Source organism: Gadus morhua, chromosome 5, assembly GCF_902167405.1.
Source record: "Gadus morhua chromosome 5, gadMor3.0, whole genome shotgun sequence".
NCBI lineage: Eukaryota > Metazoa > Chordata > Actinopteri > Gadiformes > Gadidae > Gadus > Gadus morhua.
The window spans coordinates 19,444,155-19,516,243 of NC_044052.1; the positions used below are offsets into that span (position 1 = coordinate 19,444,155).

Genomic DNA, 72,089 nt, shown 5'->3' on the forward strand with positions numbered 1-72,089 from the left:
GTCGAATGGCACATGCGTTGAGAATGGAACACCACAAGGAAGTGGAATAAGTCTGGTTTTATTTAATGTAATGGTGAACGACAATTTTAAAGACATTGGATCAGGGTTTGGTTTGTCATTGTTTGCAGACGACGGAGCAGTGTGGAAAAGAGGCAGGAACATCAAACACATAACAGAGAAAATACAGGAGGCATTAAATAAAAGAATGGACTGGGGAAGCAGTTGGGGTTTTAATATATCAACGGAAAAAACTAAATATGTTGTATTTGGCAATAAGAAAACTGTGTGTCAAGGTTTATTAATGCATGGGCAAGCAGTAGAGAGGTTAAAAGAGTTTAAATTATTGGGAGTATTGTGCGATGAAAGATTGACCTTTAAAAAACATGTAGATAGCATTGTGAGCAAGTGTGAGAAAGTTCTAAATGTCATGCGGTCCCCATCAGGAAGTTTGTGGGGTGCTGGCCAGGATACACAGATAATGATTTACAGGGCAATGGTCAGATGGAGGATAGATTATGGGTGTTTGTGTTATGGGACGGCAGCAAAAACAATTCTCAAGAGACTTGATGTAGTGCAGGCAAAGGCACAGAGAGTTGTTTGTGGGGCCTTCCGTTCCACCCCAATCGCAGCTTTGCTTGTAGAGATGGGGGAGACCCCATTGGGTATCAGAAGGTCTAAGCTGGCAATGCAGTATATCTGTAAATTAAGGGGACATCAAGGAGAGAATGTGGGGCATCTGGCTTTGGAAGGTGCATGGGAGTGGGGAGGAGCAAGAGTGAAAAGAGAGTGTTTCATTTTTAAAGTTAATGAGGAGATGGGGAGGATGGAGTTTGGGGAGGAGGGGGTGGCCCCTATAGTTCACTGGCCAGCAATACCACCATGGATTCTACCGGTGCCAGAGATAGATCTGAGTGTTTTGGCGTATGAGAGAACTGCAACATTTGGGGGCATTGTAAGGGAAAGGTTAAATAACACTTGGGGGCAGTACATTCAAATTTACACGGATGGGGCCCAAGAACTGGGAAGTCTGGGTTTGCTTTTTGCGTCCCAGATTTGGATGTGAGCAGGTATAAGCGACTGTCTGAGGGGGTTTCAGTTTATACCACAGAGCTACTTGCTATAATCTGGGCTATGCAGTGGGTGGAGGAGGTGAGGCCAGGCCCAGTGGTGATATGTTCTGACTCTGCATCAGTGCTGATGACCTTGAAGGAGGGAGGGCTTGGAGCCAGGTCGGACCTCGTGGTGGAGCTTCTTACCCTGATGCACAGGATTGAGCAGGCGGGAGAGTTAGTGGGGTTCTTGTGGGTCCCAGCCCATGTGGGGATAGAGTGGAATGAGCTAGCTGATGGAGCAGCGAAAAGGGCTTTAAGAAGGGAAAAGGTGGACGTAAAAGTGAGGCTGGGGTTAACTGAGTGTAGGTCAATCATAAAGAGGAACATCATGGCTGTGTGGCAGGAGGAGTGGGATCGGGAAAAGAAGGGGAGGCATTATTACAGCTTGCAGAAGTCAGTCACAAGGAGCCAGTGTTTTCTGGGGAAAGAAAGGAGGCATACAGGCATGATGACCAGACTGAGGTTGGGGCATTGTGGACTAGCGTGGGACTTACACAAAATTGGGAAACATGAGGATGGACTGTGTGGGGAGTGTGGCAACAACCAAACAGTGGAACATGTCCTGATGGAGTGTGCAGGACTCGCACTGGAGAGGGAGCGGCTGAATGCAGCGGTGGGCGCAACACCCGTTACTCTGAGGAGCCTTCTGTGTCCCATCGAGGACCAGCGTGGGATTGTAAAAGCTGTGCTGGAATTTATGGCGGCCACTCGACAGATAAAAAGGGACTGATTGCGGTTTGGAATTTTGTTTTTGTTTTATTTTTGTCCTGTGGATGGCAGCAATGTGCCGCAAAGGCATACAGTCTGCCGGAAATTAAAGGAAGAAGAAGAAGAACAAATCTACACACTTGAATCTTCCATAATATCTAAACGGAATTTCGATATCATTTAAACTTTCTTCAGAGTCACAGTTTTAGTTTCATACTTTTACGATATATGCCTCGTTATTAAAGAACAGCAGTACATAACTGTGATAAAATGGGAAACCACACTTTGTTGATCAACTTAAATGGTATGATAGGTAGGTAGGACAAGTAAGGGGAGATTACAATGGAGAGAAAATGTCAAAAGAAGATACAATAAAATAATTTTCTTTGACCAGCTCAACAAGAGTATTTTTTTTTTCTTAAACCAACGGTAGTAATATTGAGGTTGATGTGCTGGTGAGTGAGCTAGTCGCTGTCAGGTGGTGTGGCCAGGCGTCCAGTCATGATCACAGCAACTAAACCAAAGACGCAGTATGTGAGCAGTGAACTGTAGCGACTCAAATGATGTCCATTTTTAGCTGAGGTGCACCTGTGTCTCTTGAGTGGCAGAAAGTCAGTGGAAATATAGGGCTGAGGTATTCAAAGGAGTCTCTGGAGGTTCCAGTGAAAGCAGTACGTGTGCATGTCTCCATAATAGCTCAATGGCGCCATCTTGTGTCCAACCAACGCCATTGCAATAAAGACTGATTCCATGAACTCCACTATCTTCAGCTTTTATTAAATAAATGGCTGGCTTGACTTGATTCATAATAATAATAATAATAAGAAAGTCCTTTCATAAGGACGCAAGCTGCTTTAACTGTAGGTGACAAAGAACAAAACAACGTGAAAGATTATATTTTGAAACAATCAAAAAGCTTGTGAAAACGCAGATGGATCCAGCGTTGAGGATCTCGAGTTCCACAGAGTGGGGGCAGCCACCCTAAAGGCTCTGTCCATAGCTGAAGTCCCTAGTCCCATAGCGTTCCATTGTCTAGGGGCAGCAGCAGAAAAGGCCCGATCACCCATGGTGCACAGCTTCGTATGTCGGGTTTGGAGGGTGTGAGTGGATCCTGAACGGAGTGTAAGTGAGGTTCTCGGGGGGGTGAGGAGTTCCTGAAGGTAGAGGGGGACAAGTCCGTGAAGGCACTGGTGGGTGAGGAGGGAGACCTTGTACTCAATACTGAGTGGGACAGGGAGCCAGTGCAGTGATTTCAGGATGGGGGTGATGTGGTCATGCTTGCGCACCATCATCAGGACCCTGGCAGCACTGTTTTGAATGTATTGGAGCCTCTGGATGCTCTTGCCAGGGATCCCAATGAGGAGTGCATTGCAGTAGTCCAACCTGGAGGAGACAAAGGCATGGACGAGCTTCTCTGCATCAGCTAGGGTGAGTGATTGGCGGAGTTTGGCGATGTTCCTGAGGTGGTATAATGCTGTCTTACAGAGGTGTTTGATGTGGGTGTCAAAATTAAGTTGTGGGTCCATTTTAACACCGAGGTTGGTGACGGATGTGGAAAGGGGGATGTTTTGGCCAGAGAAGGTGTGGTAGACAATATGTGGTAGTTGAGGTAGTAGTGGTATATTATACGTGGTAGTTGAGATAGTAGTTGTATGTAATACATAGTAGTTAAGGTAGTAGTTGTATGTTTAATAATGCTGAGGAATCTAATGCTGGCTCTTGGTTGAGGCCCCTGGTTAGAGCCAGCTCTGTGCTCAGCGCTCTGTGTCAGAGTCTCTTCCCCCTCAGCAGCTGCAGCAGGTTCCTGCTGTAACAGCTCAGTGTCTACGCAGTGTGACTGAGGGAGGTTTTTGTACGGCTCTCAATCACTGTGTGAACACCCAGACACTGTTAGGATAGTGGGCACTCTGACAGTGATAAACTGCTGCATCTTCACGCTGGGCGGCGCTGATGGTCAGAGAGAAGTCAGTGCTGCTTCCACTGCCACTAAACCGAGCTGGTGTTGGTGATACAAGGGTACTTATATAGCTTATGATGAGCTTGGGGGCTTCTCCAGGTTTCTGTTGGTACCAATATATACCCTGTTGTACATCACTCCATCTGTAAACAGCTGGTTGTGTTTTACAGGTCAGAGTGACTGTGGATCCTGGAGTAAAGGACACTACTGGTGTCTGAGTCACAGTCACCTGACTGCTGGTTCCTATAGAAAACAAACCAACCAAACATTGAGTTATCCAATAGAAAACACAAACAAACAGAGAAGGATGGTCCACATTTTGACTGAGTGGAATGAACCAACCTGTTAAGGATCCACAGACCACTGTCCAGAAAAGGAGGGTGAGGTGATTCATGGTTGCCACGGTTTCTGGGGTGTTGAGTGACAGCTCCGAGTCCTGCAGTGTTGAACTCAGAGGACTTTAAACCCTCTCAGAACCCCAGTTTCAGCTGAGCATGCAAAGCTTCCTCTATATGGAAATGACCTGTTTCCACTCATCAGACTGGGGGTGAGAGTGACTGCAGACGTTCTGGGAGGACCGCTGTGTCTCTTCTAGATTCACACTATTGGAATACAAATTCAGATTTACTGGAAACTATTGGAATTTAAAATGCACAACACTATCTTGTTGAGGTCGATCTTGGTTTGTATGACATCCTTTGAATCTCTAATTTAGATTTATTATTACCTAAAACCAGAATAATAGATAAAAACATATTGTTCTGTTTATAATAAATGCATGAATATAACATTGGCTTGAAGGTTTTTTATTAAGTCAAATTAATAGACTTAATAAAAACAATAAACCGTTTGAAAGTGAGCCTTTAAAAATGAATGATGAATATATTTAATTAAATTACTATACATTCATACAATTAATATATATTAATTACAATATTTCCAATGAATCAAATATCGACTAATTCATCCGTTTTAGTAAAAAGCAAGTGTTAGTGTGTCAGTGAGATGAGTCTTTAATGTGCGGGAGGTTTTTGTACAGCCTCTTAATGAGTTTGTATCACTGTGGGTCACTTTTGGTGGAGGCACCAAACTCATCGTTGACTGTAAGTACAAGGACACTTTTTTCTTTGCCTGGCATATTTGACTTTCTTTAAATTTAATTAGGCGTGATAATCTTCACATTCTTTACTTTTCGATAGTTTAAATTTCATGTAGTTTTTTCGGAAGATAAGCTGAGGAGGAAGTGTAAATATATTGTCGTACAGAGTTCTGTCTTTCAAATTACACTAAATATGTAACATATGTTCTGCAATATAAGGCATTTTATTAAAGACTTCATTATTGCTGTGGCATTATTCATTCATTTTTTATTGGCAAATTAGTCATAGTTAAGTTTGAAGAAATTCAAACTTGTTTAAAGTTGATTAATGATAAACCAATAAAATGCTAAATTTTGAAGTTCAATCATTTTAAATATAAACATGTTGTTACCGTTTTAATGAAGAGATTTTAAACACAATGGTTTCCTTCCTCTTTAATGTCACCAACTGCTGGTGAACAGAAAGCTGTCCCTTCCCTCTGTGCTCCTATGAGGCTGATGTTAACTGAGCCTGTTGTCCACTCCTCTCTCTCTCTTCCAGTGGGAGTGGTGCAGCCCACGCTGAGCGTCCTCCCTCCCTCCAGAGTGGAGCTGGAGCAGGGCAGTGCTACACTAGTGTGTGTGGCCAGTGGGGGCTTCCCCTCAGACTGGAAGCTTGGCTGGAAGGTGGGGGGCAGCAGCAGGTCTGGGGGGGTGTCAGATAGCCTGGGGATCCTGGGGAAAGATGGCCACTACAGCTGGAGCAGCACCTTGACCCTCCCTGCAGACCAGTGGAGGAAGGCGGGCTCAGTGAGCTGTGATGCCAGTAAAAATGGCCAGACGCAGCCTGTCACTCAAACCCTGAATCCTGGAGAGTGTTCAGAGTAGAGAGGCTCCAGCATGGAGGTACTGGAGGATACAGATCTCCTCTGACACGTCTGCTTTATGTGTTTCTGTCTCAGGTGGCAATGCAGCTTTAGATGATTTACATTAATATAACTCGTCTTTGATTCATTAACGTTATGCTTTCCGATTTTTACCCGTTGCTTGTGTTGGTCACATGTTGAACATTAAATAAAGATGTAAAGAACACATTTTTTCTTGTCATCATTTACTATCGTTTATCTTCTGTATTTTCGAATTAATGTGGCTTAAAGGACAATTCTGGTATTTTGATCATTGGGCCCCCTTTCTGGTTTGTTTAGGATGAAATAGAGTGGGTGACACCGAAATTTGAACTATTAGTCCTTTCTCGGGTATTTGGCTCATTTTGAATCGCTCCTGCCTGCTTCACAATGGTTGTCTGTGTGCATACACAAACCTGTCAACCCAGCAACCCTAAACGTTCGTTTTCAAAAATGTGCAAGTAACCGAGTGGTTAGTGGCATTCGTGAAGTTTAAAAAAGAATTATCGGCGCAATACATGGTTTCTGTCGTGTTTTATTGCACATTTATCGCCAGTTGATTTCAGTTGGAAGACTCATTACTGCACGATGATATTACTCCGCCGAACCGGAAAGGTGGGCTGTTTACGTTGGTTTGAAGTCTTGTACCGTGGGCACCTCGGATTAGGGAAAATCACATAGAAAATCACTGAAAATGGATTATGAAAGGTGGCTTCTGGAGGACGCACTCGATTTTGAGTTAGACGGCAGAGGATATCGTTTTACCCAGAATTCACCCAGGAGGAGCTACGTGAGATGGAGGCGAGGGCTACGGAGGCGCCTGAAGCTCCGGATGAAGCGGTCCCCAGGATCACGGGCGGGTGGCGTGCCTGTGGGAAGTGCAGGCAGATGCCGACGGAAGTCGAAAGTAGGTGCTGCACGGAGTGGGACCTTGTGCGGAAGTTTATATGCGGTTGTGAGGTATCTGAAAAAATAGTTCCATTTAGCAACTAACACGGATGGAAACCATATATTGCGCCGATATTTTTTTTTTTAAACTTCACGAATGCCACTAACCACTCGGTTACTTGCACATTTTTGAAAACGAACGTTCAGGGTTGCTGGGTTGACGGGTTGGTGTATGCACACAGACAACCATTGTGAAGCAGTCAGGAGCGATTCAAAATGAGCCAAATACCCGAGAAAGGACTAATAGTTAAAATTTCGGTGTCACCCACTCTATTTCATCCTAAACAAACCAGAAAGGGGGCTTAATGTTCAAAATACCAGAATTGTCCTTTAATGTGCATATAAAACCTCTGCCATCTACATCAAACACATTTCCCCACGTGGGGAGGCAATGATGTATATCTCTGAATGAACAAAGTGTTGGTTGTGTGGATGTTGTAAAGTGTGTTCAGTGTATTCAGTGGACCAGTGTCAGTCATAGAGCCACTGCTGCTGAAATGACCCATGTGTGTCAGACTGACTTTCTGTCGATTCATATAATAGTAGTTCAGAGAGATGTCCAGGTTTCTGCAGATACCAACTCAGCCACATGTAAAATTACGGCTCGAAAAACATTCAGTATCCCTCACCAAGACAGAAGAACCCTAGAATGCTGAGTGAGGGAAACAGTAACATATTCATAATGTCTGTCTGAGTAAAAGACCAAACCGACATGGCTAAAATATGTGTTTCTTTAAACGTATGAGCGGTGAACCGTAGCTATTCAAATGATGTCCAGTTTTAGCAGATGTGCACCTGTGTCTCTCGAGTGACAGAAAGTCAGTGGAAATGTAGGGCTGAAACTTTCAGAAGAGTCTCTGGAGATTCCAGGGAAAGCAGCATGTGTGCATGTCTCCATACCAGCTCAATGGCGCCTTCTGGTGTCAAACCAACGCTATGCAATAAAGACTGATTACATGAACTAAATTATCTTCAGGTTTTATGAAATATATAGCAGACTATATTCTATTCATAACAATACAAATAAAGTCGTTCCTTTCATCAGGACCCAAGCTGCTTTAAGTGTTGGGGACACAGAACAAGAAAATATGAAATATTATATTTTCAAACAATCAAACAATAAATAAATGAATCAATAAGAAAAGATCATGTTCCAAAGTCCAGGCCCAGTAAGTGGGTCTTCAGGCAGCTTGTGAAAACGCAGATGGATCCAGCGTTGAGGATCTCCCGGGGAGCGAGTTCCACAGAGTGGGGGCAGCCACCCTAAAGGCTCTGTCCATAGCTGAAGTCCCCAACCAGGACTCTGTCTTCTTACTGGGGGGGGGGGGGGGGGTTGTAGTTGTATTCAATATGTTGACGTTTGAGTTGTATACAAAGTATTGAAGTTGAGGTAGTAGTTGTATGTATAATATTGTAGTTGAGGTAGTATTCGCGTGTGATACGTGGTAGTTGAGGTAGTACTTGTATGTTCAATAATGCTGAGGAATCTAATGCTGGTTCTTGGTTGAGGCCCCTGGTTAGAGCCAGCTCTGTGCTCAGCGCTCTGTGTCAGAGTCTCTTCCCCCTCAGCAGCTGCAGCAGGTTCCTGCTGTAACAGCTCAGTGTCTACGCAGTGTGACTGAGGGAGGTTTTTGTACGGCTCTCAATCACTGTGTGAACACCCAGACACTGTTAGGATAGTGGGCACTCTGACAGTGATAAACTGCTGCATCTTCACGCTGGGCGCCGGTGATGGTCAGAGAGAAGTCAGTGCTGCTTCCACTGCCACTAAACCGAGCTGGTGTTGGTGATACAAGTGTGTTTATATATTTTATGATGAGCTTGGGGGCTTCGCCAGGTTTCTGTTTGTACCAGTGTAGAGAATTGCTGTACACCGCTGGGTTGGTCTTACAGGTCAGAGTGACCGTGGATCCTGGAGTAAAGGACACTACTGGTGTCTGAGTCACAGTCACCTGACTGCTGGTTCCTGTAGAAAACAAACAAACCAAACATTGAGTTATCCAATAGAAAACACAAGCAAACAGAGAAGGGTGGTCCACATTTAGACTGAGTGGAATGAACCAACCTGTTAAGGATCCACAGACCACTGTCCAGAAAAGGAGGGCGAGGTGATTCATGGTTGCCACGGTTTCTGGGGTGTTGAGTGACAGCTCTGAGTCCTGCAGTGTTGAACTCAGAGGACTTTAAACCCTCTCAGAACCCCAGTTTCAGCTGAGCATGCAAAGCTTCCTCTATATGGAAATGACCTGTTTCCACTCATCAGACTGGGGGTGAGAGTGACTGCAGACGTTCTGGGGGGACCGCTGTATCTCTTCTACACACACCATTGGAATACAAATTCAGATTTAATGGAAACTATTGGAATTTAAAATGCATAACATTTTATCTGGTTGAAGCCAATCCTGGTTTGTATGAAATCCTTTAACTTTCTATTTGTTTGAAATAAATTGTCGTTACAGTATTACCTGAACCCAGAATAATAGATAAAAACATACTGTTCTGTACATAATAATGCATGAGTATAACATTGGCTTGAAGGTTTTTTATGAAGTCAAATTAATAGACATGTTTTAAAACAATAAACCTTTTGTAAAAGAGCCTTTAAAAATGTTATGACAATAAATGAATGATGAATGTATTTCATTAAATTACTATACATTCATAAAATTACTATATATTAATTATAATATTTCCAATGAATCAAATATTGACTAATTCATCCATTTTACTGAAAAGCCAGTGTTTGTGCGTCAGTGAGATGAGTCTTTAATGTGCGGGAGGTTTTTGTACAGCCTCTTAATGAGTTTGTATCACTGTGGGTCACTTTTGGTGGAGGCACCAAACTCATCGTTGACTGTAAGTACAAGGACACTTTTCTTTGCCTGGCATATTTAACTTTCTCTAAATATAATTAAGGGTGATAATCTTATGTTTTGGAATTTTCTATATTTTTAATTTCTTGTGGTTTTTTTAAAGATAAGCTGAGGACAAAGTGTAAATATATTGTGGTACAGAGATCTGACTTTTAAAATACACTGCATATGTTAGATTTGTTTATTTTTTTATGAAAAACCTCATTATTGCTGTGGCATTGTTCATTTATTTAATTGTCAAATTAGTCATATTTAAGTTTGAAGAAATTCAAACTTGGGTAAAGTCGATTAATGTTAAACCAATACAATGCTAAATTTTGAAGTACAATCATTTTAAATATAAACATGTTGTTACCGTTTTAATGAAGAGATTTTAAACACAATGGTTTCCTTCCTCTTTAATGTCACCAACTGCTGGTGAACAGGAAGCTGTCCCTTCCCTCTGTGCTCCAATGAGGGCTGATGTTAACTGAGCCTGTTGTCCACTTCTCTCTCTCTCTTCCAGTGGGAGTGGTGCAGCCCACGCTGAGCGTCCTCCCTCCCTCCAGAGTGGAGCTGGAGCAGGGCAGTGCTACACTAGTGTGTGTGGCCAGTGGGGGCTTCCCCTCAGACTGGAAGCTTGGCTGGAAGGTGGGGGGCAGCAGCAGGTCTGGGGGGGTGTCAGATAGCCTGGGGGTCCAGAGGAAAGATGGCCACTACATCTGGAGCAGCACCTTGACCCTCCCTGCAGACCAGTGGAGGAAGGCGGGCTCAGTGACCTGTGAGGCCAGTAAGAATGGCCAGACGCAGCCTGTCACTCAAACCCTGAATCCTGGAGAGTGTTCAGAGTAGAGAGGCTCCAGCATGGAGGTACTGGAGGATACAGATCTCCTCTGACACGTCTGCTTTATGTCTCTCTGTCTCAGGTGGCAGTGCAGCTTTAGATGATTTACATTCATAGAACATGTCTGATTCATTAACATTATGCCTTCAGATTTTTACCCGTTGCTTGTGTTGGTCACATGTTGAACATTTAATAAACATATGAAGAATCAATTCTTTCTTCTCATCATTTACTAAATTCTATCTTCTGTATTTTCGAATTAATATGGCTTGATGAGCATATAAAACCTCTGCCATCTACATCAAACAAATTTCCCCACGAGGGGAGGCTATGATGTATATCTCTGAATGAGCAAAGTGTTGGTTGTGTGCATTTCCTTGTAAAGTGTGTTCACTGTATTCAGTGGAGCAGTGTCAGTCATAGAGCCACTGCTGCTGAAATGACCCATGTGTGTCAGACTGACTTTCTGTCACTTCATATAATAGTAGTTCAGAGAGATGTCCAGGTTTCTGCAGACACAAACTCAGACACATGTAAAATTACGGCTCGAAAAACATTCAGTATCCCTCACCAAGACATAAGAACCCTAGAATGCTGAGTGAGGGAAACAGTAACATATTCATAATGTCTGTCTGAGTAAAAGACCAAACCGACATGGCTAAAATATGTGTTTCTTTAAACGTATTCTGTGAGCAGTGAACCGTAGCTATTCAAATGATGTCCAGTTTTAGCAGATGTGCACCTGTGTCTCTCGAGTGACAGAAAGTCAGTGGAAATGTAGGGCTGAAACTTTCAGAAGAGTCTCTGGAGATTCCAGGGAAAGCACCATGCGTGCATGTCTCCATACCAGCTCAATGGCGCCCTCTAGTGTCAAACCAACGGTATGCAATAAAGACTGATTACATGAACTAAATTATCTTCAGGTTTTATGAAATATATAGCAGACTATATTCTATTCATAATTATACAAATAAAGTCGTTCCTTTCATCAGGACCCAAGCTGCCTTAAGTATTGGGGACACAGAACAAGAAAATATGAAATATTATATTTTCAAACAATCAAAAAATAAATAAATTAATCAATAAGAATAGATCATGTTCCAAAGTCCAGGCCCAGTAAGTGGGTCTTCAGGCAGCTTGTGAAAATGCAGATGAATCCAGCGTTGAGGATCTCCCGGTGAGCGAGTTCCACAGAGTGGGGGCAGCCACCCTAAAGGCTCTGTCCATAGCTGAAGTCCCCAACCAGGACTCTGTCTTCTTACTGGGGGGGGGGGGTTGTAGTTGTATTCAATATGTTGACGTTTGAGTTGTATACAAAGTATTGAAGTTGAGGTTGTAGTTGTATGTATAATATTGTAGTTGAGGTAGTATTCGTGTGTGATACGTGGTAGTTGAGGTAGTACTTGTATTGTCACAGGTTGTCACAGGTTGAACATTTAATAAAGATGAAAAGAATAAATTCTTTCTTGTAATAATTTACAATTGTTTATGATCTGTGTTTTTGAATTAATGTGGCTTCTAATGAGCATATAAAACCTCCGCCATCTACATCAAACTTATTTCCCCACCATTTTGAAAGAAGATATGGTGTGTATCTCTGAATGAGCAATGTATTGTTTGTGGGGATTTCCTTGGAAAGTGTGTTCAGTGTATTCAGTGGAGCAGTGTCAGTCATAGAGCCACTGCTGCTGAAATGACCCATGTGTGTCAGACTGACTTTCTGTCACTTCATATAATAGTGTTGTTCCAGTATCTGCAGATACAAACTCAGAAACTTGTAAAATTGCGTCTCAAAAGACATTCAGTATCTCTCAACAGGACATAAGAACCCTTGCATGCTGAGTGGTGGAAACAGTTACATATTAATAATGGGTTAAAGACCAAACCGACAACGCTAAAAAATGTGTTTCTTTAAACGTATTCTGTGAGCAGTGAGCTGTAGCTATTCAAATGATGTCCAGCTTTAGCTGATGTGCATCTGTGTCTCTTGAGTGACAGAGAGTCAGTGGAAATGTAGGGCTGGGAGTTTCAGAAGAGTCTCTGGAGAATCCAGCGAAAGCATACTATGCATACCTGTCTCCATACCAGCTCAATGGCGCCCTCTTGTTCCAAACCAAGGCCATTACAGTAAAGACTGATTCCCTGAACTCCACTACAGGTTTTATTAAATATATAGCAGGCTTGATTCGATTCATAGTAATATTGAAAAAGTCGTTCCTTTCATTAGGACCCAAGCTGCTTTACGTGTGGGAGAAACAGAACCAAAAATATGGAATATTATATTTTAAAACAATCAAAACAATAAATAAAAAAATAAATAAGGCAATGTAATATGTCTAAGTTGAGGTTGTAGATGTATTCAATATGTTGAAGTTTTAGTTGCATGTAATATGTGGCAGTTAAATTAGCAGTTGTATGCAATATCTTGTAGTTGAGGTAGTACTGTGTAATATCTTGTAGTTGAGGTAGTAGTGAGTAATATCTTGTAGTTGTTGTAGTAGTGTGTAATATCTTGTAGTTGAGGTAGTAGTTGTATGATATACGTGGTAGTTGAGGTAGTCGTTCTATTTAGTAGTTGAGATAGTAGTTGTAAGTCATACGTGGTAGATGAAGTATAGTGTGTAACACGTGGTAGTTGAGGTAGTAGTTGTATGTATAATATTGTAGTTGAGGTAGTACTTGTGTGTTTAATAATGCTGAGGAATCTAATGCTGGCTCTTGGTTGAGGCCCCTGGTTAGAGCCAGCTCTGTGCTCAGCGCTCTGTGTCAGAGTCTCTTCCCCCTCAGCAGCTGCAGCAGGTTCCTGCTGTAACAGCTCAGTGTCTACGCAGTGTGACTGAGGGAGGTTTTTGTACGGCTCTCAATCACTGTGTGAACACATGAACACTGTTAGGATAGTGGAAACTCTGACAGTGATAAACTGCTGCATCTTCACGCTGGGCGCCGGTGATGGTCAGAGAGAAGTCAGTGCTGCTTCCACTGCCACTAAACCGAGCTGGTGTTGGTGATACAAGTGTGTTTATATATTTTATGATGAGCTTGGGGGCTTCGCCAGGTTTCTGTTGGTACCAGTGTAGTTCATTACCACCGTGAACCGCTGAGTTTGTTTTACAGGTCAGAGTGACTGTGGATCCTGGAGTAAAGGACACTACTGGTGTCTGAGTCACAGTCACCTGACTGCTGGTTCCTGTAGAAAACAAACAAACCAAACATTGAGTTATCCTATAGAAAACACAAGCAAACAGAGAAGGGGGGTCCACATTTTGACTGAGTAGAATGAACCAACCTGTTAAGGATCCACAGACCAATGTCCAGAAAAGGAGGGCAAGGTGATTCATGGTTGCCACGGTTTCTGGGGTGTTGAGTGACAGCTCTGAGTCCTGCAGTGTTGAACTCAGAGGACTTTAAACCCTCTCAGAACCCCAGTTTCAGCTGAGCATGCAAAGCTTCCTCTATATGGAAATGACCTGTTTCCACTCACCAGACTGGGGGTGAGAGTGACTGCAGACATTCTGGGAGGACCGCTGTATCTCTTCTACACACACCATTGGAATATGTATTCAGATTTACTCTAAACTATTGGAATTTAAAATGCATAACATTTTATCTGGTTGAAGCCGATCTTGGTTTGTATGACATCCTTTGACTCTCTAATTTAGATTTATTATTACCTAAAACCAGAATAATAGATAAAAAGATATTGTTCTGTTTAAAATAAATGCATGAATATAACATTGGCTTGAAGGTTTTTTATTCAGTCACGTTATTAGGCATGTGTTAAAACAATAAACCTTTTGTAATTTTGCGTTTAAAAATGTTATGAAAATAAATCTATTTAAACAATTAATGTGTATTGATTATAATAATACAGTGAAATAAATATCGACTAAACATCCATTCTAGTGAGAAGCCAGTATTCGTGTGTCAGTGAGATGAGTCTTTAATGTGCGGGAGGTTTTTGTACAGCCTCTTAATGAGTTTGTATCACTGTGGGTCACTTTTGGTGGAGGCACCAAACTCATCGTTGACTGTAAGTACAAGGACACTTTTCTTTGCATGGCATATTTAACTTTCTTTAAATTATAATAAGCGTGATAATCTTAATACTTTATACTTTTCTGTTGTTTTAAATTCTTTTTCGGATGTTAAGATGAGTAAAAAGTGTAAATATATCGTCGTACAGGGTGCTGTCTTTTAAATTTCACTTAATTTGTTCCATATGTTCTACAATATAATGTATTTTATGAAAAACCTCATTATTGCTATGGCATTGTTCATTTATTTAATTGTCAAATGGGTCACATTTAAGTTTGAAGAAATTCAAACTTGGGTAAAGTCAATTAATGTTAACCCAATAAAATGCTAAATTTTGAATTTCAATCATTTAAAATATAAACATGTTACAGTTTTAATGAATAGATTTTAAACACAATGGTTTCCTTCCTCTTTAATGTCACCAACTGCTGGTGAACAGGAAGCTGTCCCTTCCCTCTGTGTTCCTATGAGGGCTGATGTTAACTGAGCCTGTTGTCCACTCCTCTCTCTCTCTTCCAGTGGGAGTGGTGCAGCCCACGCTGAGCGTCCTCCCTCCCTCCAGAGTGGAGCTGGAGCAGGGCAGTGCTACACTAGTGTGTGTGGCCAGTGGGGGCTTCCCCTCAGACTGGAAGCTTGGCTGGAAGGTGGGGGGCAGCAGCAGGTCTGGGGGGGTGTCAGATAGCCTGGGGGTCCTGGGGAAAGATGGCCACTACATCTGGAGCAGCACCTTGACCCTCCCTGCAGACCAGTGGAGGAAGGCGGGCTCAGTGAGCTGTGAGGCCAGTAAGAATGGCCAGACGCAGCCTGTCACTCAAACCCTGAATCCTGGAGAGTGTTCAGAGTAGAGAGGCTCCAGCATGGAGGTACTGGAGGATACAGATCTCCTCTGACACGTCTGCTCTATGAATCTCTGTCTCAGGTGGCCCTGCAGCTTTTGATTATTTACATTAATATAACATGTCTGATTCATTAACGTTATGCCTTCAGATTTTTACCAGTTCCTTGTGTTGGTCACATATTGAACATTTAATAAAGATATAAAGAATAAATTCTTCCTTGTCATCATTTACTATCGTTTATCTTCTGTATTTTCGAATTAATGTGGCTTCTAATGAGCATATAAAACCTCTGCCATCTTCATCAAACAAATTTTGAATTTCGGGGAGGCTATGATGTGTATCACTGAATGAGCAAAGTGTTGGTTGTGTGGATTTCCTTGTAAAGTGTGTTCACTGTATTCAGTGGACCAGTGTCAGTCATAGAGCCACTGCTGCTGAAATGACCCATGTGTGTCAGACTGACTTTCTGTCACTTCATATAATAGTAGTTCAGAGAGATGTCCAGGTTTCTGCAGATACAATCTCAGAAAGATAGAAAATTACGCCTCAAAATAAATTCAGTATCCCTCACCAAGACATAGGAACCCTAGCATGCTGAGTGGGGAAAACAGTAACATATTCATAATGTCTGTCTATGAGTCAAAGACCAAACCGATAAACGCTAAAATATGTTTTACTTTAAACGTATTCTGTGAGCAGTGAGCTGTGGCTATTCAAATGATGTCCAGTTTAGTTTAGCAGATGTGCACCTGTGTCTCTTTAGAGACAGAAAGTCAGAGTAAATGTAGGGCTGAGACTTTCAGAAGAGTCTGTGGAGATTCCACTGAAACCAGTGTGTGTGCATGTCTCCCTACCTGCCCAATGGCGCTCTCTAGTGTCCAACCAACGCAATTGCAATAAAGGCTGATTCAGATTCAGATTCAATACTTCATTGCCCTACAACTCTGTACAAGTTGCTAGGGATTTTTTTTAGTGAGCTCATGACAGTACATAGAATAGAGTGGATACCATGTGACACGGCCTTCCTCAACAGACCTATTTGTCCGATATGCAAACTGAAAGGGGTATAGACAGACAGCTTTGGACAGATGATCACGTATGATTTTTTCAAAGATTTTCATTATGACAGATGTAAGAGCTACCGGTCTATAATCATTTAAACCAGTGATGCTGGGCTTCTTGGGCACAGGAATAATAACAGCTGACTTAAAACATGTGGGGACTCTGCATTCCCTCCAGTTAAAAATGTCTGAGTACTGGGGTCAGTTCATCAGCACAACGTTTGATGGTAGTGGAGGATACGAGGTCAGGGCCTGCAGCTTTCCTGCAATTCAGCTTTTTTAGTAGTCGCCTAACCTCATCCTCCTGTTAGACAGAAGGCGTTGCTCGGGTTTTGATGCCTGTTGGTTGTATAAGGGCATCATCCTGATCTTTATCAAAGCGGCAATAAAATGAATTAAGACTGTCAGGCAGCCTAGGGTCGTCACTGACTACTAGTAGTAGAGTAGTTCATGGAAACGCTGATTCCATGGACTCCACTCTGTTCACCTCTTTAACAATCATTAAAATATTCCCTTGACCCTATGACCCTTAGTTCATAGATTAATCACATCAATCCACTTTTAAATCTCCTTATTGAATGTGAGCTCTCTGACTGGACAGCATTTATTATTGTTCTACGTATGGTTTGGTAACCTCGGTCAGAGTCTGGTGAACTGTTGGGTATGCTAACCCGGTTTATTATTTATATATTTGTTTGTGTCTTGCGGGGGGAGTTGGCTTCGGCTGGGGATCCACCCGCCCCCCCCCCCCTCCCTCTCTCTCTGGTGTTGGGGGGGTGGAGTGTGTGTGGTCGATGGCTGGTTGAAGCAGCCTCACCTGGCCTGAGTCAGGCTGATTGGACTCTTGGGCAGGGACAGGCTCACACCTGTGGAGAATCAGTAATCAAAGCACACAGGGTAAACCAGCCGTCCCACCCACACACACACACACACACCACAGTTGTAACTAAATCAATTTTCAACCGTTTATCTTCGTTCAAACCATTTAACAAATCTACACACTTGAATTTTCCATAATATCTAAACGGAATTTCGATATCATTTAAACTTCCTTCAGAGTCACAGTTTTAGTTTCATACCGCTTAATTTTCAGCTGTTTTTATTGAAGTTGTCTTCCCATTCTGATACACCTACTTCATATGACATGAGAAGACACACACACACACAAACACACCTGCACACATGCACATATAGTCATTAATTCCCGCTGTGCACCTCCATGCCACGCAATACAAAATACAGTTCATATTGGATTCTGAGCATTTGACAATGTAGTGTCATTCGTTTATTTCATATATATTTGTGTACCAAGCATGATTTACAAGGAAAGGACATATATTTTAATTTCTTCTGTATTCATCTGTATTCATATTCACATAAACTTATACTACAACATCTTAATGCAAACCAGTGTCGGGGAGCCTCTGTCCATCCTGACCGTACCACCTGGTCAGGCTGCCCCCCTGTCAAGAGGGGCAGGGAGGGAGGGAGGAACGGACAGAGGGTCCCCCCACACCTCTTGGTATGACAGCTGCCCAAGGCCGCAAACCAAGCCTACGTCTGACTGCAGGACGACGGGCATCAAGCTACACTGCTGCCATGGTCTCTCCTGACTCCGGTGAACCTCACCACCACCACCACCACCACCAGCTACCAGATAGTTGCCTTGTTTTGTATTTCTGATTTGCCAGTTGAAGGGAACGTATTTAATTTAGCATTACAGTGTCTACAGAAAAGCAGGCAACATGTGCCCTCTTAGGCCTAACTCATGAGCCACTTCTGCAGCTGCTTCACCAGCTGTATGGACACATGAACTGATCTTATGAAGGTGTATGCTGAGGTGGCTTCATCAAGAACACTTGGCTCTCATATCACTAAATCCTACTGGAGGGATAAAGGCAGATGCTGTATACTGTGAGGACAGTTGCTTGGTTAAGCAGAAGACTCCACTCATTGGTACACATGTAGACAAATCTAGGAAAATAACAATTATTCTATTTCCTCCAGCTCAACAAGAGTATTTGTTTGTTTCTTAAACCAACAGTAGTAATATCTTAGTTGGGCAGTCATTGTTAGATTTTGAGTAAATGGAACATAGAAAATGAGTGACCAGGGTGTTGAGGTTGATGTGCTGGTGAGTGAGCTAGTCGCTGTCAGGTGGTGTGGCCAGGCGTCCAGTCATGATCTCAGCGACTAAACCAAAGACGCAGTATGTGAGCAGTGAACTGTAGCGACTCAAATGATGTCCATTTTTAGTTGAGGTGCACCTGTGTCTCTTGAGTGGCAGAAAGTCAGTGGAAATATAGGGCTGAGGTTTTCAAAGGAGTCTCTGGAGGTTCCAGTGAAAGCAGTATGTGTGCATTCCTCCATAATAGCTCAATGGCATCATCTTGTGTCCAACCAACGCCATTGCAATAAAGACTGATTCCATGAACTCCACTAACTTCAGCTTTTATTAAATAAATAGCTGGCTTGACTTGATTCATAATAATAATAAGAAGAAAGTCGTTCCTTTCATCAGGACGCAAGCTGCTTTAACTGTAGGTGACAAAGAACAAAACAACGTGAAAGATTATATTTTGAAACAATCAAAACAATAAATAAACAAATAAATAACAAAATATCATGTTCCAAAGTCCAGTCCCAGTAAGTGGGTCTTCAGGCAGCTTGTGAAAACGCAGATGGATCCAGCGTTGAGGATCTCCCGGGGAGCGAGTTCCACAGAGTGGGGGCAGCCACCCTAAAGGCTCTGTCCATAGCTGAAGTCCCTAACCCGGGGTGGGGGGGTAAAGCAGTCCGTGGTCTGAGGGACGGAGATTCTGGGAGGGGGAGTAGGGTCTGAGGAGCTGTGAGAGGAGCGGGGGCTAGAGGGACTGGGGGGTGAGGAGGAGGAGGAGGAGGAGGGTGAGGAGGAGGAGGAGGTGCTACAGGACCTTAATGGGACCCGGTGGAGGTGGATGAGGGGGGGGGGGGGGGGGTAGTTGAGGTTGTAGTTATATTCAATATGTTGAAGTTTTAGTTGGATGCAAAACAATGTAGTTCATGTAGTACTTGTATGTAAAATCTTGTTGTTGAGGTAAAGTTATATATTACATGCAGTAGTTGAGGTAGTAGTTCTATTTAGCAGTTGAGGTAGTATTTGTATGTTATATATTGTAGTTGAGGTAGTAGTTGTATGTAACACGTGGTAGTTGAGATAGAAGTAGTATGTCATATATTGTAGTTGATGTGGTACTTGTATGTAATATGTGATAGTTGAGGTAGTATTTGTATGTTTAATAATGCTGAGCTATCTAATGCTGGCTCTTGGTTGAGGCCCCTGGTTAGAGCCAGCTCTGTGCTCAGCGCTCTGTGTCAGAGTCTCTTCCCCCTCAGCAGCTGCAGCAGGTTCCTGCTGTAACAGCTCAGTGTCTACGCAGTGTGACTGAGGGAGGTTTTAGTACGGCTCTCAATCACTGTGTGAACACATAGACACTGTTTAGGACGTGGAAACTCTGACAGTGATAAACTGCTGCATCTTCACGCTGGGCGCCGTTGATGGTCAGAGAGAAGTCAGTGCTGCTTCCACTGCCACTAAACCGAGCTGGTGTTGGTGATACAAGTTGGTTTACTAATTTTATGATGAGCTTGGGGGCTTCTCCAGGTTTCTGTTGGTACCAGTGTAGTTCATTACCACCGTGAACCGCTGAGTTTGTTTTACAGGTCAGAGTGACTGTGGTTCCTGGATTAAAGGACACTACTGGTGTCTGAGTCACAGTCACCTGACTGCTGGTTCCTGTAGAAAACAAACAAACTAAACATTGAGTTATCCAATAGAAAACACAAGCAAACAGAGAAGGGTGGTCCACATTTTGACTGAGTGGAATGAACCAACCTGTTAAGGATCCACAGACCACTGTCCAGAAAAGGAGGGTGAGGTGATTCATGGTTGCCACGGTTTCTGGGGTGTTGAGTGACAGCTCAGAGTCCTGCAGTGTTGAACTCAGAGGACTTTAAACCCTCTCAGAACCCCAGTTTCAGCTGAGCATGCAAAGCTTCCTCTATATGGAAATGACCTGTTTCCACTCATCAGACTGGGGGTGAGAGTGACTGCAGACGTTCTGGGGGGACCGCTGTATCTCTTCTACATTCACACTTTTGGAATAAAAATTCAGATTTAATGGAAACTATTGGAATTTTAAATAAATAACATTTTATCTGGTTGAAGCCGATGTTGGTTTGTATGAAATCCTTTAACTTTCCATTTGTTTGAAAGAAATTGTCGTTACATTATTACCTGAACCCAGAATAATAGATAAAAACATATTGTTCTGTATATGATAAATGCATGGATATAACATTGGCTTGAAGGTTTTTTATTAAGTAAAATGAATAGACTTGTTTTAAAACCATAGACCGTTTGTAAGTGACCCTTTAAAAAATGTTATGAAAATAATTGAATGATGAATATATTTCATCAAATTACTATGCATTCATACGATTAATATATTTTAATTATGTTTCCAGTGAATCAAATGTCGACTTAATCATCCATTCTAGTGAGAAGCCAGTGTTTGTGTGTCAGTGAGATGAGTCTTTAATGTGCGGGAGGTTTTTGTACAGCCTCCTCTTAATGAGTTTGTATCACTGTGGTGGACTTTTGGTGGAGGCACCAAACTCATCGTTGACTGTAAGTACAAGGACACTTTTCTTTGCCTGGCATATTTAACTTTCTCTAAATATAATTAAGCACGATAATCTTATCTTTTGGAACTTTCTATATTTTTAATTTCTTGTCATTTTCTTTTAAGATAAGCTGAGGACAAAGTGTAAATATATTGTGGTACAGAGTTCTGTCTTTTAAATCACACTGCATATGTTGCATATGTTCTACAATATATTTCATGAAAGACCTCATTATTGCTGTGGCATTATTCATTTATTGAATTGGCAAATCAGTCACATTTTTCGGATAATGTTAACCCAATAGAATGCTAAATTTTGAAGTTCAATTATTTTAAATATAAACATGTTATCGTTTTAATGAAGAGATTTTAAACACAATGGTTTCCTTCCTCTTTAATGTCTCCAACTGCTGGTGAAGAGGAAGCTGTCCCTTCCCTCTGTGCTCCTATGAGGCTGATGTTAACTGAGCCTGTTGTCCACTCCTCTCTCTCTCTTCCAGTGGGAGTGGTGCAGCCCACGCTGAGCGTCCTCCCTCCCTCCAGAGTGGAGCTGGAGCAGGGCAGTGCTACACTAGTGTGTGTGGCCAGTGGGGGCTTCCCCTCAGACTGGAAGCTTGGCTGGAAGGTGGGGGGCAGCAGCAGGTCTGGGGGGGTGTCAGATAGCCTGGGGGTCCTGGGGAAAGATGGCCACTACAGCTGGAGCAGCACCTTGACCCTCCCTGCAGACCAGTGGAGGAAGGCGGGCTCAGTGAGCTGTGAGGCCAGTAAGAATGGCCAGACGCAGCCTGTCACTCAAACCCTGAATCCTGACCAGTGTTCAGAGTAGTGAGGCTCCAGCACGTCTCAGGTGGCCCTGTTGCTTTTGATAATTGACATTAATATAACATGTCTTCTAATCAATAACATGATGCTCTCTGGATTTTACCCCTTGCTTGTGTTGGTCACATATTGACCATTTAATAAAGATGTAAAGAATAAATCCTTTCTTGTCATCATTTGCTATTGTGGCAGGTTGAGTGTTGCTCCTCCTCCACTCGGGTGATTTCTGGTGGGCAGATTGCAGATTGGTTTCACCTGTATAAGTGCTGCGCCTTCTCTGGCGCACACACTGCTGCCTGGCACTCGTGGCGAAGACTCGGTGTGGCGTCTGTTAGTTGTTGGTTTGTTGTCGGTTGGTGTGGCGTGCTTCAGTCACTTGAAGGTGAGTAGGCATGACGCTACTTTCGTGTAACTTTATGATGACAAGCAGGTGCCCAGTGATCGCGAGTGTTTTTGTAACTTTCCAGCGTTGTTGGCCGTGTTGTTCGGGGGCGGCATTGTGAAGAGTGAAGGCCTATTTAGGGTCGTTTTAGACGCAGAGACGTAAGCACGTAATTTACACAAGGGACTTGTTTTAGACAAGTTTTGATTTACGGTTCCCGTAAGGTTCCTTAAGGATTGCGCGTGTTGCAAGGGGATTCTCCGCCAGAACAGTAGGGGGAGCAACGAACGAATCTGTGGGCGTGGAAGTGGAAATCGCTGGCTTGTTTATATTTATAATCATAGCCTCGGAAACGTATTCTCAGCAGGGGGTGCTGGAAAAAAAAACTCAGCCTGGACTGGACTCGCAACTCGCAACATTGATAAAAAAAAAAGATATATAGCAGCGCAGCTCAATTACACCAGTGCATGCGCGCACAGTCGAAAATCGATCGTTGTGTTCACACCATGGTTCACATTCAGCTGCTCACAGAACAAGTTTAGCGCGCCACCGCTCCCCTCACACTTTTTCATATAACTTTTTTTCAGCACTAGGTCATATGAGCATTAAATAAATGCTGCGTCTCAAAATGCCTTGGACAGCAGCGAGGATGACCCGCTTTGCCACGGGCCGAAACAGTGCGGAGCGACCACAGCCAGAGCGAACACAGCGGGGCAGAGGAGTGTCAGGAATAGTCTTTTGTGTACACATCAGTACGACCTATTTGCACTACTGTTTAGTGGCAATGCAGTGTTTTATTCTGTGCCTTTTAATTTTCGTATATTATTTCAATGAATACAATTTATTTATTTATAAAAACAAGATCTGGTCTTCAAATCTTTTTTCCAAACATAGGTCGGGTTTGTGTTTATATTCGGACCAATACGGTACAGCGGGCGCTCACATGACGTTAAGCATTTCCTGGTGCATAATGTGACGCTTCAGAACCTAAAATCCCGTTTCTCCCCGTTGACACAACACATAACCGGCGTTTTCAGAAATCTCCACTTTGGCCGGAGTTTTTAGAAATAATCGTTTTCTGTGATAAGACAGGGCCTCAGACAGGGGGTGCGGCAGCACCCCCAGCACCCCTACTTCCCGCGGTACTGTTTATAATTATCATAATTCATTCTTGTGTTTTCTTCTTCTCCTTCTTCAAAATTCTTCATTCGCTTCTGTCACGGCCTTTTAAAAATGGCGCTATTATGCTGTAAAACCGGAAATGTGAGACTCCTGAAAGGATGTGGTTGGCTGGCCAATCACAGTCTTTGCGAGCTGCGTAGGGCCGTAGTGTTTTAGTCGCATAGTCAGGAATTTGGGCCGACGCACTTAAGCACGTAAGGGGGGATATTTTACCGCGCAAGGGTATGGCGAGTGGATAGTGCCAAATCTAAGGAACGTCTAAAACGGAGCATATATCGGCCTTGAGGCATCCGCTCTGTACTGTTGCCGCAGCCGGTGATCAGTTTCGGGGGCGTAAAGCTCTCTTCGTTCGGGTAAGCGTGCTCTTTTGTTAACCTGCTGGTTGTGTTAGCTTTGTGCTTAGCCGTCTGCTCTCTGTCCTGCTGTAGCTGTTGGAGCCGCAGCGGTGCTTTTGCTTTTCTTCCTCCTCCTGTGCTCTGGTGAAGCTGCCCTGCACGGCTCTGTGACGTAGCCTACACCTGGCGATCCCAAACGTAAACCATCCACGGCCTCCGGTCCTGGGGCGGCCGCTCTGTCTTCGCCAGCCACTCCGTCTTCTCCATCCACTCCGTCGTCTTCATCATCTTCGGCTGCTCCGGCACCGTTGCCTTTTTCCACACAGTCCGATGTGGCGGTTGCATTCCCACGCAGCGCTAAGTTTTCAGTCCCACCACAACTCTTATTGGTTTGGTTAATTGTCTGCTTTTCCTTTCATCTTTTTGTGTTTTGTGTTCTTTAGTTTATTTGTTTGGGTTAAATCCTATGCATACATATATTTTTGTGTTGCGTTTTGTTGACCCATTTGGGGTTAAGCATATCAATATTTTCTTATTATTTCTGATCTATTGCTTTGGGGTTCAACTGATTATTTTCTGTTTAGTTTAACATAGCTCAGTGATGTTGATAGGTTTTCAATGTAGTGAGTCCCCGGGACCCACAGGTGGCGAGTTGGGTGGGTCCCTGAGAAATTCAATGGGTCCCGAACCCACAGTTTAAAAAATGTGTTTCTTTAGGGGTCCAAGCCAACAGGTTGGATCCCTATTGTTTTTGTAAGGATTTTTATTAGGGGTCCAAGCCAACAGGTTGGATCCCTATTGTTTTTGTAAGGATTTTTATTATACTACCTCCCCGTGAAAGTGGAACTACAGCCCAAACCGTAAATAATGCACACGCGCCAATTGCATGACTAGATCCAGAATCGGCACCGCTACTCAGATAACAAAATCCAGACACGCCGGTCCCTAGGTGGCGCTATACCAAGGAATACGCGTTTGGGGCTATAACTCCCACACCGAACCTCCCACAGTCCAAAAACTTGTACACACATATTCACTGGAGTCTGCTGCAACTTTTGGCATAGGCCACGCCCATTTGCGTCCATAATTTTTTTTCGCAAAATCGCGAAAAACGCAAAACTGTATTTTCGCTACTCCTCCCACATTTCTTGACCAATCGACACCAAACCTTGCACACGGCATCTTCAGACGCACACGCATAGAAATGATAGACACTTTTTTGATCGGACCTTCGACGACGAAACGGTAGCGTTTTAAATATTGGTTTATTAGCTAAATTTGACGTGGAAAATCAAAAATCCAAAAAAATCCAAAATTAGACATCGGATCGAGTCCACATTTTACACACATGTCGGGGCTAGCCTTACTGTCGTTCGATAAAAAAATCGGAAAATTTCGCCATTAGGGGGCGCAATAAACGAGGAAATTGTATATCTTCTACAAAATTTCGCAGCGAAAACGCTACACTGACTTCTCGCTACTCCTACCACAGTCAAATCCTTTGTATCCACAGGTTCAGGGTAGCGTTTTGAACACATGCTTCGCGTTGTGCCGGCGAAACGCACATTTCTTGTCGCGTTGTGCCGGCGAAATGCACACTTCTTGGACCCCTGCATAACTGCTTGCAGTTCTAGTTATTCTTACCCCCCTAAAAGTGGGCCCACACCCCAAACCGTAAATGGTGCCGACACGCAAATTGCATGACTAGGTCCAGATCTGTTCGGACTAAGCAGACGACAAAATCCAGACCTGCCGGCCACTAGGTGGCGCTATAACAAGAAAATCGCGTTTGGGGCTATAACTCCCACACCGAACCTCCCACATTCAAAACCTTGAACACACAGATTCACTGGAGTCTGATGCATCTTTTGGCATAGGCCACGCCCATTTGCGTCCATAATTTTTTTTCGCAAAATCGCGAAAACCGCAAAACTGTTTTTTCCCAACTCCGCCCACATTTCTTGACCAATCGACACCAAACTTTGCACACGACATCGTCAGACGCACACGAAAAGAAAAACTATATACTTTTTTGATCCGACCTTCGACTACGAAACGGTAGCGTTTTGAATATTGCTTTATTAGCTACGTTTTACGTCGATACGCAAAAATTCAGAAAATACCAAAATTAGACATCGGATCAAGTCCAAATTTTAGACACATGTCGGTGCTACCCTTAATGGCGTTCAATAAAGAATTCGGAATATTTCGCCATTAGGGGGCGCAATAAACGAGGAAATTGTATATCTTCTAATTGGCCAAAGGAATGTTCTTCAAACTCAAGGGAAACCATCAAGGGGCAAACCCGAATCTATATAGAAAATATGGCCAAGAATTATTAATGTGGGCGGGAGTTTTTGGCAAAGGAAAATTGTCTTTGGAAAATGTCGCCGCAGGGCGGCGCCAAAAAACGACGGCATTGTCTATCTCCTATTTGGCCAATGTTCTGAAAACGCGTTTTAGGCTATAACTCCCACACCGAAGCTCCCACAGTCAAAACCTTTATATCCACATGTTGTTCACGGTAGCGTTTTGAATACTTGCTTCGCATTGTGCCGGCGAAACGCACATTTCTTGCCGCGTTGTGCCGGCGAAATGCACACTTCTTGGACCCCTGCATAACTGCTTGCAGTTCTAGTTAGGGGTCCAAGCCAACAGGTTGGATCCCTATTGTTTTTGTAAGGATTTTTCTTATTATTCCAGCAGCTAAAAGTGGTACTACAGCCCAAACCGTAAATGGTGCACACACGCCAATTACATGACTAGATCCAGGTCCGTGAGGTGACGGCAGACGACAAAAACCAGACACGCCGGCCACTAGGTGGCGCTATACCAAGGAATACGCGTTTGGGGCTATAACTCCCACACCGAAACTCCCACATTCAAAAACTTGTACACACAGATGCACTGGAGTCTGCTGCATCTTTTGGCCTAGGCCACGCCCATTTGCGTCTAGAATTTTTTTTCGCAAAATCGCGAAAACCGTAAAACTGTTTTTTCCCTACTCCTCCCACATTTCTCGCCCGATCAACACCAAACTTTGCACACAACATCGTCAGACGCACACGCAAAGAATGCATGAAACACTTTTTTGATCCGTCCTTCGACGACGAAACGGTAGCGTTTTGAATATTGGTTTATTAGCTGAATTAGACGTGGAATATCAAAAATCCAAAGAAATCCAAAATTAGACATCGGATCGAGTCCAAATTTTACACACATGTTGGTGTTAATCTTAATGTCGTTCGATAAAAATTTCGGAAAAATTCGCCATTAGGGGGCGCAATAAACGAGGAAATTGTATATCTTCTACAAAATTTCGCCGCGAAAACGCTACCCTGACTTCTTGCTACTCCTACCACAGTCAAATCCTTTGTATCCACAGGTTCAGGGTAGCGTTTCGAACACATGCTTCACGTTGTGCCGGCAAAACGCACATTTCTTGTCGCGTTGTGCCGGCGAAATGCACACTTCTTGGACCCCTGCATAACTGCTTGCAGTTCTAGTTAGGGGTCCAAGCCAACAGGTTGGATCCCTATTGTTTTTGTAAGGATTTTTTTAGGGGTCCAAGCCAACAGGTTGGATCCCTATTGTTTTTGTAAGGATTATTATTATTATTCTTACCCCCCTAAAAGTGGGCCCACACCCCAAACCGTAAATGGTGCCGACACGCAAATTGCATGACTAGGTCCAGATCTGTTCGGACTAAGCAGACGACAAAATCCAGACCTGCCGGCCACTAGGTGGCGCTATAACAAGAAAATCGCGTTTGGGGCTATAACTCCCACACCGAACCTCCCACATTCAAAACCTTGAACACACAGATTCACTGGAGTCTGATGCATCTTTTGGCATAGGCCACGCCCATTTGCGTCAATAATTTTTTTTCGCAAAATCGCGAAAACCGCAAAACTGTTTTTTCCCAACTCCGCCCACATTTCTTGACCAATCGACACCAAACTTTGCACACGACATCGTCAGACGCACACGAAAAGAAAAACTATATACTTTTTTGATCCGACCTTCGACTACGAAACGGTAGCGTTTTGAATATTGCTTTATTAGCTACGTTTTACGTCGATACGAAAAAATTCAGAAAATACCAAAATTAGACATCGGATCAAGTCCAAATTTTAGACACATGTCGGTGCTACCCTTAATGGCGTTCAATAAAGAATTCGGAATATTTCGCCATTAGGGGGCGCAATAAACGAGGAAATTGTATATCTTCTAATTGGCCAAAGGAATGTTCTTCAAACTCAAGGGAAACCATCAAGGGGCAAACCCGAATCTATATAGAAAATATGGCCAAGAATTATTAATGTGGGCGGGAGTTTTTGGCAAAGGAAAATTGTCTTTGGAAAATGTCGCCACAGGGCGGCGCCAAAAAACGACGACATTGTCTATCTCCTATTTGGCCAATGTTCTGAAAACGCGTTTTAGGCTATAACTCCCACACCGAAGCTCCCACAGTCAAAACCTTTATATCCACATGTTGTTCACGGTAGCGTTTTGAATACTTGCTTCGCATTGTGCCGGCGAAACGCACATTTCTTGCCGCGTTGTGCCGGCGAAATGCACACTTCTTGGACCCCTGCATAACTGCTTGCAGTTCTAGTTTATTATTATTAGGGGTCCAAGCCAACAGGTTGGATCCCTATTGTTTTTGTAAGGATTATTAGGGGTCCAAGCCAACAGGTTGGATCCCTATTGTTTTTGTAAGGATTATTCCTATTATTATTATTAGGGGTCCAAGCCAACAGGTTGGATCCCTATTGTTTTTGTAAGGATTATTCCTATTATTATTATTATTCTTACCCCCCTAAAAGTGGGCCCACACCCCAAACCGTAAATGGTGCCGACACGCAAATTGCATGACTAGGTCCAGATCTGTTCGGACAATGCAGACGACAAAATCCAGACCTGCCGGCCACTAGGTGGCGCTATACCAAGGAATACGCGTTTGGGGCTATAACTCCCACACCGAACCTCACACATTCAAAACCTTATACACACAGATTCACTGGAGTTTGCTGCATCTTTTGGCATAGGCCACGCCCATTTGCGTCTAGAATTTTTTTTCGCAAAATCGCGAAAACAACAAAACTGTTTTTTCCCTACTCCGCCCACATTTCTTGACCAATCGACACCAAACTTTGCACACGACATCGTCAGACGCACACGAAAAGAAGAACTGACATCGTCAGACGCACACGAAAAGAAGAACTATATACTTTTTTGATCCGACCTTCGACTACGAAACGGTAGCGTTTTGAATATTGCTTTATTAGCTACGTTTTACGTCGATACGCAAAAATTCAGAAAATACCAAAATTAGACATCGGATCAAGTCCAAATTTTAGACACATGTCGGTGCTACCCTTAATGGCGTTCAATAAAGAATTCGGAATATTTCGCCATTAGGGGGCGCAATAAACGAGGAAATTGTATATCTTCTAATTGGCCAAAGGAATGTTCTTCAAACTCAAGGGATACCATCAAGGGGCAAACCCGAATCTATATAGAAAATATGGCCAAGAATTATTAATGTGGGCGGGAGTTTTTGGCAAAGGAAAATTGTCTTGGGAAAATTTCGCCAACAGGGCGGCGCCAAAAAACGACAACATTGTCTATCTCCTATTTGGAGATAGACAATACCGTATGTTGAAGAACATACCGTATGTTCTTAAAAAACGACAACATTGTCTATCTCCTATTTGGAGATAGACAATACCGTATGTTGAAGAACATACCGTATGTTCTTCCAATGAAAACCTTGTTCTTCAAACTATAAGGAAACCATCAAGGGGCAAACCCGAGTCTATATAAAAAATATGGCCAAGAATTATTAATGTGGGCGGGTGTTATTTGGAAAAGGAAAATTGTCTTTGGAAAATTTCGCCAACAGGGCGGCGCCAAAAAACGACAACATTGTATATCTCCTATTTGGCCAATGGAATGTTCTGAAAACGCGTTTTGGGCTTAACTCCCACACCGAAGCTCCCACAGCTTTTGGCATAGGCCAAGCCCATTTGTTTTGAACACATGTTGTGCCGGCGAAATGCACATTTCTTGTTATTATACTTAACCGTAAATGGTGCACACACGCCAATTGCATGACTAGATACATGCCGGTCACCAGGTGGCGCTATACCAAGGAATACGCGTCTTGGGCTATAACTCCCACAATGAACCTCCCACAGTCAAAACCTATCCACAGATTCACTGGAGTCTACAATGAACCTCCCACAGTCAAAACCTATCCACAGATTCACTGGAGTCAGCTGCATCTTTTGGCATGCCAGCCTCTTTAGTTTTAAAATAGTAGGCTATGTTAATATTTTGAATGAATATAAATGAAATGTTATGAGTATTCACACGGCAAGCCAGCTGTACCCTACATATAAACAATCAGTTGCTTAAACAAATTATATAAAGCAAAACCCCTCTTTCATTTTAAAATAGTGTGTAAATAATAGGCCTCCATCTGTGTTATACTTTTAAAATGTCCACCCCTCTTTCATTTTAAAATAGTATGTAAATAATAGGCCTCCATCTTTGTTATACTTTTGAAATGTCCCTATATAGCCTATTTTAAACAGGAATGCGAACTGCATCCTGGGATATTTGACGGTGCCAACGCAGGCACACCAGTACAGAAAAGAACGCGAATTGAGAAACACAATCCAAATCATGAAATAAAAGGTATTTCCGAGCAAGAAGTCAGGAGATGTCGTCCAGTATGAAGAGCAGAGAAACACATCTACAACATCTGTAGAGGTGTGGGCGTGGCATACTCCCATGGTGCTTAGCGAGTTGAATGACTATCGTCAGAGACGCACGGCTCGCCTCACTCTGATCGGATTTTCTCTGCTTGAGACATCTTTGTTCAGATAGACCCTTTTGCTCTCCTTTCCACGGATTAATATTGTGAGCGGATTCATTCGAGTACGTTCTGTCTTTCAACTTTGCGGTTCGTTGTCAAGGTAAGTCCTTATGGAATGGATAATTATGTTTGTTGTATTAAGTTAGCATGGTTGCTTTGTTGACATGATGTGGTGATGGCGGCGTCTAGGCGGCCATTTTACCACAGAAAAGCTTTCTCTGTCTAAGTCAGTGAATAATTATGTTTATTGTATTAAGTTAGCATGGTTGCTTTGTTGACATGATGTGGTGATGGCGGCGTCTAGGCGGCCATTTTACCACAGAAAAGCTTTCTTTGTCTAAGTCAGTGAAAAACAACGTAATCGTGCAGCTTAGTTGTGTATCACGGCTAGGCTACTAGCTACCCACTTTATTGTATTACGTTGGCATGGTTGCTTTGGCGGTTTGAAAAACAACGTCATCGTGCAGCTTAGTTGTGTATCACGGGTAGGCTACTAGCTACCCAGTTTATTGTATTAAGTTGGCATGGTTGCTTTGGCGGTTTGTTGATGCAGTTATGGCATAAGCTTTCTTCTTTCTCCGTGAGTGCCCGGTTTGTTGACATGATGTGGTGATGGCGTCGTCTAGGCGGCCATTTTACCACAGAAAAGCTTTCTTTGTCTAAGTCAGTGAAAAACAACGTAATCGTGCAGCTTAGTTGTGTATCACGGGTAGGCTACTAGCTACCCACTTTATTGTATTAAGTTGGCATGGTTGCTTTGGCGGTTTGTTAATGCAATGTGTTTTAAATGCTGAAATGTCGTGTTACATTCACTTTTTACACGCACACATCCGCCCAACAGTCTAAACTCTACCTCTGTCCACCGCTGGTTGGATTTTGACTGCATTTGCATTTTAGTTTTCCATCAATAGATTTTTTTGGAAAATGGTTAGGGTGTGTGTCTGTGTGTGTGTGTGTGTTTTGTGTCTGTCTGTGTGTATGTATGCGTCTGTCTGTGTGTGTCTGTCTGTGTGTCTGTCTGAGTGTGTGTGTGTGTGTGTGTGTCTGTGTTTGAGTGTGTGTGTCTGTGTGTCTGTCTGTGTGTGTGTCTGTGTGTCTGTCTGTGTGTCTGTCTGTGTGTGTGTGTGTGTGTGTGTGTGTGTGTGTGTGTGTGCCCGTCTGTGTGTGTGCCCGTCTGTGTGTGTGCCTGTCTGTCTGTGGGGCTGTGTGGGGCTGTGTCGTGTGTGGCTGTATACTGATTTTCAGATTGTCTAAGCAAGGTAGGTTTGTTGGTCATGTGTTGAAAGGAGAAACAGGAGATCGTCCGCCGTTCAACTCAAGGTGAGGTGCTGGTTATATTGCTTACCGGTTGGGTTTTGACTGAATTAGCATTTTAGTTGTCTATTAATAGATTTTTTTGGGAAAATGGTTTCTGTACTGCCTATGTCATTCTATGCAAATATTTGGCTTTACATTTGTCCTGGGATGAAAGCTCTATAAGTTGGCTGTGATTAGGAAATTTTAAATGCTGCAATGTCGTGTTACATTTCCTTTTTACACGCACACATCCGCCCAACAGTCTAAATTCTACCTCTGTCCACCATATGCAATGTGTTTTAAATGCTGTGCTTTAGCCCATATATTGATTTCACATGTGCGTGTGTGTATTTATTGCACCTATCTGTTCTGTTTAATGTTCATTTCATATGAAAACACATGGTTATAATTACATGAATACATCTCTGTACAGGGTGGGGTTTTCAACATGCAGCCTTTCTTGATGTATATTTGTAAAGGGAAATCTTGTACCTATTTTGAAACATTCTATTTTTCTTATTGTGAAATCATTAGATGCCTCGTGCTTCGCGCGCTTCGTCTGGAGCAAAGATGAGGTGGAAGAGGATTCTTCCCATGGCAACGACTCTGTCTAGAGGCTTCGAGCCTGGTATGTAGTCGTAAAGATACAATGATGCATGTTTTCAACTCATTTATATTCCTCAGAATTCTATTGCATGAATGTGGGATGTTTGACTTTTAGATCAACAGCTCGAGATAAGTTATTCATTTTAGTTTTGTGTTGAATTTGTCTTTTTATTAGTGCGTGGCACTGGAGCACGTCACCGTGTCGAGCCGTGGCCTGTCTCTGCCCACACTGGGAAGTTCAACCGATTGGATCTCCCTCCTGAGTCTCCAGATAAGCAGGTAAACTTGTCAAAGACCTTTCAGAAAATAATGTATAATTTAGCTGTGGAATATGTTTGGAGTGGAATGACAACTTTTTCTTTGTCCTTATTTATAGTTTGTGCTGTTTGTGGGCGACTCGCATCTGCGTGCGTTGGTTGACCGTTACGTGAGGATGCCAGACGGTTGCCTTTCGTTTGGGTTCCTGTCTACGCCTGGGGCGTCTGCCGCTGAACTCCGCACTGAGTTGCTGAACGCAGACATCCCCAGAACCCCCGACATCGTTTGCTTGCTGGCTCCAAGCAACAACCTCACGGCGACGCCCGGCATCGAAGCGGCTGGAGTTGCCTTCGATGGACTTCTGAGAGCTGCCCGCAGTCGATGGCCTAAGGTAGTTTTTGTGTTACAAAATAAAGTGTATTTTAAAGGCAGACTATTTAACAGAATTGTATAGTGTGTAATCCAAAACTTTTGTGCGGATCAGGTGTTTGTGCTCGATTTCCCTCCCCGGCTGGCGAGTGAATTGGCACCACAACAATTCCTTCGAGAGGAGTTTCGTCGCGTTGCAGCAAAGAACGGTATGTAAAAATGATTAAGAGATAACGTCAGTATAGAATATCTTTGTAGGAAAGCTTTTAGTGTATCAACACCACCTCTTGGTACCACGTGTAAAATATGTATATAGTGTATGGTTTAATATTTGTTTTCCTCTGCAGATGTAAAGTACTGCGTCACAGCTGACCGCTTTCCGCTGGACTCACGTGCCTTGTGGAGTCGTGATGGGGTAAGACGTGTTATAACTTGGCACGTGAGAAATTCATGTAATGTCATTTTTATATGGCAAAAGCAGTTTATTTCAATAATAACCCGTGCTTCTCATTATAATAGATCCACCTGAGTGACGATCGGGGGATGCCGCTTCTCGCGAAGCTGCTGTGGCACTTCTCCTTTCGGCAGCTACAGTCACCTCTGCCTGTTACACCTCCGCCTGTGTCTCCTCCCAAGTCACCCCCGACTGTGAGACCCTTTGCTACCACCGTGGTTGTGAAGGGAGAGGTTTCACGTCCACGTCCCCTTGACCCCTTCAAGGAAACTGTCGTCGGACGTCGCGGAAAGGTAAAAGTTATAAAATTTTGAAGAGCTTTAGTTTAAGTTAGGCCACATTTATTGAATACTAATTCTCCCTATGTGTTTATAGCGCAGCCAACCTGAGTCCTGGGATGCGCCTGAGGACTGGGATCAGTCTTCCGTGCGGATCCTTCCTCATGAGGTTTGTACATTGGTATGATGGCTGAAAGGAAATTAAACCGTCATGAGGCGTACATTTGTTGTTTCATTTAAATGCTATTCCTATAAGACAAGGCAAATGGTCAATGGCTCAATTCTGTTTTTTATTTCTAGGTTTGTGTGCCTCCTCTGGTCCTGAGGGAGTGCTTTGTCGTGCTAAACCCTATCCGGTTTAGCACTGACAAGTTGGCTGCAATGGATCGCATTGTTCCATCCAACCTTGACGTCCCCATGGGGAATCGCTCAAAGGTAATTTGTGTGATTTTAATATTAACCGTTTGTGAGTGCATACATATTAATAGCGCCTGTAATCCTATATGACAAGCTTTACATTGTATGGTACAGATAGTTGCATTGATAACAAATGTGTTATATTTCATTAACTGTTATCATTTCCTTTCTCTTCCATTATCATAGAAACGGAAGGTGGCACATGGAACCACGGCTGTGGTCTCCAAAGGAAAGAAGGCCCGCCTTGAGGTTGGTAATTTCTCATTGAAATATGTACTTGTTTTTTGGTTGAAACACAGGAACAACTATTTTTTGATTTCGCCTTTAATACAAGAGATAGTCCAACATTCTCTGTGTAGGTATTGTTTTGCCAATGATTTACAATTATTTTCCAGGCACTTCAAACTCCAGCAAGGATTGCCAAACCTTCGAAGCTGGTACCTCCCCCTCGACCTGTGCCAGAAGCTGCTGTTCCAGCCACTCTGAAGGGCAGCGTCTTTGTGCCTTCGAGCAAGGTAATTTGCATACAACATGTGATGATTACACACATTCAGTGAATAGAGTGCGGTTCTCTATTCTTTTGATATTTTCTCTAAGTTCCCTTTAAGAAAGTGTAGTTTTGTGTTTCCATTTCTCAATTGTAATGTACATATAATTCTTACTATGTCATTACAGTTTGCTCAACCGGAGGGGGATGACCAGACTCTGTGTGTTGATGAGTGGCCGTTTCTTCAAACAGAGTTCTGTGAGGTAAAGGAATGGGGGAAAAAAAGAGCATCTTGTAATATTTGGGTTTTGTTGTTAAATTTGTATGTAGCGCCACAAAATACAGGCGTGCACAACACTATGTTTGTTACTGTTTTAAATGAACTACATTAGCAGTAAGTTCTTTGAACTGCCCACTTTTCAATTTTCATGCAATTGTATCTCGTGATAATTTTGATCCCTTACCTCATTGTAGAAGGTGAACCAGCCAACTGCTCGGGTTGTCTCTGGACAGAGAAAACAAGAGCAGCCAACACCTTCGGGTCCAAAAGTTGTGATGGCCCAGGCTGATAAACCAACAGCCAATGAGACCAGCTTCTTGGGATGTTCAACCAAGGTAATGACAACAATATAAAAAATGATTTGCAAATAAGCAATCAATCTGTTCCAGGATCAGTATCTAGTAACATTTACATTTTTACTTCATAATTACAATCAACATATTTTAACTGTTTTTAACATGTTCTTGGTAATATCTACACACTATGAATTGGAAATGTCAAGAAGGTTTGCTGATGAACTTGTTGTGCTCATTTTAATTATTTAAACTGAACTGAAATAAAAGTTTTCTTTGTCCTTAATTCTGTTCACCACAATACACCAAATGTCCCCTTTTCTGTGGCTTATGAGTTTGCATGCAGGGGTAAACCTCAATTTTTTAACATTCGTAATGTTTGTGATTGCAGATGACACACATTGAGGACCATGAGCCATTTGAACCAGCACCTGAGGTCACTGCGAGCAGTCAGCAGGTATGTAATTACTAGTGGAAATGTCCTTAATTCTGTTCACCACAATACACCAAATGTCCCCTTTTCTATGGCTTATGAGTTTGCATGCAGGGGTAAACCTCAATTTTTTAACATTCGTAATGTTTGTGATTGCAGATGACACACATTGAGGACCATGAGCCATTTGAACCAGCACCTGAGGTCACTGCGAGCAGTCAGCAGGTATGTAATTACTAGTATACCAACGGGAAAAGCCACAGCTTAAGAGACCCATTTTGTTTTTATTCTTTTAGAACATTGATAAATATGCCTAAACTATGTACATTTTCAAATTACTTACTGGGAACCAACATGCTTTTAAAAACACTTATATGAATTGTCATTTCAGCAGAGCCCGCCTGAGGACAATGGCCAGCTTGAAGATCCTCATCTAACACTTGGCAATCAGAAGGTACTTATTTTTAACATGTTATTCCCTGTTCCTTTTGTATTTTCCGGCCATTTATTAGATCTTGGAAATTAATTAAAGTCATGTTAATATCTTCTACAAATTTGTTTTCCCATTATACACAGCCATGAACTACAGCCGATTGATTCCTAGCCTATTTTATGAATTCCTTGTTAATTCCAATGTCAACTATTGGTTACACTCCTTTTTGATTGAACTACTGTTGTGTTTTTAGGCACCCTGTGATTTTGCACCTGCTAGAGCTGCTACATCAAGTCATGTGACTTATGAGAACCCTGGGTGTCTTCAAGGATCGTTTGACCAGAGCAGCCACATCTTCGGGGAAAATGCAGGTAAGCAGTGTGCTACAAATGGCATAGCGGCGATTATGACTCACGCCACCCATAGCGTTCTCAAATGGAAAAAAAAAAACATTAATCATATTCTAAAACAAGGTAATGGCTTGTACACATCTATGCTAGAAAATAAGGAAATCAGTTCAGCCAAAACCAGTGGGCATATTTTCATTTCCGAGTTACCCAGACACTGCAAATTAAACAATAAATTATTTAGTTTGGAATATTTTGATACACTCACTGGAAGTCTTGATCGAAAGGATGATTATGACGCTTCTTTGCAAAACATAGCCATGCCTTTAGAAGAGGCTATTCAGAAGACACTGCTGCAGACAGACACATGCTTGCTCAACATCCAAGGAAGTGTCTGTGCCGTTTTCAAGGTCGAAACTGCTTTTGCAGTTTTCGATCCTCATTCTCGTAGTACTTGGGGTTCCGTTGCACCGGATGGAACCAGCATAGTAGCACACTATGCTACTGTGTATGAGCTATTTGCCCATATTGAGAACCTTGTCAATTCCTTGTATCAAAATCTTCCACATGCCCCAAACAAAGTGTTTGAAGTCACTGGTGTGAAAGCTGTTGAGGTAAACTCACCATTTACTGCTTTAACTGCACAGCCTGAAGCCAGCACTTCGGCACATGACGGTACTTTGGACACTGACAGTGACTCTGATCTCTGTGTCCTTTCGCTAACAGATAGAAATTCCCTTGCAGTAAACACGTCTTTTTCCCTTGGAACAGTGCAGCCTGTAGCAAACACTTCTACATGTGACACAACTGTGAACATTGACAGTGATCTTCTAATTCACACAAATGGTGCATCAGATGTCTGTTTAATTTCCGTATCAGATAGACCTAATATAATATTTACTGGATTTACATTGAGCGAAAAAAACAGGATCTGCAACAAACTGAATATCGTACCAACTTTAGATCAAAATATTGTTGGACAACCCTTCGATATGGCACAGCCTGAACCATGCCATACAACATCCATTGTAGGTGACGGTAATTGTTTCTTTCGTTCTCTTTCGTCTGTAATTAGTGGTTGCGAGTCAAATCACAAGGCCTTTAGAAAGGCTGTAGTGAATCATATCTCAAATAATCCCCTTCATTACGTTACTTGTCTAAGACAGCAATTTGCTTCTGTGGAGCAATATCTCAGGGACTCAAAAATGAAATATGTTGGATCTTGGGCAACAGAGTTGGAAATACAAGCTTCTGCAGATTTTCTCTGTGTTGATATTTACACATACAGTCAACAGAAATGGATTACGTTTACGGCGAACATTGAGCCGATTTCAAGAAAAGCTATGTATCTGAAACACTGCAATGAAAGCCATTATGAACCAATTGCCTGTGTCAAAGACAAAAACGCTCATAAATGCTTCAGTTTAACTAGCTTCTGTGAAATGACGCACAAAATGTCCAATGCAGACCTTGTTTCACCACGTAAAAAACGTAGTGATAAAGTAAAAGATCTAAGGAAAAATAAAACATACGCTGAAGACACAGAATATAGGCAAGTTATAAAGCTAAAAACACAACAAAGATATAATTGTGATGAACAGTATCAAGCAAAAGTAAAGAACAGCAGTATTGAAAGATATGCTAATAATGAAACGTTTAAAGAACAAGTAAAAAACAGCAGTATTGAAAAATATGCTAATAATGAAACGTTTAAAGAACAAGTAAAAAACAGCAGTATTGAAAAATATGCTAATGATGAAACGTTTAAAGGACAAGTAAAAAACAGCAGTATTGAAAAATATGCTAATGATGAAACGTTTAAAGGACAAGTAAAAAACAGCAGTATTGAAAAATATGCTAATAATGAAGCGTTCAAACAACAAGTATTAAACAGCGGTATCGAAAAATATGCTAACAATCCTGCCCATCGTAACCAGGTGAAACAAAGAATTGTAATCAAATACAGAGAAGATCCGGGTTATAAACCCTCTTTAATTGAAAGAAACTGTCAAAAGAGACTTAATCTAACCCTCTTAAAACATAATATCGACTATGTAATTGAACTCTTCCGAGAAGAGGTCAAACATGGACCTGAACATGTTTGTTGTGTATGTCACAGATTATTGTTCCGAAAGCAAGTTAGATTATGTGACATAACTTCATATGAATCCAAGGCTTCAACTGTGTCAGCAATTGCAAATCAATGCATTACAACTAAATATCTCCATCAATGTGATAACGCATGTTTATCGCCATGCACACTAAAACAGACAGTTGCTGGGAAATTGTGGATATGTTTCAGTTGCAACTCCAAGATACTCAGTGGTAAGGTTCCCCAGGAGAGCGCTGTGAACAATATGGCATTAGATCCAATTCCGGACGAATTAGGCACACTGAACTCATTAGAACAACACCTGTGCGCATTGAATATTCCCTTTATGCGACTTGTGGCATTGCCACGAGGTTCTCAGAATTCTGTCCATGGGCCGGTGACTTGCGTTCCATCAAACAGCGATGTAGTCACTTCGGTTCTCCCAAGGCTAGAAAATCAAGATTTAATGATCCGAATAAAACTGAAAAGAAAACTTACTTATAAGGGGCATTATCAGTATCAATATGTGCACACTCAAAAAATCCAAAATGCGATAGCATGTTTAAAGGACATGAATAAATGGTATAAGGACATAGACTTTAACGCAGAATGGGAAAATCCCTTGCCAGAAGATGCATGTTCTGTTTTGAAAGAATGCAACCCAGTTAATGACACTCCATCTGCACCTGAAAGCAGTGACATTACAACTCAATCAGACCAGGTGTCGGATGATGAAGAAGCTGACCACATATATGAAACTCAAACACACGGGTTACTCTTGGACACATGTTTGCAACCGATTGATATCGCACAAGAAATATTTGATCAGCATTTCGAAAGTGTTTTATCAATAGCTCCAGCTGAAGGCAACAGTCCTGTTAGGCTGCTGACAGATAAGGGCAATGAAGCAAAATGTTTTCCTACTCTTTTCCCCAAAGGGACAGGTACATTCCATGATGCACGGCCCCACAGGCTCACTCTCAGTAGATACATCAACACACGAATCCTAAATGCTGATGGGAGGTTTAGCAGCAACTTGGATTACATTTTCTATGCTCAATATTTATCTGAGGTCAATCAGGTTGTTTCCAAGGTGTCCATAGCATTGAGAAAAGGTTACCATGCAGGGGAATCATTGGCTATAACTTCCGCCATGCTTTCAAACAAAGACTATGTACAAAATGTCTTAAAAACCGATCTCGGTTACAAGTTCCTTCAACCGATCCGGGGGACTCCAGTTTTTTGGCAAGGTGTACAGAAAAATCTATTTGCTATGGTTCGTCAGCTTGGTGTCCCTACTTGGTTCTGTTCATTTTCATGTGCTGATTTACGCTGGACTGAACTCATCGATGTTTTCATGAGACTACAGAAAATACAGGGAAATGTCAACGACCTGGACTGGTCACAGAGGTGCAATTTACTCAAAACTAATCCGGTTACCGCAGCAAGAATGTTCCAACACAGGTTTCAGACTTTCCTAAATGACGTCATCAAGTCACCAGCTAACCCCATTGGTAAAGTTATCGAGACATTTTTTAGAGTTGAATTCCAACAACGCGGCTCACCCCATACACATTGTCTGTTCTGGGTAGAAAATGCACCAAAAATAGGCAAAAACACGGACCAAGAAGTCACACAATTTATTGATAAATACATCAGTTGTGAACTCCCGCCAGCAACCGATGCATTGCATGAAGTTGTTTCCAGCGTTCAAAAACACAGCTCCATGCACTCAAAGAGTTGTAGGAAAAAAGGCACAACATGCAGATTTAACTTTCCACGTCCTCCAAGCAACCACACCTTTCTTTGTAGAAGTAAAACAGACGAGGACCAGGACGTAACACACGCTGATCCGATAGATGTCTCTATATTAGAAATGCGAAAAGAAAAAGAGGTGGCTAAAAGTGTCATGACAAGGGTCAAACATGCTCTTTCAAGTCCAGACCTAACCTTCGACACTGTGGATCAGCTATTTGCTTCCATTAACATCACCCAGGAAATGTTTGAAAATGCCTACCGATTGACAACCAATAAAAACACGGTTGTACACAAACGCAACCCATCAGATGTTTATGTTAATCAATACAACAAAGACCTTTTGCGTTGCTGGGATGCCAACATGGACATACAATATGTCTGCGATGCTTTTGCTTGTGTAGTATACATAATATCCTACATCTCAAAAGCAGAACAAGACATGGGCTTATTGTTACAACATACTCAAAATGAAATGAAAAAACATGGAAATTTAGATGCAAAACAAACACTCAATAAGTTGGGTAGTGTCTTTCTCCATAATCGCGAGGTCTCAGCTCAAGAAAGTGTTTATCGAGTCACAAACATGCATCTCAACGAATGCTCAAGACTGGTCACATTTATCCCTACTGGTGAAAATACCGTCAGAATGAGTTATCCTCTCAGTGTCATTCAAAGCAAAGCAGAACAGGGTGACACATCAACAGACTCAATATGGATGACGAGCATAACGGACCGCTACAAAAACCGCCCCCAGGGCGCAATTTTTCATGATATTTGTATAGCCACATTTGTTTCAAAATACAGAGTTCTGTACGGGAAAGAGCAGCACAGCAAGGGCTCTGTTAAACTGGAAAATAACACTGGCTTTGTTAAGATGAGAACTAGGGGATCTGATGCTGTTGCTAGATATGCTCGTTTCTCACAAACCAAATATCCAGAAAAACACTACCAAAGTTTGCTACAATTGTTTTTGCCTCATTATTCAACTGATGAGATAAAACCTCCACCGTACAACAGTTATGAGCAGTTTTACAGAACCGGTTCCATCACTAACGGCAGCAATAGAACGCAAAGTGTTAAGGAAGTTGTAGATTTGAACAGATCCCTGTTTGAAGTAGATGCGGATGAGCTCGACAGATGCCAAGAGGTTGCAGGGCACCACGGGGCTCACGACGAGGCATGGGCAGACCTTTGCCCAGAATCTGAGTTGGAGCGATTAGAATGTCAGGAGGAGATGTCTAACAACAACGACACAAATCAAAATGAACGAGAAGCCATACCGGACTTGCAGTCGGACACAAAGGCAACACTGTCTAAAGAATTTCCCACACACTCGATACAAAGAGCTGAAGGTCTGTCCATTATGCGCACGTTAAACAAACAACAGACTCAAATCTTTTACAGAATCCGCGCATGGTGCCTTGACAAAGTCAATGGCAAAAACCCTGACCCGTTTCGCGTATTCATTTCAGGGGGAGCAGGCACGGGAAAGTCCCACCTGATTAAAGCTGTGTACTACGAGACATGCAGACTCTTTGCAAGAATGTCCATTAATCCAGACGACACTCATGTTTTGCTAGCTGCTCCTACAGGAGTAGCAGCATATAATATCAACGGAAGCACAATACACAGCACCTTTGCTATTACTACCACTGCTAAACTGCCATATCAACCTCTAGGAGATGAAAGAATCAATTCGTTGAGAGCCACCATGAAAGACTTGCAAATACTCATTTTGGACGAGGTGAGTATGGTTGATCATAAAATCCTGACGTATGTCCATGGCAGACTACGACAAATAAAGCAACAAGGAGATTATGCATTGTTTGGGAATGTATCAATCATGGCAGTTGGTGACTTCTTCCAGCTCGGCCCTGTAAAAGGAACACCTCTTTACCACGAGCAATTGGTGACCGATCTGTGGAACAATCATTTCACTCACATTGAGTTGACAAAGATAATGCGACAAAAAAACAAAGAGTTTGCTGAAACATTAAATCGTCTTAGAAAACACAGAAAAGGAGACAATCTTTACCAGCGAGATGAAGTCTTGCTAAGACAACGCGAGACCGGCGAGGGGGAACTGACACAGGACCTTCACATTTTCCCCAGAAACGATGAAGTGGCAGCCCATAACATCGCCATGTTACACAAGACATGTACGGATTTGGTGCAAATTAAAGCTCAAGATACTCAGAGAAACCCTACCACAGGACAAGTAACAAGAAAAAATAATCCAAAAATTGATAGTCAGACATGCTTAAGCAGAACGTTAATCGTTGGTCCATCAGCTCGCGTAATGCTCATCAAAAATATAGATCTGTCAGATGGATTGGTCAATGGTGTATTCGGTACCGTTTGCAAAATCACCTTTGAAGGGAACGTTCAGTTTCCCAAAACCATTTTGGTTAACTTTGACAATGACACAATCGGCAGGAAACTGAGGAGTAGGTCTATATGCTTTGAGCCTCAATTTCAACAAGCAACACCCATAGATGCTGTGGAAGACAAAGTAATGACTGGTGGATCTAGACGCCAATTCCCGTTACGCCTAGCATGGGCCTGTACCATACACAAAGTTCAAGGTTTAACTTTAGAAAGAGCTGTAGTGTCCCTTAAAAGGATATTTGCAGCTGGCCAAGCATATGTAGCATTAAGCCGAGTAACGTGTGAGGAAAACCTTATCATTCAAGACTACGCAGCCAAAGCCTTCTATTCAAAACCAGACATCGACATTTCCCTGCAAAAAATGGAACCATTCATTGCAACTCCACCAGCAGAAATAACTTCAACCCTCAAAATATGCCTCCACAACATTCAAGGTCTATGTCAACACATGGAAGACCTTAAACATGACCAGAGAATCTTGAGTGCTGACATCATTTGCGTGACAGAAACATGGCTGGAACAAAACACCTCAGACGATTCCATTGAAATGCCAGGTTGGACTTTTAATCACAAACTCCGGTCCCAATCCTACCATAACATGACCCAATTCCAAGACTTGGTAAACAAACGGCACGGTGGAGTGGGCTACTACCACAAAGACCACATCACTTGTAACATTATACACATGCCATGCAGTGACTTGGAAGCCATCATGTTTAATGTTCAGCCTTTGAATTACAATTACATTGTGCTGTACAAACCGCCATCATATAAACTTGCCTTATTCAAACAAAATCTCGCTTTGGTAATGCAACACTTTAACCAACTTTCAGGAGGAAAGGTAATTATGGGTGACTTCAACGACAATGCCCTTGTCTCTAAATCTGCAGAAAATTTCATGCAACAGCAAGGTTACACCCAAATTGTCTCTTCGCCAACAACAGAAAACGACACAACAATTGATCACGTATACATTCGTGACATTAATCCCACTGATATCAAAGTGCAAATTCTGTCCACGTACTACTCCGATCATGAGTGCCTCTGTTTAGATTTCCTTCTGTAACTGGTTAGCTCGTTTGGCTCGCAGGTTTTAGCACTACCCAATAATTTAAATGTTTTGTCTGTCTTTTCTATTTTTTAAAATAAATAATAAATATTAAATATATATTTTTAATTTTCTATTTTTTCTAATAAATAATGAATTTTCTCCCCATTTTTTTTTATGGATTTGACCCTCTAAACAAAGCCATAGATATGGTGTTTTTTTTAGCACTACCCAATGTTTTAAATGTTTTGTCTTTGTCTTTTCTATTTTTTCAAATAAATAATAAATATTAAATATTCTATTTTTTTATATTTTTTTTTATATTTCTTCTAATAAATAGTGCATTTTCTCCCCATTTTTTTTTTTATGGATTTGCCCCTCTAAACAAAGCCATAGATATGTTTTTTTTTTTAGCACTACCCAATGTTTTAAATGTTTTGTCTTCGTCTTTTCCATTTATTCTAATAAATAATAAATATTATCCATTTTTAACTTTTGGATTTTTTACTTTACTAAATTTTCTCCCCATTTTTTTTATTTTTTTTATTTTTTATTTAACCCTCTAATAAAAGCCATAGATATTTTGTCCCTTTTCAGCATTTTTTCCCAATTCATCTACAACTTACAATTTACAATAAGGGTACATTGCTAAACTATTTGTTAATGCTTCGTTAATAACTCATAGCTAACTAACCATTTCTAAATACTTGCGTAATGCTTGATAAGCATTAACTAAGTCAAACTAACTGCTATCCTTAGTTAATGCTAATCTAAGCATCAACCAAGTGAAACTAACTGTAATGCTTAGTTAATACTTATCTTAGCATTAACTAAGCATTACAGTTAGTTTTACTTAGTTAATGCTAAGATAAGTATCAACTAAGTACAACTAATTGTTATGCTTAGTTAATGCTATAGTAAGTATAGTTAACTAAGTAAACTTAATGCCTAACCAATCATTACTCAACATTAAATAGTGTTAAATACGCATTGACAAACCATTGATAACATTACGTAAGTATTAATCCACAGATATATGATGTACCCTCATTGTAGTATGTTAGCCATGGATTTAGGTTACCTTTTTATTCAGTCTTTAAAATACCATTTGGATTCTTTTGATTTTTTCAAAAAAATGTGCCTCTCAAAACCCAACCCCTCGTCCACGTCGTGAGAGGCGGAAACAGTGTGTCTGTATTCCAGGTCCATCCAAGACGCTGTCTGAATGGACCTGGAAACATGCTGGCCAACGGGGCTCTGGTAAAGCAAACCAATCGAAACAGAAGCGGACAAGGCGTTTGGGGCTATAACTCCCACACCGAACCTCCCACAGTCGAAACCTTCGTATCCACAGGTTCGCGGTAGCATTTTGAACACATGCTTCGCGTTGTGCCGGCGAAACGCACCGAACCTCCCACATTCAAAACCTTGTACACACATATTCACTGGAGTCTGCTGCATCTTTTGGCATAGGCCACGCCCATTTGCGTCTATAATTTTTTTTCGCTAAATCGCGAAAACCGCAAAACAGTTTTTTCCCTACTCCTCCCACATTTTTTGACCAATCGACACCAAACTTTGCACACGGCATCTTCAGACGCACACGCATAGAATTGATAGACAATCCCGAAAAATTCAAAATTACACATCGGATCGACTCCAAGTTTTGCACACATGTCGGTGCTAACCTTAATGTCGTTCGATAAAAATTTCGGAAAATTTCGCCATTAGGGGGCGCAATAAACGAGGAAATTGTATATCTTCTACAAAATTTCGCCGCGAAAACGCTACACTAACTTCCCGCTACTCCTACCAAATTCAAATCCTTTGTATCCACAGGTTCAGGGTAGCGTTTTGAACACATGCTTCGCTTTGTGCCGGCGAAACGCACATTTCTTGTCGCGTTGTGCCGGCGAAATGCACACTTCTTGTTTATTATTATTATTATTATTCCCCCCTAGAAGTGGGCCCACAGCCCAAACCGTAAATGGTGACGACACGCCAATTGCATGACTAGATCCAGGTCCCTGAGTTCTAGGCAGACGACAAAATCCAGACACGCCGGCCACTAGGTGGCGCTATACCAAGGGAAAACGCGTTTGGGGCTATAACTCCCACACCGAACCTCCCACAGTCAAAAACTTGTACGCACATATTCACTGGAGTCTGCTGCATCTTTTGGCCTAGGCCACGCCCATTTGCGTCCATAATTTTTTTTCGCAAAATCGCGAAAACCGCAAAACTGTTTTTTCGCTACTCCTCCCACATATCTTGACCAATTGACACCAAACTTTGCACACGACATCTTTAGACGCACACAACAATTTAAATAATAACACGTTTTTGATCCGACCTTCGACGACGAAACGGTAGCGTTTTGAATATTGGTTTATTAGCTAAATTAGACGTGGAATATCAAAAATCCAAAGAAATCCAAAATTAGACATCGGATCGAGTCCAAATTTTACACACATGTTGGTGTTAACCTTAACGTCGTTCGATAAAAAATTCGGAAAAATTCGCCATTAGGGGGCGCAATAAACGAGGAAATTGTATATCGTCTACAAAATTTCGCCGCGAAAACGCTACACTGACTTCTCGCTACTCCTACCACAGTCAAATCCTTTGTATCCACAGGTTCAGGGTAGCGTTTTCAACACATGCTTCGCGTTGTGCCGGCGAAACGCACATTTCTTGTCGCGTTGTGCCGGCGAAATGCACACTTCTTGGACCCCTGCATAACTGCTTGCAGTTCTAGTTATTCTTACCCCCCTAAAAGTGGGCCCACACCCCAAACCGTAAATGGTGCCGACACGCAAATTGCATGACTAGGTCCAGATCTGTTCGGACAATGCAGACGACAAAATCCAGACCTGCCGGCCACTAGGTGGCGCTATACCAAGGAATACGCGTTTGGGGCTATAACTCCCACACCGAACCTCACACATTCAAAACCTTATACACACAGATTCACTGGAGTTTGCTGCATCTTTTGGCATAGGCCACGCCCATTTGCGTCTAGAATTTTTTTTCGCAAAATCGCGAAAACAACAAAACTGTTTTTTCCCTACTCCGCCCACATTTCTTGACCAATCGACACCAAACTTTGCACACGACATCGTCAGACGCACACGAAAAGAAGAACTATATACTTTTTTGATCCGACCTTCGACTACGAAACGGTAGCGTTTTGAATATTGCTTTATTAGCTACGTTTTACGTCGATACGCAAAAATTCAGAAAATACCAAAATTAGACATCGGATCAAGTCCAAATTTTAGACACATGTCGGTGCTACCCTTAATGGCGTTCAATAAAGAATTCGGAATATTTCGCCATTAGGGGGCGCAATAAACGAGGAAATTGTATATCTTCTAATTGGCCAAAGGAATGTTCTTCAAACTCAAGGGATACCATCAAGGGGCAAACCCGAATCTATATAGAAAATATGGCCAAGAATTATTAATGTGGGCGGGAGTTTTTGGCAAAGGAAAATTGTCTTGGGAAAATTTCGCCAACAGGGCGGCGCCAAAAAACGACAACATTGTCTATCTCCTATTTGGAGATAGACAATACCGTATGTTGAAGAACATACCGTATGTTCTTAAAAAACGACAACATTGTCTATCTCCTATTTGGAGATAGACAATACCGTATGTTGAAGAACATACCGTATGTTCTTCCAATGAAAACCTTGTTCTTCAAACTATAAGGAAACCATCAAGGGGCAAACCCGAGTCTATATAAAAAATATGGCCAAGAATTATTAATGTGGGCGGGTGTTATTTGGAAAAGGAAAATTGTCTTTGGAAAATTTCGCCAACAGGGCGGCGCCAAAAAACGACAACATTGTATATCTCCTATTTGGCCAATGGAATGTTCTGAAAACGCGTTTTGGGCTTAACTCCCACACCGAAGCTCCCACAGCTTTTGGCATAGGCCAAGCCCATTTGTTTTGAACACATGTTGTGCCGGCGAAATGCACATTTCTTGTTATTATACTTAACCGTAAATGGTGCACACACGCCAATTGCATGACTAGATACATGCCGGTCACCAGGTGGCGCTATACCAAGGAATACGCGTCTTGGGCTATAACTCCCACAATGAACCTCCCACAGTCAAAACCTATCCACAGATTCACTGGAGTCTACAATGAACCTCCCACAGTCAAAACCTATCCACAGATTCACTGGAGTCAGCTGCATCTTTTGGCATGCCAGCCTCTTTAGTTTTAAAATAGTAGGCTATGTTAATATTTTGAATGAATATAAATGAAATGTTATGAGTATTCACACGGCAAGCCAGCTGTACCCTACATATAAACAATCAGTTGCTTAAACAAATTATATAAAGCAAAACCCCTCTTTCATTTTAAAATAGTGTGTAAATAATAGGCCTCCATCTGTGTTATACTTTTAAAATGTCCACCCCTCTTTCATTTTAAAATAGTATGTAAATAATAGGCCTCCATCTTTGTTATACTTTTGAAATGTCCCTATATAGCCTATTTTAAACAGGAATGCGAACTGCATCCTGGGATATTTGACGGTGCCAACGCAGGCACACCAGTACAGAAAAGAACGCGAATTGAGAAACACAATCCAAATCATGAAATAAAAGGTATTTCCGAGCAAGAAGTCAGGAGATGTCGTCCAGTATGAAGAGCAGAGAAACACATCTACAACATCTGTAGAGGTGTGGGCGTGGCATACTCCCATGGTGCTTAGCGAGTTGAATGACTATCGTCAGAGACGCACGGCTCGCCTCACTCTGATCGGATTTTCTCTGCTTGAGACATCTTTGTTCAGATAGACCCTTTTGCTCTCCTTTCCACGGATTAATATTGTGAGCGGATTCATTCGAGTACGTTCTGTCTTTCAACTTTGCGGTTCGTTGTCAAGGTAAGTCCTTATGGAATGGATAATTATGTTTGTTGTATTAAGTTAGCATGGTTGCTTTGTTGACATGATGTGGTGATGGCGGCGTCTAGGCGGCCATTTTACCACAGAAAAGCTTTCTCTGTCTAAGTCAGTGAATAATTATGTTTATTGTATTAAGTTAGCATGGTTGCTTTGTTGACATGATGTGGTGATGGCGGCGTCTAGGCGGCCATTTTACCACAGAAAAGCTTTCTTTGTCTAAGTCAGTGAAAAACAACGTAATCGTGCAGCTTAGTTGTGTATCACGGCTAGGCTACTAGCTACCCACTTTATTGTATTACGTTGGCATGGTTGCTTTGGCGGTTTGAAAAACAACGTCATCGTGCAGCTTAGTTGTGTATCACGGGTAGGCTACTAGCTACCCAGTTTATTGTATTAAGTTGGCATGGTTGCTTTGGCGGTTTGTTGATGCAGTTATGGCATAAGCTTTCTTCTTTCTCCGTGAGTGCCCGGTTTGTTGACATGATGTGGTGATGGCGTCGTCTAGGCGGCCATTTTACCACAGAAAAGCTTTCTTTGTCTAAGTCAGTGAAAAACAACGTAATCGTGCAGCTTAGTTGTGTATCACGGGTAGGCTACTAGCTACCCACTTTATTGTATTAAGTTGGCATGGTTGCTTTGGCGGTTTGTTAATGCAATGTGTTTTAAATGCTGAAATGTCGTGTTACATTCACTTTTTACACGCACACATCCGCCCAACAGTCTAAACTCTACCTCTGTCCACCGCTGGTTGGATTTTGACTGCATTTGCATTTTAGTTTTCCATCAATAGATTTTTTTGGAAAATGGTTAGGGTGTGTGTCTGTGTGTGTGTGTGTGTTTTGTGTCTGTCTGTGTGTATGTATGCGTCTGTCTGTGTGTGTCTGTCTGTGTGTCTGTCTGAGTGTGTGTGTGTGTGTGTGTCTGTGTTTGAGTGTGTGTGTCTGTGTGTCTGTCTGTGTGTGTGTCTGTGTGTCTGTCTGTGTGTCTGTCTGTGTGTGTGTGTGTGTGTGTGTGTGTGTGTGTGTGTGTGCCCGTCTGTGTGTGTGCCCGTCTGTGTGTGTGCCTGTCTGTCTGTGGGGCTGTGTGGGGCTGTGTCGTGTGTGGCTGTATACTGATTTTCAGATTGTCTAAGCAAGGTAGGTTTGTTGGTCATGTGTTGAAAGGAGAAACAGGAGATCGTCCGCCGTTCAACTCAAGGTGAGGTGCTGGTTATATTGCTTACCGGTTGGGTTTTGACTGAATTAGCATTTTAGTTGTCTATTAATAGATTTTTTTGGGAAAATGGTTTCTGTACTGCCTATGTCATTCTATGCAAATATTTGGCTTTACATTTGTCCTGGGATGAAAGCTCTATAAGTTGGCTGTGATTAGGAAATTTTAAATGCTGCAATGTCGTGTTACATTTCCTTTTTACACGCACACATCCGCCCAACAGTCTAAATTCTACCTCTGTCCACCATATGCAATGTGTTTTAAATGCTGTGCTTTAGCCCATATATTGATTTCACATGTGCGTGTGTGTATTTATTGCACCTATCTGTTCTGTTTAATGTTCATTTCATATGAAAACACATGGTTATAATTACATGAATACATCTCTGTACAGGGTGGGGTTTTCAACATGCAGCCTTTCTTGATGTATATTTGTAAAGGGAAATCTTGTACCTATTTTGAAACATTCTATTTTTCTTATTGTGAAATCATTAGATGCCTCGTGCTTCGCGCGCTTCGTCTGGAGCAAAGATGAGGTGGAAGAGGATTCTTCCCATGGCAACGACTCTGTCTAGAGGCTTCGAGCCTGGTATGTAGTCGTAAAGATACAATGATGCATGTTTTCAACTCATTTATATTCCTCAGAATTCTATTGCATGAATGTGGGATGTTTGACTTTTAGATCAACAGCTCGAGATAAGTTATTCATTTTAGTTTTGTGTTGAATTTGTCTTTTTATTAGTGCGTGGCACTGGAGCACGTCACCGTGTCGAGCCGTGGCCTGTCTCTGCCCACACTGGGAAGTTCAACCGATTGGATCTCCCTCCTGAGTCTCCAGATAAGCAGGTAAACTTGTCAAAGACCTTTCAGAAAATAATGTATAATTTAGCTGTGGAATATGTTTGGAGTGGAATGACAACTTTTTCTTTGTCCTTATTTATAGTTTGTGCTGTTTGTGGGCGACTCGCATCTGCGTGCGTTGGTTGACCGTTACGTGAGGATGCCAGACGGTTGCCTTTCGTTTGGGTTCCTGTCTACGCCTGGGGCGTCTGCCGCTGAACTCCGCACTGAGTTGCTGAACGCAGACATCCCCAGAACCCCCGACATCGTTTGCTTGCTGGCTCCAAGCAACAACCTCACGGCGACGCCCGGCATCGAAGCGGCTGGAGTTGCCTTCGATGGACTTCTGAGAGCTGCCCGCAGTCGATGGCCTAAGGTAGTTTTTGTGTTACAAAATAAAGTGTATTTTAAAGGCAGACTATTTAACAGAATTGTATAGTGTGTAATCCAAAACTTTTGTGCGGATCAGGTGTTTGTGCTCGATTTCCCTCCCCGGCTGGCGAGTGAATTGGCACCACAACAATTCCTTCGAGAGGAGTTTCGTCGCGTTGCAGCAAAGAACGGTATGTAAAAATGATTAAGAGATAACGTCAGTATAGAATATCTTTGTAGGAAAGCTTTTAGTGTATCAACACCACCTCTTGGTACCACGTGTAAAATATGTATATAGTGTATGGTTTAATATTTGTTTTCCTCTGCAGATGTAAAGTACTGCGTCACAGCTGACCGCTTTCCGCTGGACTCACGTGCCTTGTGGAGTCGTGATGGGGTAAGACGTGTTATAACTTGGCACGTGAGAAATTCATGTAATGTCATTTTTATATGGCAAAAGCAGTTTATTTCAATAATAACCCGTGCTTCTCATTATAATAGATCCACCTGAGTGACGATCGGGGGATGCCGCTTCTCGCGAAGCTGCTGTGGCACTTCTCCTTTCGGCAGCTACAGTCACCTCTGCCTGTTACACCTCCGCCTGTGTCTCCTCCCAAGTCACCCCCGACTGTGAGACCCTTTGCTACCACCGTGGTTGTGAAGGGAGAGGTTTCACGTCCACGTCCCCTTGACCCCTTCAAGGAAACTGTCGTCGGACGTCGCGGAAAGGTAAAAGTTATAAAATTTTGAAGAGCTTTAGTTTAAGTTAGGCCACATTTATTGAATACTAATTCTCCCTATGTGTTTATAGCGCAGCCAACCTGAGTCCTGGGATGCGCCTGAGGACTGGGATCAGTCTTCCGTGCGGATCCTTCCTCATGAGGTTTGTACATTGGTATGATGGCTGAAAGGAAATTAAACCGTCATGAGGCGTACATTTGTTGTTTCATTTAAATGCTATTCCTATAAGACAAGGCAAATGGTCAATGGCTCAATTCTGTTTTTTATTTCTAGGTTTGTGTGCCTCCTCTGGTCCTGAGGGAGTGCTTTGTCGTGCTAAACCCTATCCGGTTTAGCACTGACAAGTTGGCTGCAATGGATCGCATTGTTCCATCCAACCTTGACGTCCCCATGGGGAATCGCTCAAAGGTAATTTGTGTGATTTTAATATTAACCGTTTGTGAGTGCATACATATTAATAGCGCCTGTAATCCTATATGACAAGCTTTACATTGTATGGTACAGATAGTTGCATTGATAACAAATGTGTTATATTTCATTAACTGTTATCATTTCCTTTCTCTTCCATTATCATAGAAACGGAAGGTGGCACATGGAACCACGGCTGTGGTCTCCAAAGGAAAGAAGGCCCGCCTTGAGGTTGGTAATTTCTCATTGAAATATGTACTTGTTTTTTGGTTGAAACACAGGAACAACTATTTTTTGATTTCGCCTTTAATACAAGAGATAGTCCAACATTCTCTGTGTAGGTATTGTTTTGCCAATGATTTACAATTATTTTCCAGGCACTTCAAACTCCAGCAAGGATTGCCAAACCTTCGAAGCTGGTACCTCCCCCTCGACCTGTGCCAGAAGCTGCTGTTCCAGCCACTCTGAAGGGCAGCGTCTTTGTGCCTTCGAGCAAGGTAATTTGCATACAACATGTGATGATTACACACATTCAGTGAATAGAGTGCGGTTCTCTATTCTTTTGATATTTTCTCTAAGTTCCCTTTAAGAAAGTGTAGTTTTGTGTTTCCATTTCTCAATTGTAATGTACATATAATTCTTACTATGTCATTACAGTTTGCTCAACCGGAGGGGGATGACCAGACTCTGTGTGTTGATGAGTGGCCGTTTCTTCAAACAGAGTTCTGTGAGGTAAAGGAATGGGGGAAAAAAAGAGCATCTTGTAATATTTGGGTTTTGTTGTTAAATTTGTATGTAGCGCCACAAAATACAGGCGTGCACAACACTATGTTTGTTACTGTTTTAAATGAACTACATTAGCAGTAAGTTCTTTGAACTGCCCACTTTTCAATTTTCATGCAATTGTATCTCGTGATAATTTTGATCCCTTACCTCATTGTAGAAGGTGAACCAGCCAACTGCTCGGGTTGTCTCTGGACAGAGAAAACAAGAGCAGCCAACACCTTCGGGTCCAAAAGTTGTGATGGCCCAGGCTGATAAACCAACAGCCAATGAGACCAGCTTCTTGGGATGTTCAACCAAGGTAATGACAACAATATAAAAAATGATTTGCAAATAAGCAATCAATCTGTTCCAGGATCAGTATCTAGTAACATTTACATTTTTACTTCATAATTACAATCAACATATTTTAACTGTTTTTAACATGTTCTTGGTAATATCTACACACTATGAATTGGAAATGTCAAGAAGGTTTGCTGATGAACTTGTTGTGCTCATTTTAATTATTTAAACTGAACTGAAATAAAAGTTTTCTTTGTCCTTAATTCTGTTCACCACAATACACCAAATGTCCCCTTTTCTGTGGCTTATGAGTTTGCATGCAGGGGTAAACCTCAATTTTTTAACATTCGTAATGTTTGTGATTGCAGATGACACACATTGAGGACCATGAGCCATTTGAACCAGCACCTGAGGTCACTGCGAGCAGTCAGCAGGTATGTAATTACTAGTGGAAATGTCCTTAATTCTGTTCACCACAATACACCAAATGTCCCCTTTTCTATGGCTTATGAGTTTGCATGCAGGGGTAAACCTCAATTTTTTAACATTCGTAATGTTTGTGATTGCAGATGACACACATTGAGGACCATGAGCCATTTGAACCAGCACCTGAGGTCACTGCGAGCAGTCAGCAGGTATGTAATTACTAGTATACCAACGGGAAAAGCCACAGCTTAAGAGACCCATTTTGTTTTTATTCTTTTAGAACATTGATAAATATGCCTAAACTATGTACATTTTCAAATTACTTACTGGGAACCAACATGCTTTTAAAAACACTTATATGAATTGTCATTTCAGCAGAGCCCGCCTGAGGACAATGGCCAGCTTGAAGATCCTCATCTAACACTTGGCAATCAGAAGGTACTTATTTTTAACATGTTATTCCCTGTTCCTTTTGTATTTTCCGGCCATTTATTAGATCTTGGAAATTAATTAAAGTCATGTTAATATCTTCTACAAATTTGTTTTCCCATTATACACAGCCATGAACTACAGCCGATTGATTCCTAGCCTATTTTATGAATTCCTTGTTAATTCCAATGTCAACTATTGGTTACACTCCTTTTTGATTGAACTACTGTTGTGTTTTTAGGCACCCTGTGATTTTGCACCTGCTAGAGCTGCTACATCAAGTCATGTGACTTATGAGAACCCTGGGTGTCTTCAAGGATCGTTTGACCAGAGCAGCCACATCTTCGGGGAAAATGCAGGTAAGCAGTGTGCTACAAATGGCATAGCGGCGATTATGACTCACGCCACCCATAGCGTTCTCAAATGGAAAAAAAAAAACATTAATCATATTCTAAAACAAGGTAATGGCTTGTACACATCTATGCTAGAAAATAAGGAAATCAGTTCAGCCAAAACCAGTGGGCATATTTTCATTTCCGAGTTACCCAGACACTGCAAATTAAACAATAAATTATTTAGTTTGGAATATTTTGATACACTCACTGGAAGTCTTGATCGAAAGGATGATTATGACGCTTCTTTGCAAAACATAGCCATGCCTTTAGAAGAGGCTATTCAGAAGACACTGCTGCAGACAGACACATGCTTGCTCAACATCCAAGGAAGTGTCTGTGCCGTTTTCAAGGTCGAAACTGCTTTTGCAGTTTTCGATCCTCATTCTCGTAGTACTTGGGGTTCCGTTGCACCGGATGGAACCAGCATAGTAGCACACTATGCTACTGTGTATGAGCTATTTGCCCATATTGAGAACCTTGTCAATTCCTTGTATCAAAATCTTCCACATGCCCCAAACAAAGTGTTTGAAGTCACTGGTGTGAAAGCTGTTGAGGTAAACTCACCATTTACTGCTTTAACTGCACAGCCTGAAGCCAGCACTTCGGCACATGACGGTACTTTGGACACTGACAGTGACTCTGATCTCTGTGTCCTTTCGCTAACAGATAGAAATTCCCTTGCAGTAAACACGTCTTTTTCCCTTGGAACAGTGCAGCCTGTAGCAAACACTTCTACATGTGACACAACTGTGAACATTGACAGTGATCTTCTAATTCACACAAATGGTGCATCAGATGTCTGTTTAATTTCCGTATCAGATAGACCTAATATAATATTTACTGGATTTACATTGAGCGAAAAAAACAGGATCTGCAACAAACTGAATATCGTACCAACTTTAGATCAAAATATTGTTGGACAACCCTTCGATATGGCACAGCCTGAACCATGCCATACAACATCCATTGTAGGTGACGGTAATTGTTTCTTTCGTTCTCTTTCGTCTGTAATTAGTGGTTGCGAGTCAAATCACAAGGCCTTTAGAAAGGCTGTAGTGAATCATATCTCAAATAATCCCCTTCATTACGTTACTTGTCTAAGACAGCAATTTGCTTCTGTGGAGCAATATCTCAGGGACTCAAAAATGAAATATGTTGGATCTTGGGCAACAGAGTTGGAAATACAAGCTTCTGCAGATTTTCTCTGTGTTGATATTTACACATACAGTCAACAGAAATGGATTACGTTTACGGCGAACATTGAGCCGATTTCAAGAAAAGCTATGTATCTGAAACACTGCAATGAAAGCCATTATGAACCAATTGCCTGTGTCAAAGACAAAAACGCTCATAAATGCTTCAGTTTAACTAGCTTCTGTGAAATGACGCACAAAATGTCCAATGCAGACCTTGTTTCACCACGTAAAAAACGTAGTGATAAAGTAAAAGATCTAAGGAAAAATAAAACATACGCTGAAGACACAGAATATAGGCAAGTTATAAAGCTAAAAACACAACAAAGATATAATTGTGATGAACAGTATCAAGCAAAAGTAAAGAACAGCAGTATTGAAAGATATGCTAATAATGAAACGTTTAAAGAACAAGTAAAAAACAGCAGTATTGAAAAATATGCTAATAATGAAACGTTTAAAGAACAAGTAAAAAACAGCAGTATTGAAAAATATGCTAATGATGAAACGTTTAAAGGACAAGTAAAAAACAGCAGTATTGAAAAATATGCTAATGATGAAACGTTTAAAGGACAAGTAAAAAACAGCAGTATTGAAAAATATGCTAATAATGAAGCGTTCAAACAACAAGTATTAAACAGCGGTATCGAAAAATATGCTAACAATCCTGCCCATCGTAACCAGGTGAAACAAAGAATTGTAATCAAATACAGAGAAGATCCGGGTTATAAACCCTCTTTAATTGAAAGAAACTGTCAAAAGAGACTTAATCTAACCCTCTTAAAACATAATATCGACTATGTAATTGAACTCTTCCGAGAAGAGGTCAAACATGGACCTGAACATGTTTGTTGTGTATGTCACAGATTATTGTTCCGAAAGCAAGTTAGATTATGTGACATAACTTCATATGAATCCAAGGCTTCAACTGTGTCAGCAATTGCAAATCAATGCATTACAACTAAATATCTCCATCAATGTGATAACGCATGTTTATCGCCATGCACACTAAAACAGACAGTTGCTGGGAAATTGTGGATATGTTTCAGTTGCAACTCCAAGATACTCAGTGGTAAGGTTCCCCAGGAGAGCGCTGTGAACAATATGGCATTAGATCCAATTCCGGACGAATTAGGCACACTGAACTCATTAGAACAACACCTGTGCGCATTGAATATTCCCTTTATGCGACTTGTGGCATTGCCACGAGGTTCTCAGAATTCTGTCCATGGGCCGGTGACTTGCGTTCCATCAAACAGCGATGTAGTCACTTCGGTTCTCCCAAGGCTAGAAAATCAAGATTTAATGATCCGAATAAAACTGAAAAGAAAACTTACTTATAAGGGGCATTATCAGTATCAATATGTGCACACTCAAAAAATCCAAAATGCGATAGCATGTTTAAAGGACATGAATAAATGGTATAAGGACATAGACTTTAACGCAGAATGGGAAAATCCCTTGCCAGAAGATGCATGTTCTGTTTTGAAAGAATGCAACCCAGTTAATGACACTCCATCTGCACCTGAAAGCAGTGACATTACAACTCAATCAGACCAGGTGTCGGATGATGAAGAAGCTGACCACATATATGAAACTCAAACACACGGGTTACTCTTGGACACATGTTTGCAACCGATTGATATCGCACAAGAAATATTTGATCAGCATTTCGAAAGTGTTTTATCAATAGCTCCAGCTGAAGGCAACAGTCCTGTTAGGCTGCTGACAGATAAGGGCAATGAAGCAAAATGTTTTCCTACTCTTTTCCCCAAAGGGACAGGTACATTCCATGATGCACGGCCCCACAGGCTCACTCTCAGTAGATACATCAACACACGAATCCTAAATGCTGATGGGAGGTTTAGCAGCAACTTGGATTACATTTTCTATGCTCAATATTTATCTGAGGTCAATCAGGTTGTTTCCAAGGTGTCCATAGCATTGAGAAAAGGTTACCATGCAGGGGAATCATTGGCTATAACTTCCGCCATGCTTTCAAACAAAGACTATGTACAAAATGTCTTAAAAACCGATCTCGGTTACAAGTTCCTTCAACCGATCCGGGGGACTCCAGTTTTTTGGCAAGGTGTACAGAAAAATCTATTTGCTATGGTTCGTCAGCTTGGTGTCCCTACTTGGTTCTGTTCATTTTCATGTGCTGATTTACGCTGGACTGAACTCATCGATGTTTTCATGAGACTACAGAAAATACAGGGAAATGTCAACGACCTGGACTGGTCACAGAGGTGCAATTTACTCAAAACTAATCCGGTTACCGCAGCAAGAATGTTCCAACACAGGTTTCAGACTTTCCTAAATGACGTCATCAAGTCACCAGCTAACCCCATTGGTAAAGTTATCGAGACATTTTTTAGAGTTGAATTCCAACAACGCGGCTCACCCCATACACATTGTCTGTTCTGGGTAGAAAATGCACCAAAAATAGGCAAAAACACGGACCAAGAAGTCACACAATTTATTGATAAATACATCAGTTGTGAACTCCCGCCAGCAACCGATGCATTGCATGAAGTTGTTTCCAGCGTTCAAAAACACAGCTCCATGCACTCAAAGAGTTGTAGGAAAAAAGGCACAACATGCAGATTTAACTTTCCACGTCCTCCAAGCAACCACACCTTTCTTTGTAGAAGTAAAACAGACGAGGACCAGGACGTAACACACGCTGATCCGATAGATGTCTCTATATTAGAAATGCGAAAAGAAAAAGAGGTGGCTAAAAGTGTCATGACAAGGGTCAAACATGCTCTTTCAAGTCCAGACCTAACCTTCGACACTGTGGATCAGCTATTTGCTTCCATTAACATCACCCAGGAAATGTTTGAAAATGCCTACCGATTGACAACCAATAAAAACACGGTTGTACACAAACGCAACCCATCAGATGTTTATGTTAATCAATACAACAAAGACCTTTTGCGTTGCTGGGATGCCAACATGGACATACAATATGTCTGCGATGCTTTTGCTTGTGTAGTATACATAATATCCTACATCTCAAAAGCAGAACAAGACATGGGCTTATTGTTACAACATACTCAAAATGAAATGAAAAAACATGGAAATTTAGATGCAAAACAAACACTCAATAAGTTGGGTAGTGTCTTTCTCCATAATCGCGAGGTCTCAGCTCAAGAAAGTGTTTATCGAGTCACAAACATGCATCTCAACGAATGCTCAAGACTGGTCACATTTATCCCTACTGGTGAAAATACCGTCAGAATGAGTTATCCTCTCAGTGTCATTCAAAGCAAAGCAGAACAGGGTGACACATCAACAGACTCAATATGGATGACGAGCATAACGGACCGCTACAAAAACCGCCCCCAGGGCGCAATTTTTCATGATATTTGTATAGCCACATTTGTTTCAAAATACAGAGTTCTGTACGGGAAAGAGCAGCACAGCAAGGGCTCTGTTAAACTGGAAAATAACACTGGCTTTGTTAAGATGAGAACTAGGGGATCTGATGCTGTTGCTAGATATGCTCGTTTCTCACAAACCAAATATCCAGAAAAACACTACCAAAGTTTGCTACAATTGTTTTTGCCTCATTATTCAACTGATGAGATAAAACCTCCACCGTACAACAGTTATGAGCAGTTTTACAGAACCGGTTCCATCACTAACGGCAGCAATAGAACGCAAAGTGTTAAGGAAGTTGTAGATTTGAACAGATCCCTGTTTGAAGTAGATGCGGATGAGCTCGACAGATGCCAAGAGGTTGCAGGGCACCACGGGGCTCACGACGAGGCATGGGCAGACCTTTGCCCAGAATCTGAGTTGGAGCGATTAGAATGTCAGGAGGAGATGTCTAACAACAACGACACAAATCAAAATGAACGAGAAGCCATACCGGACTTGCAGTCGGACACAAAGGCAACACTGTCTAAAGAATTTCCCACACACTCGATACAAAGAGCTGAAGGTCTGTCCATTATGCGCACGTTAAACAAACAACAGACTCAAATCTTTTACAGAATCCGCGCATGGTGCCTTGACAAAGTCAATGGCAAAAACCCTGACCCGTTTCGCGTATTCATTTCAGGGGGAGCAGGCACGGGAAAGTCCCACCTGATTAAAGCTGTGTACTACGAGACATGCAGACTCTTTGCAAGAATGTCCATTAATCCAGACGACACTCATGTTTTGCTAGCTGCTCCTACAGGAGTAGCAGCATATAATATCAACGGAAGCACAATACACAGCACCTTTGCTATTACTACCACTGCTAAACTGCCATATCAACCTCTAGGAGATGAAAGAATCAATTCGTTGAGAGCCACCATGAAAGACTTGCAAATACTCATTTTGGACGAGGTGAGTATGGTTGATCATAAAATCCTGACGTATGTCCATGGCAGACTACGACAAATAAAGCAACAAGGAGATTATGCATTGTTTGGGAATGTATCAATCATGGCAGTTGGTGACTTCTTCCAGCTCGGCCCTGTAAAAGGAACACCTCTTTACCACGAGCAATTGGTGACCGATCTGTGGAACAATCATTTCACTCACATTGAGTTGACAAAGATAATGCGACAAAAAAACAAAGAGTTTGCTGAAACATTAAATCGTCTTAGAAAACACAGAAAAGGAGACAATCTTTACCAGCGAGATGAAGTCTTGCTAAGACAACGCGAGACCGGCGAGGGGGAACTGACACAGGACCTTCACATTTTCCCCAGAAACGATGAAGTGGCAGCCCATAACATCGCCATGTTACACAAGACATGTACGGATTTGGTGCAAATTAAAGCTCAAGATACTCAGAGAAACCCTACCACAGGACAAGTAACAAGAAAAAATAATCCAAAAATTGATAGTCAGACATGCTTAAGCAGAACGTTAATCGTTGGTCCATCAGCTCGCGTAATGCTCATCAAAAATATAGATCTGTCAGATGGATTGGTCAATGGTGTATTCGGTACCGTTTGCAAAATCACCTTTGAAGGGAACGTTCAGTTTCCCAAAACCATTTTGGTTAACTTTGACAATGACACAATCGGCAGGAAACTGAGGAGTAGGTCTATATGCTTTGAGCCTCAATTTCAACAAGCAACACCCATAGATGCTGTGGAAGACAAAGTAATGACTGGTGGATCTAGACGCCAATTCCCGTTACGCCTAGCATGGGCCTGTACCATACACAAAGTTCAAGGTTTAACTTTAGAAAGAGCTGTAGTGTCCCTTAAAAGGATATTTGCAGCTGGCCAAGCATATGTAGCATTAAGCCGAGTAACGTGTGAGGAAAACCTTATCATTCAAGACTACGCAGCCAAAGCCTTCTATTCAAAACCAGACATCGACATTTCCCTGCAAAAAATGGAACCATTCATTGCAACTCCACCAGCAGAAATAACTTCAACCCTCAAAATATGCCTCCACAACATTCAAGGTCTATGTCAACACATGGAAGACCTTAAACATGACCAGAGAATCTTGAGTGCTGACATCATTTGCGTGACAGAAACATGGCTGGAACAAAACACCTCAGACGATTCCATTGAAATGCCAGGTTGGACTTTTAATCACAAACTCCGGTCCCAATCCTACCATAACATGACCCAATTCCAAGACTTGGTAAACAAACGGCACGGTGGAGTGGGCTACTACCACAAAGACCACATCACTTGTAACATTATACACATGCCATGCAGTGACTTGGAAGCCATCATGTTTAATGTTCAGCCTTTGAATTACAATTACATTGTGCTGTACAAACCGCCATCATATAAACTTGCCTTATTCAAACAAAATCTCGCTTTGGTAATGCAACACTTTAACCAACTTTCAGGAGGAAAGGTAATTATGGGTGACTTCAACGACAATGCCCTTGTCTCTAAATCTGCAGAAAATTTCATGCAACAGCAAGGTTACACCCAAATTGTCTCTTCGCCAACAACAGAAAACGACACAACAATTGATCACGTATACATTCGTGACATTAATCCCACTGATATCAAAGTGCAAATTCTGTCCACGTACTACTCCGATCATGAGTGCCTCTGTTTAGATTTCCTTCTGTAACTGGTTAGCTCGTTTGGCTCGCAGGTTTTAGCACTACCCAATTATTTAAATGTTTTGTCTGTCTTTTCTATTTTTTAAAATAAATAATAAATATTAAATATATATTTTTAATTTTCTATTTTTTCTAATAAATAATGAATTTTCTCCCCATTTTTTTTTATGGATTTGACCCTCTAAACAAAGCCATAGATATGGTGTTTTTTTTAGCACTACCCAATGTTTTAAATGTTTTGTCTTTGTCTTTTCTATTTTTTCAAATAAATAATAAATATTAAATATTCTATTTTTTTATATTTTTTTTTATATTTCTTCTAATAAATAGTGCATTTTCTCCCCATTTTTTTTTTTATGGATTTGCCCCTCTAAACAAAGCCATAGATATGTTTTTTTTTTTAGCACTACCCAATGTTTTAAATGTTTTGTCTTCGTCTTTTCCATTTATTCTAATAAATAATAAATATTATCCATTTTTAACTTTTGGATTTTTTACTTTACTAAATTTTCTCCCCATTTTTTTTATTTTTTTTATTTTTTATTTAACCCTCTAATAAAAGCCATAGATATTTTGTCCCTTTTCAGCATTTTTTCCCAATTCATCTACAACTTACAATTTACAATAAGGGTACATTGCTAAACTATTTGTTAATGCTTCGTTAATAACTCATAGCTAACTAACCATTTCTAAATACTTGCGTAATGCTTGATAAGCATTAACTAAGTCAAACTAACTGCTATCCTTAGTTAATGCTAATCTAAGCATCAACCAAGTGAAACTAACTGTAATGCTTAGTTAATACTTATCTTAGCATTAACTAAGCATTACAGTTAGTTTTACTTAGTTAATGCTAAGATAAGTATCAACTAAGTACAACTAATTGTTATGCTTAGTTAATGCTATAGTAAGTATAGTTAACTAAGTAAACTTAATGCCTAACCAATCATTACTCAACATTAAATAGTGTTAAATACGCATTGACAAACCATTGATAACATTACGTAAGTATTAATCCACAGATATATGATGTACCCTCATTGTAGTATGTTAGCCATGGATTTAGGTTACCTTTTTATTCAGTCTTTAAAATACCATTTGGATTCTTTTGATTTTTTCAAAAAAATGTGCCTCTCAAAACCCAACCCCTCGTCCACGTCGTGAGAGGCGGAAACAGTGTGTCTGTATTCCAGGTCCATCCAAGACGCTGTCTGAATGGACCTGGAAACATGCTGGCCAACGGGGCTCTGGTAAAGCAAACCAATCGAAACAGAAGCGGACAAGGCGTTTGGGGCTATAACTCCCACACCGAACCTCCCACAGTCGAAACCTTCGTATCCACAGGTTCGCGGTAGCATTTTGAACACATGCTTCGCGTTGTGCCGGCGAAACGCACCGAACCTCCCACATTCAAAACCTTGTACACACATATTCACTGGAGTCTGCTGCATCTTTTGGCATAGGCCACGCCCATTTGCGTCTATAATTTTTTTTCGCTAAATCGCGAAAACCGCAAAACAGTTTTTTCCCTACTCCTCCCACATTTTTTGACCAATCGACACCAAACTTTGCACACGGCATCTTCAGACGCACACGCATAGAATTGATAGACAATCCCGAAAAATTCAAAATTACACATCGGATCGACTCCAAGTTTTGCACACATGTCGGTGCTAACCTTAATGTCGTTCGATAAAAATTTCGGAAAATTTCGCCATTAGGGGGCGCAATAAACGAGGAAATTGTATATCTTCTACAAAATTTCGCCGCGAAAACGCTACACTAACTTCCCGCTACTCCTACCAAATTCAAATCCTTTGTATCCACAGGTTCAGGGTAGCGTTTTGAACACATGCTTCGCTTTGTGCCGGCGAAACGCACATTTCTTGTCGCGTTGTGCCGGCGAAATGCACACTTCTTGTTTATTATTATTATTATTATTCCCCCCTAGAAGTGGGCCCACAGCCCAAACCGTAAATGGTGACGACACGCCAATTGCATGACTAGATCCAGGTCCCTGAGTTCTAGGCAGACGACAAAATCCAGACACGCCGGCCACTAGGTGGCGCTATACCAAGGGAAAACGCGTTTGGGGCTATAACTCCCACACCGAACCTCCCACAGTCAAAAACTTGTACGCACATATTCACTGGAGTCTGCTGCATCTTTTGGCCTAGGCCACGCCCATTTGCGTCCATAATTTTTTTTCGCAAAATCGCGAAAACCGCAAAACTGTTTTTTCGCTACTCCTCCCACATATCTTGACCAATTGACACCAAACTTTGCACACGACATCTTTAGACGCACACAACAATTTAAATAATAACACGTTTTTGATCCGACCTTCGACGACGAAACGGTAGCGTTTTGAATATTGGTTTATTAGCTAAATTAGACGTGGAATATCAAAAATCCAAAGAAATCCAAAATTAGACATCGGATCGAGTCCAAATTTTACACACATGTTGGTGTTAACCTTAACGTCGTTCGATAAAAAATTCGGAAAAATTCGCCATTAGGGGGCGCAATAAACGAGGAAATTGTATATCGTCTACAAAATTTCGCCGCGAAAACGCTACACTGACTTCTCGCTACTCCTACCACAGTCAAATCCTTTGTATCCACAGGTTCAGGGTAGCGTTTTCAACACATGCTTCGCGTTGTGCCGGCGAAACGCACATTTCTTGTCGCGTTGTGCCGGCGAAATGCACACTTCTTGGACCCCTGCATAACTGCTTGCAGTTCTAGTTATTATTATTCCCCCCTAGAAGTGGGCCCACAGCCCAAACCGTAAATGGTGACGACACGCCAATTGCATGACTAGATCCAGGTCCCTGAGTTCTAGGCAGACGACAAAATCCAGACACGCCGGCCACTAGGTGGCGCTATACCAAGGGAAAACGCGTTTGGGGCTATAACTCCCACACCGAACCTCCCACAGTCAAAAACTTGTACGCACATATTCACTGGAGTCTGCTGCATCTTTTGGCCTAGGCCACGCCCATTTGCGTCCATAATTTTTTTTCGCAAAATCGCGAAAACCGCAAAACTGTTTTTTCGCTACTCCTCCCACATATCTTGACCAATTGACACCAAACTTTGCACACGACATCTTCAGACGCACACAACAATTTAAATAATAACACGTTTTTGATCAGACCTTCGACGACGAAACGGTAGCGTTTTGAATATTTGTTTATTAGCTAAATTAGACGTGGAAAATTAAAAATCCAAAAAAATCCAAAATTAGACATCGGATCGAGTCCAAATTCTACACACATGTTGGTGCTAACCTTAATGACGTTCGATAAAAATTTCGGAATATTTCGCCATTAGGGGGCGCAATAAACGAGGAAATTGTATATCTTCTACAAAATTTCGCCGCGAAAACGCTACACTGACTTCTCGCTACTCCTACCACAGTCAAATCCTTTGTATCCACAGGTTCAGGGTAGCGTTTTGAACACATGCTTCGCTTTGTGCCGGCAAAACGCACATTTCTTGTCGCGTTGTGCCGGCGAAATGCACACTTCTTGGACCCCTGCATAACTGCTTGCAGTTCTAGTTATTATTATTTTTATTATACTTACCCCCCTAAAACTGGTACTACAGCCCGAACCGTAAATGGTGCAGACACGCCAATTGCATGACTAGATCCAGGTCTCTTCGGACTACGCTGACGACCAAATCCAGACACGCCGGTCACTAGGTGGCGCTATACCAAGGAAAGACGCGTTTGGGGCTATAACTCCCACACCGAACCTCCCACAGTCAAAAACTTGTACGCACATATTCACTGGAGTCTGCTGCATCTTTTGGCATAGGCCACGCCCATTTGCGTCTAGAATTTTTTTTCGCAAAATCGCGAAAACTGCAAAACTGTTCTTTCCCTACTCCTCCCACATTTCTCGACCAATCAACACCAAACTTTGCACACGACATCTTCAGACGCACACGAAAAGAAAAACTCAAACACTTTTTGATCCGACCTTCGATTACGAAACGGTAGCATTTTGAATATTTGTTTATTAGCTACGTTTTACGTCGAAACGCAAAAATTCAAAAAATACCAAAATTACAGATCGGATCAAGTCCAAATTTTAGACACATGTCGGTGCTACCCTTAATGGCGTTCAATAAAGAATTCGGAATATTTCGCCATTAGGGGGCGCAATAAACGAGGAAATTGTATATCTTCTGATTGGCCAAAGGAATGTTCTTCAAACTCAAGGGAAACCATCAAGGGGCAAACCCGAATCTATATAGAAAATATGGCCAAGAATTATTAATGTGGGCGGGAGTTTTTGGCAAAGGAAAATTGTCTTGGGAAAATTTCGCCACAGGGCGGCGCCAAAAAACGACGACATTGTCTATCTCCTATTTGGCCAATGGAATGTTCTGAAAACGCGTTTTAGGCTATAACTCCCACACCGAAGCTCCCACAGTAAAAACCTTTATATCCACATGTTGTTCACGGTAGCGTTTTGAATACTTGCTTCGCGTTGTGCCGGCGAAATGCACATTTCTTGTCGCGTTGTGCCGGCGAAATGCACACTTCTTGGACCCCTGCATAACTGCTTGCAGTTCTAGTTTTTATTATTATTCTATTTCTTAAATTAAATTAATAGTGTTAAACTCCTTGATGGTGGTATGATATGGTTAGAGCTGGAGTACTCAACCGTTCATGTTTAACACTAGAAACGCCGGGCCATTTTTACTTACTCCTAGCGCCGCAAGAGGGGTCAAATGACCCCTAAGTCATTTTAATGAGAGGCTGTGCATTTGCACATAATGATCACTAGGTGGCGCCAATGAGCTATTACCGCGCGAGCGCCGTGTGTGCGTGTGTGCGTGTGTGCGTGTGTGCGTGCGTGTGTGTGTGTGTGTCAAGCCTAGTCCTCACGATTTTGTCATAAATGTACATATATTCAATCAGAAGGATTGCAAAAAAAATCCTGTTTGATTTGCTCATTCGACACGAATGAGCACAGCATCGAGCAGTGGAAACGTGGGTTTATTTACTATGAAGTTCGTATTTTTAATTGTTGAAATGAAATCAGCGGTGACGAGCTAGTTGTTTTGGTAGCGGCTAAATTAGCATGTCGCGATACTTTGTACAGGGGATCACGTCTGCGCCGAGTAGATGCGCAGAGGGTTGAAACAGCGCTTGTCCGATCTGCTCACAAGAAGGTTTCTTTGGCCAGTTACTGTGATTAAACACGAGTTGTTTAATGTTCACAATGTATCGTTTTTCATGGGGAAAATGAGATGCGTCCCCGGGACGCATGGATAGTGAGTTTAGTCCGTCCTTTCAGATTTTAATGCGTCAGGGACGCAGGACGCGTACCTAGCAACATCACTGATAGCTGTTGGGTTTGTGTTTGGGGTGTTAAATACGCCTGGCCCCCACCCACAGTTACATTTCGTTTGTTTCCTTATTACTTGTCTTAAGAATTAGTTGGGTTTCTGTATATTTGTATTTGGGTTTAAATATTTGGTTATGAGTCAGTTCTGTTCCTGTGTGTGTGTTTTATTATAGTCCTCTGTTTTAAATGATTGTCGTAACAACCCGAGTGTCTCGCCACAACAGTAGTGTAATTTTTGTGTTTCTTTCTTGTGTTTCCAGGACAGGAGCTGGTGCAGCGGGCGGCAGGCTTGGTTTGTAGTGGTTCTTTTGTGGTTTTGAGTTGATTTAGTCTGACCGCCTCGCTACAGCCTAGCTCTGTGCCTGTTGTATTTATTTCTACTTTGGGGTTTTGACTTGACAATTCAGTGGTTGTTGAGATCCCTGAGCTCTTTTAATTCTGCTTACTGTAAATAAATAAAATTATATCTTTTGTAAGTCCGTCTCTCGCCCTTTATACAAAACGTGCAACGAATCTGTGTGACCTCTGGTTGGCCAAAGTACAGGGCCAAGGTTGTATTTCCTGGGGTGTAATTCCCCAGGTGGCGTTGTCGAGCAACTTTCCCCCCCCTTCTCTCCATTCCGCCACACTATCATTAATCTTTCGTATTTCCAAATTAATGTGGATTCCAATGAACATATAAAACCTCTGCCATCTTCATCAAACAAATTTCCCCACGGGGGGAGGCTGTGATGTATATGTCTGAATGAGCAAAGTGTTGGTTGTGTGCATTTCCTTGTAAAGTGTGTTCAGTGTATTCAGTGGAGCAGTGTCAGTCATAGAGCCACTGCTGCTGAAATGACCCACGTGTCTGACTATCTTTCTGTCACTTCATATAATAGTAGTTCAGAGAGATGTCCAGGTTTCTGCAGATACGATCTCAGAAAGATAGAAAATGACGCCTCAAAATAAATTCAGTATCCCTCACCAAGACATAGGAACCCTAGCAGGCTGAGTGGGGAAAACAGTAACATATTCATAATGTCTGTCTTTGAGTCAAAAACCAAACCGACAAACGCTAAATTGTGTTTCTTTAAACGTATTCTGTGAGCAGTGAGCTGTGGCTATTCAAATGATGTCCAGTTTAGTTTAGCAGATGTGCATCTGTGTCTCTTTAGAGACGGAAAGTCAGAGTAAATGTACTGCTGAGACTTTCAGAAGAGTCTCTGGAGATTCCACTGAAAGCAGTGTGTGTGCATGTCTCCATACCTGCCCAATGGCGCCCTCACGTGTCCAACCAACGCCATTGCAATTAAGACTGATTCAGATTCAATACTTTATTCCCCTAAACTCTGTACAGGTTGCTAGGGATTCATTTTTGTGAGTTCATGATGGTACATTACAAAGACCCCCACAAAATACCCTTAGATACAACATATAGGTAGATAAAAGAAAATGGGACATCCCCTCACATAAGACATATAGCTCTCTTAAACCTGGTTGACAGGCCAGGGTAAGTGCTGCATGTTTGGTTAAAGTGGCAGGTGCTTCTAGGTGCAAGGGATGTGCAAATTGGCATGGATACAGTTATGTGCAAATCTGCACAAGGTCAAATACTGGGAGTTAAGAAAACTCCCAGTATATAAAAACGGACTACAAATCTGTGCACATTATACTACACAGGGCCACAGGGTGAGTCTGCATTCCTGATGTACTGGTGTAGGGATGTAGAGTTGTTAAGAGGTGTAATGGTTCTGCAGTATGTGCTGTTGAGGAAGCGGGAGGTTTCAGTGTGGATGGCCCTCAACCTTCTACCTGATGGGAGGGGATGGAAGAGGGAGTTAGCAGGTGGGACAGTACCTCTGCTGGACAGTAGAGTTGCCATACCAGACTGTGATTGAGAACGTAAGGACGCTCTCAAAGGTGGCTCGGTAGAACTGTTGCATCCCCTTACAGGCCACCCTAAACTTGTTGGCGGAGGGAAAAGAGCCTCTGGTGGGCTTTTTTTAAATATAGCAGTAATGTCATCTTCCCATTTCAGAGAGGAGGAGATTATTGTGCCCAGAAATTTGAAGCTGTCTACCCGTTCCACCACCGCCGCATTGATGGACAGAGGCGGGGTCTACTTCCTCTTCCTTCGGAAGTCCACCACCAGCTCCTATCAAGGTTGTATCATCAGCAGATGTACGCATTTTCACTGAGTCACTGTGTGATATGCACTCATTAGTGCACAGAGAATATAACAGAGGTGATGATACACACTCCTGGGGGGCACCAGTGCTAGTGTGTTTGGCCTGTGACAACTTGTTATTGATTTTGACAACTTGTGTTATTTGCTGTACAGGAAATCTAAAATCCAGTGACATAAGGAGTTCTGGACACCCATGTTTTGCAGTTTATAGAAAAGTTTGCTGGGTAAAATCGTGTTAAAAGCAGAGCTGTAGTCTATAAAAAAGTACCGTTGCGTGGTTGCCTGGGGACTCAAGAGGTTGTAGAATAGAGTGGATACCAAGTGACACGGCATTCCTCAACAGACCTATTTGTCCGATATGCAAACTGAAAGGGGTCTAGACAGAGAGCTTTGGACAGATGATCACATTTTTTTTCGAAGATTCTCATTATGACAGATGTAAGAGCTACCGGTCTATAATCATTTAAACCAGTGATGTTGGGCTTCTTGGGCACAGGAATAATAACAGCTGACTTAAAACATGTGGGGACTCTGCATTCCCTCTGAGACCAGTTAAAAATGTCTGCAAGTACTGGGGTCAGTTCATAAGCACAACGTTTGATGGTGGTGGAGGATACGAGGTCAGGGCCTTCAGCTTTCCTGCAATTCAACTTTTTTAGTAGTCGCCTAACCTCATCCTCCTGTAAGACAAAAGGTGTTGCTCGGGTTTTGATGCCCGTTGGTTGTATAATGGCATCATCCCGATCTTTATCAAAGCAGCAATAAAATTAATTAAGACTGTCAGGCAGCTTAGGGTCGTCACTGACTACTAGCGCAGTGCTAGAGTAGTTCATGGAAACGCTGATTCCATGGACTCCACTCTGTTCACCTCTTTAACAATAATTTAAATGTTCCCTTGACCCAATGACCCTTGGTTCATAGATAAATCACATCAACCCACTTTTAAATCTCCTCATTGAATGTGAGCTCTCTGACTGGACAGCATTTATTATTCTACGTACGGTTTGGTAACCTCGGTCAGAGTCTGGTGAACTGTTGGGTATGCTAACCCGGTTTATTATTTATGTATTTGTTCGTGTCTTGTGGGGGGAGTTGGCTTCGGCTGGGTATTCCCCCCCTCTCTCTCTGGTGTTGGGGAGGTGGAGTGTGTGTGGTCGATGGCTGGTTGAAGCAGCCTCACCTGGCCTGAGTCAGGCTGATTGGACTCTGGGGCTGGGACAGGCTCACACCTGTGGAGAATCAGTAATCAAGGCACAGGTTAAACCAGTCGTACACACACACACACACACGACAGAGCTCTGTCACGTCTGTATTCACCTCCTTGCGTTGTTTGTAATGTGTTGTTGTTGAGGCAGTAGTTTTATCCAGTATGTTGCAGTTGCACAGTAGTAGTTGTATGTTATACGTAGTAGTTGAGGTAGTTGTTGTAAGTAATATGAGGAGGTTGAGGTAGTAGTTGTATATAATACGTGGTGGTTGAGGTAGTACTTGTATATTATAGGTGGTAGTTGAGGTAGTAGTTGTATGTAATATGTTGTAGTTGAGGTAGTAGTGGTATATTAAACGTGGTAGTTGAACTTGTCTGTTTAATAATGCTGAGGGATATAATGCTGGCTCTTGGTGGAGGCCCCTGGTTAGAGCCAGCTCTGTGCTCAGCGCTCTGTGTCAGAGTCTCTTCCCCCTCAGCAGCTGCAGCAGGTTCCTGCTGTAACAGCTCAGTGTCTACGCAGTGTGACTGAGGGAGGTTTTTGTACGGCTCTCAATCACTGTGTGAACACCCAGACACTGTTAAGATAGTGGTAACTCTGACAGTGATAAACTGCTGCATCTTCACGCTGGGCGCCGTTGATGGTCAGAGAGAAGTCAGTGCTGCTTCCACTGCCACTAAACCGAGCCGGTGTTGGTGATACAAGCTGGGTTATGTATTTTATGATGAGCTTGGGGGCTTCTCCAGGTTTCTGTTGGTACCAGTATAGACGCTGACCATTACTATCTCTGTAAACCGCTGGGTTTGTTTTACAGGTCAGAGTGACTGTGGATCCTGGAGTAAAGGACACTACTGGTGTCTGAGTCACAGTCACCTGACTGCTGGTTCCTGTAGGAAACAAACAAACCAAACATTGAGTTATCCAATAGAAAACACATCAAACAGAGAAGGGAGGTCCACATTTAGACTGAGTGGAATGAACCAACCTGTTAAGGATCCACAGACCACGGTCCAGAAAAGGAGGGTGAGGTGATTCATGGTTGCCACGGTTTCTGGGGTGTTGAGTGACAGCTCTGAGTCCTGCAGTGTTGAACTCAGAGGACTTTAAACCCTCTCAGAACCCCAGTTTCAGCTGAGCATGCAAAGCTTCCTCTATATGGAAATGACCTGTTTCCACTCATCAGACGGGGGGTGAGAGTGACTGCAGACGTTCTGGGAGGACCGCTGTATCTCTTCTACATTCACACTTTTGGAATTCAAATTCAGATTTACTCTAAACTATTGAAATTTATAATGTATAACATTTTATCTGGTTGAAGCCGATCTTGGTTTGTATGAAATCCTTTAACTTTCTATTGGTTTGAAAGAAATTGTCGTTGCATTATTACCAGAACTCAGAATAATAGATAAAAACATATTGTTCTGTATATAATAAATGCATGAATATAACATT

The 72,089-nt window shown here is 42.0% G+C and overlaps 2 protein-coding genes and 4 gene segments (V, D, J or C); all 6 read left to right on the forward strand.

Annotated features, from left to right (window-relative positions):
* Positions 1-4,846: 4,846 nt before the first annotated feature.
* Positions 4,847-5,949, forward strand: LOC115543491 (immunoglobulin kappa constant-like; the record flags this gene model as incomplete). The annotated part of the segment is given in 2 exon segments: positions 4,847-4,880; positions 5,418-5,949. Coding segments are annotated over 2 exon segments (360 nt in total), but the record flags the coding sequence as incomplete, so codon positions are not given.
* A 3,581-nt stretch (positions 5,950-9,530) lies between these two features.
* Positions 9,531-10,616, forward strand: LOC115543489 (Ig lambda-2 chain C region-like; the record flags this gene model as incomplete). The annotated part of the segment is given in 2 exon segments: positions 9,531-9,564; positions 10,087-10,616. Coding segments are annotated over 2 exon segments (360 nt in total), but the record flags the coding sequence as incomplete, so codon positions are not given.
* Positions 10,617-11,258: 642 nt separating this feature from the next.
* LOC115543620 (Ig lambda-2 chain C region-like) lies at positions 11,259-15,491 on the forward strand. The segment is given in 3 exon segments: positions 11,259-11,285; positions 14,383-14,434; positions 14,959-15,491. Coding segments are annotated over 3 exon segments (405 nt in total).
* Positions 15,492-20,977: 5,486 nt separating this feature from the next.
* LOC115543496 (immunoglobulin kappa constant-like) lies at positions 20,978-22,001 on the forward strand (the record flags this gene model as incomplete). The annotated part of the segment is given in 2 exon segments: positions 20,978-21,008; positions 21,504-22,001. Coding segments are annotated over 2 exon segments (357 nt in total), but the record flags the coding sequence as incomplete, so codon positions are not given.
* An 11,673-nt stretch (positions 22,002-33,674) lies between these two features.
* On the forward strand, positions 33,675-34,891 carry LOC115543480 (uncharacterized). The gene is made up of 5 exons (XM_030355869.1): positions 33,675-33,883; positions 33,966-34,037; positions 34,169-34,303; positions 34,472-34,534; positions 34,681-34,891. Exons 1-5 carry the CDS (start codon positions 33,680-33,682, stop codon positions 34,840-34,842), a joined length of 636 nt encoding a protein of 211 aa, XP_030211729.1. The 5' UTR covers positions 33,675-33,679; the 3' UTR covers positions 34,843-34,891.
* A 16,822-nt stretch (positions 34,892-51,713) lies between these two features.
* On the forward strand, positions 51,714-52,930 carry LOC115543482 (uncharacterized). The gene is made up of 5 exons (XM_030355870.1): positions 51,714-51,922; positions 52,005-52,076; positions 52,208-52,342; positions 52,511-52,573; positions 52,720-52,930. The coding sequence occupies exons 1-5, from the start codon at positions 51,719-51,721 to the stop codon at positions 52,879-52,881; spliced, it is 636 nt and encodes a 211-aa protein (XP_030211730.1). The 5' UTR covers positions 51,714-51,718; the 3' UTR covers positions 52,882-52,930.
* The last annotated feature ends 19,159 nt before the right edge of the window (positions 52,931-72,089 follow it).

What these genes read in the sequence shown, in the direction of transcription:
- LOC115543480 (XM_030355869.1), top strand. Translation starts at nt 33,680, where the DNA reads ATGCCGCTTCTCGCGAAGCTGCTGTGGCACTTCTCCTTTCGGCAGCTA. An exon ending in TCGTCGGACGTCGCGGAAAG is followed by an intron (nt 33,884 to 33,965) that starts GTAAAAGTTATA and finishes ATGTGTTTATAG; the next exon opens with CGCAGCCAACCTGAGTCCTG. An exon ending in CCATGGGGAATCGCTCAAAG is followed by an intron (nt 34,304 to 34,471) that starts GTAATTTGTGTG and finishes CCATTATCATAG; the next exon opens with AAACGGAAGGTGGCACATGG.
- LOC115543482 (XM_030355870.1), top strand. Translation starts at nt 51,719, where the DNA reads ATGCCGCTTCTCGCGAAGCTGCTGTGGCACTTCTCCTTTCGGCAGCTA. An exon ending in TGCGGATCCTTCCTCATGAG is followed by an intron (nt 52,077 to 52,207) that starts GTTTGTACATTG and finishes TTTTATTTCTAG; the next exon opens with GTTTGTGTGCCTCCTCTGGT. An exon ending in CCATGGGGAATCGCTCAAAG is followed by an intron (nt 52,343 to 52,510) that starts GTAATTTGTGTG and finishes CCATTATCATAG; the next exon opens with AAACGGAAGGTGGCACATGG.